At 38.0% G+C, this 72,089-nt stretch overlaps 1 protein-coding gene across 1 annotated transcript; it reads left to right on the top strand.

The window, feature by feature from the left end:
* Positions 1 to 42,890: 42,890 nt before the first annotated feature.
* Positions 42,891 to 43,925, top strand: LOC127101571 (ribonuclease 1). The gene is made up of 2 exons (XM_051039023.1): positions 42,891 to 43,155; positions 43,285 to 43,925. The coding sequence occupies exons 1-2, from the start codon at positions 42,925 to 42,927 to the stop codon at positions 43,696 to 43,698; spliced, it is 645 nt and encodes a 214-aa protein (XP_050894980.1). The 5' UTR covers positions 42,891 to 42,924; the 3' UTR covers positions 43,699 to 43,925.
* The last annotated feature ends 28,164 nt before the right edge of the window (positions 43,926 to 72,089 follow it).

Here is a 72,089-nt window from a genome sequence, read left to right as displayed (position 1 = left end):
TGGCTAATTCCCCTGGCAGTTCACAATCTTCTTCGTCTTCTTCTTCAGCAAGATAGATTGGATTGTCGAAGTCATATGAGTGTGTAACAGGATTGTTATCAATGAGATCCGGAGAAGAATCTCATCTGCATGAATGTTGATTCATGCATTGCTTTAGAACCGGTGCGAGACAAATTGAAAAGAAAAATGAAAACATTGCCATTTTTATTTTGTTTTTATTTTTTAAACTGCAAAAATAAATGAAAAACAGGGAACACCGCTTTTTGATTGAAAAACATCCTTTTATTAATGATGCAAATTTGCAAATTTATGAACATGAGGTGGCCCTTACAATGAACCATTACGTGTCGGGCAACACGTAAGGCTTTCATGCATATAAGATCAAAACAAGAAAAATATTACTCTTCCAGCAGAGTGACCCGGATGATCTTTTCAGCCTTCCAGTTCTGGATTCCCATCCCTGGTGTGCACGGCTTTATCCACCGGTCCATGTCACAGTCGCTATCAGCATCATCACCCATCATGCAGATGTGATCCGGATCCAGCATTCCGGCGCTTGTGAAGGTGACTGACGTACGACGTCCTCTGCCTTGCCCTGAGCCTCGGCCCGGCTGATACCCAACTCCAAATCGGTCTTTCTTCGCAGGGACCTCCATCATTCTGCCCCAACCAGGAGCCTCTCCACTCTTAACCACCTCAGCAGCCTGCTTGTACGAAGATATGGACGGTTTCTCCTCCTCCTTAGCAAACAGAGCATTCTCTACCTTAACGGTTTCAAATGCCTGACTGGGCGTCTCCCAGATCTCCCCATCCATCTCAACATATTTAAAAGAGGACAGGTGGCTGACAAATATGTCCTCCTCTCCACAAACAGTGACGACTTGGCCTTCCCAGATATACTTCAGTTTCTGATGCAAAGTCGAAGTGACTGCCCCAGCAGCATGAATCCATGGGCGACCCAACAGGCAACTGTATGCCGGCTGAATATCCATGACATAGAATGTCGACTTGAACACCTCAGGCCCAATCTTTACTGGCAGCTCCACCTCCCCAAACACGGCCCGCTTTGACCCATCAAATGCCCGCACTATCAAATCTGTCGGGGTCAGAATCAGCCCATCACAGTTCAACTTTGCCAGAGCCTTCTTCGGCAACACATTTAAAGAGGAGCCGGTATCAACCAGCACATACGAAAGCACGGCTCTTTTACACTCCATTGCTATGTGTAATGCCCTGTTGTGATGCCTCCCATCCACCGTCAGGTCCATGTCCGTAAAGCCCAGCCCATGGCTGGCATGAACATTAGACACCACAGTTTCCAATTGATTAATGGTGATCTCATGCGGAACATAGGCTTTCTTCAATATTTTCAACAAAGCCTCCCTATGCCCCTCAGAGCTCAACAGCAATGACAGAATTGAAATTTTGGACGGTGTCTGCTGCAAGTGATCAACCAACTTGTACTCTGACTTTTTGATGATCCTCAAAAATTCCTCAGCATCATCATCAAGTTTTTCAGCCGACCCTGCAGGCGCCGGTGTCACCACAGGAGTACTTCCACCCACCACAGCTTTTCCTTTCGCCCTGGCTAAAGCCTCGGCCTTTTCTTTTCATCTTCAATGACCTTTGAAGCTCTAGCCAATCTCTCTTTGGTGATGTCATGCTCTCTGGTAGATGACGCCAAGGCTTGGCTAATTTTCGCATAGTAGGCAGTGTCTATCTCAAAGCGCTTTGCTTCCAAGGCATGTCGCTTGTCTTGATCTTCCATCTTCACTTTGATCTCCTGATTAGCTATCTGAAACCGAGCAACACTCCTCTCCAATTCAGCTTTCTCTGCAAGTAATTGATCTCTGGCCCTCTTCATCTCGAGGAATTCTTCCCTACTGACAGAAGAACTTGGACCCTCAATCATAGGACACACAGGATCACCTCCAGGAAATGGTAAGTGTGTGAGCTCTATCCGCTTCCGCAACCAATCCTCGAATAGGGGAAAATACCGACTATTGACCTTCCGATAAGGAATCTTGCCCTTCCTCTGAATATCACGCCACTCATCCAACACTTGCCTCAGCTTGGCCTGATTACTATCAATCGGGAAGTAAAAGGACTCCTGAATCTCTCGCCCGAGAGGAGGACCCTCTACAGCAAACCCCATCTGTCTCCTGAGAAGCACCGGGTTGTAATTGATGCAACCCTGAACTCCCACAAGAGGCACATTAGGTAAACTCCCACAACTATATATAAAATCCCGTCCTGCCAAACCATTATGAGTCCAAGCAATATCATCAGCCCGCAAACCCATCAACCTGAAGGACCACTTGACCGAAGGATCCAGATGAGCAAAAGCACCTCGGGAAGGCAAATACCCCATAAACCACCTGAACAGCAACTGAGCACAGCACCTGACTAAACCCCCACGCCGCTTCTCGTTCCTGTTATGAACCGAGTAGTAGACATCTCCGATCAAAGTAGGAATAGGGTTTCTCTGCATGAACAATCTGATAGCATTATGGTCTACAAAGTTCTTCTGGTTAGGAAACAGAACTATCCCATAAATGCTCACAGCAACCAAAGCACAAACCGTCTTCCAATTACCCATAGCAGCATGTTCCTTGGCATTAGCTTCCAAGAAACTCAAATGAAAACCAGGTAGCTTCCCCTTTTCCTTCAAACTTTCCTTGACCATTTCCGGACTCAAATAAAGAACACGGGAAATCCCAAGAACATCAGGCTCCACCCTAGTGACATGGAAAGGAATCTGATCACGGATCTGCATACCCAGAATGCTAGCATAGTCGTCCATCAGAGGTCCCAACAAATAATCAGGAAATACGAAATATCTCAGCCCCGAATCATAGAACTGGAGAAGAGTATGAATGGCGCTCCTGTCACTGTCAGCGAGTCTGAAAACCATCTTCAGGATACTACCGTATGACTCTCTGAACATCCCCACATGGTCGGGAGTAATCAATGCTATCATCTCCTTCAACACACCAATCTCTGGGTCAAAGAAACTGTAGGCAACATCGGGCTTCAAACCGGTCCTCATATCTGAGCAGGAAGTCTCTCAACCAGGATCTCGATCAAAAGTGTCCCTGCATATGGGTAAACATGTGTTAGATGCAACTAATGCAATATGTAATGATGTTGATGAATGAATGCAATGCGTCGCCATCCTCCAAGTCATCTGATCCTCTGCACTGAAACCTGGTTTCTGAACTGATCATAACCATCTGAGGAAAACATGTAACCATCAATCCAACTCAAGCGTTCCGAAATAAACGGAAGACAGATACATCATCATCACCATCATCAATCTCTGAACAGATACCTACAATCATCTGAATCGGCCCGGGGAATCCTGAAATAAACGGATCCCCACTGATAACATCGGCCCAGGGAATCCTGAAATAAACGGATCCCCACTGATAAATACCACGGACAGCACTCCGGCGTCTCGGCAATAAACGGCCATAAATCCGACTTATAAATAGGACTCCGATCCATGGAACAAAAAGTCACCATCTGAGTCACCATCTGAACATGCATCTGAAAGAACCACCCTCCCCTCACAGGTAAATTCTAATCAGGTCATCCTAAGGCGGATAATAGTCTCGACAATCGGGCAAAGATACTCAATGGGTTTGCCCTTTCGGGTGTGCCATTGTAGCTCCCTTAAGATCGTCTAAACCAAAGATCCGGGAAATGATCGGTCACCAGAGTCAACAGCTCAGATGAAGTAACTAAGCCAAAGTGGAGTACCCCACAGAGGAAAGCACTATCAAATGAACCTCGTCCGGCTTGTGGTACATCACGCCGCCAGGCACATATTGACCTAACATGAAAGAGGCGACATGAGACCACACTAATCCTAGGTGTATACTCGGGCCTGGGTTTTAGCCCCACTGAGAACACCCACCCCAAACAGAGGAACCACCTGCACAGAGGACGGCAACATGATAGTATGATGCATGCAAATATTTATGCAAATATATACACAGGTTAGAATAATAAATGCAATAAATAACACAACACAAGCAACCTAAACTATCCTAGAACGCTAGGAGAGACTCGCTTAGGGAAGATGGACCAGCTCAGGTCAACATCTATGGTTGTGTCCGCAGCAGAGCCGCCAGTTGTCGCATCCGTGAAAAAACAACCGGCGAGCTGAAACAAAAACACAAACAGAGCCGCCACTGCGCGTTATTTATCCCAAGATAGGGAAAGGAAACGCTCAGAGAAACCTGGAAAGACATGGTCTCGCGACCAAAGAGAAAGGGTACGGGAGTCGGTTACGCGAGGGGAAGGTATTAGCACCCCTCACGTCCGTCGTACTCGACGGGATCCACGTTCTAAGAAAAGAAAAGGTTGCTAAAACATCACACACACACTCACCGAAGACAACACAGGTGGGGTTAAGAGGAAGAGAGCTCGATAGGGTATCGCACCCTATGCCTACATATCTCGTCTGGAACGAGAATCAGAGCTACTGTAGTTCGGCTTACGCACGCCAAACAAGCAAACAAACACACAGGCAAACATGGAGCCCGACAGCCAATCACTGGACTTACATCGGCATCCGAACCAACAAACACAATCAGGATACGTACAGCCAATCGCTGGGCTTACGTCCATATCCTGACACACAAGAAGATAACAAGCAAACACACACAAAAAAGAAAAAAAGTGCCCGGAGAGACCTCGCACGGTCTCCTGCCTACATACCTTGTCTGGAACAAGGATCAGGGCGATGTAGTTCCCCTGAAAGGGAAAGAAACTCCAACCAGACACAAAGGGAAGACACACTACCAGGGAGCTGGACTCGAGCCTAGTGTTATCATGCATCATTGCCCTATGTTCAGGTTTCTATCCTACTTGCATAAGCAAGCTAATCCTAACCAGGAAAAACAAGCATACAAGCATCAATCATTCAAAACAATCATGTCACACAAATATTCACAAAGCACACACTATAACCAATCAAGTGGGCTCAAACAATGGGTTTGACTGCCGAAGCAATTCGTCTGTACAAAGGTATTATTCGCTCTTAACCTTGCCATTGCGAGGCTAAGGTGAAGCAGATGAAAGGTGAGTGAAGATTAGACTTCACAGCTCTTATCCCTGACCAGGGAGAGCTTCAGACAAAGGAGCATGGGTCCAGAATGGGGGGACCCTTCTACGCTCAAAGACTCTGATTCGATTGTGCAACAGCACAAGATCTTGGGTTTGTGTCCCAATGCATCAACACACAGCCGTGTGAGCAGAGGGACGACTCAACCGAATAGTGGGGGGTAGATTGCATATCCCTTTAATCCACCAATTGCCTTAATCAAGGTCTTTACCTGCTTGGGCACAAATGTAAACAACCACAAACATCGCCTCTTAAGGAGGGCTTCAGACAATTGCCCGGCCAAGTAACAGGCCGGGTCTTCCAGACTACATGAAGTCAAGAGATTCTACCTCAACTGGTTTATACAACCAAGCAACAGCAAGCACAAGTTCTCAAGGAACTGTAAGCGACTAAATGTACCTGAAATCAATCAAGCATCATCAGTACTCAGACAGACAAACAGTAAACAGCAAATGGTTAATCAGTTAATCTGTACAAAGCAACACAAGTTAATGCACATAAGTGCAAACTATAAGCTCAAGCTCAAGCTTCACAACCTACAAAACAAAGTCATGTTAGTGGACAACATTAAACAAGTTCAATTTAATCATCTTGCCATTTTCTCCTTAAGGCTTTGAAATGTCAAATAACACTTGTTTCAACATGAATGAAGTGTATCCAACTCATTTCCACCTCCAAATCCATTAAATCATGCACAGTTGACCACAGTTGACTTTTCAACTGATAGATGAATCTGACAATGCATTGATCAATCTGAGCTCCAATCTTCTGATGAAATGGCTCAAGGATGAAACCCTAGCCTCAATTAGCTCCATAAAATCATGTGATGATCCCCATAGCCATCATAGACCCCATCTCCTGCACAAACCCTAATTGGCCCAATGCAACTGATTAGGGTTGACCAGTGGTCAAAACCCTAATCTCAAGGCATCCTGAGCAAACACTTGATGATATCAATCCATGATGATGATGATGAATCATTTCAAACAAGATGAAGACCAATATCCTTTGAGAATCATGAAACCCTAATTTGAACCTCCACATCCTCAGATGATCAATGACCAGTCCCATGAAACCCTAGCTTGCACAACCTCCTCATCTTCTGATCAAGACTTAAGAGGATAGCTTGCACAATGTAACCACATGATATGCAATATGCAATGCCTAATGACCTAAAAATGATATGTAATATGTTATGCTAGTCCCAAGAGAGAAGGGCAAATTTTGAGGTGTTACAGTTGGTTATTGACAGTCCGGTGAACCTCAATGGAGAAGACAACTAGAGCTAGGGCTCCGGTGGTGGCGTGGCAATATCCTCACCCTTGGATATCTCTTCCATCTTTTAATATTACCCTTTTGTTGTGTTTACCATGTGTGTGGCGCGTCGACTAAGGGAACAAATGGAACGCGCGTTTTGGAACATCAGATCTGTCACCTCAATTAATGAGGGGTGATCTAATGACTCATATTTTTTCATTTTATTTTATTTTTTAAATTGATTTTTAAATAGCCATTTCTTTTAAAATCCACCATAAATGAATTTTCAATCGAAAAATTATGGGACCAACACCAAAAATTCACAAATATTTTCTTTTTCCCATTTATGATTTAGAATTAATTTTTGGATTAAGTTTGATATTTTTGGTGAATTTTTATAGTTTTAATTTGTTTTAATTAGTTTTTAATTACTTATGACGTTTGAAAAATACCAATCAATGGTCCTTTGACCTTACTTGACCAATGCTAAATCCCTTAGCCATTTCTTTGGTGTTTTGAAGGGGTTTTAGATTTTTTATCTTTGAAAACTTATTTTTCTTCATTCTTAAAATGTTTAAAAAATAGTTTAATTGATGTAATGCTTTAGTGAGCTTTTGCATTGACTTTATGCTGGCCTTACTTCTGTTTGATCTTGGTCTTGGTTGAATTGGACCTTTACATAGTCAATACCATTGGATTTAGGAGCTTGATGAAGTTTAAAACTTCATTCCTCAAAAGAATAATGATATTGATCAAGTGAGGTTCATCCCTTGACCAATTTGGGACCCTCTTCATTTAATATTTCCATTTTCATCTCATTTATTCCCCAATCATATCTTGGACAATAACTTCTCATGGATCATTAGATCGTTGTATCATCAATGACCTTGTGTCAAATGAATCAACATAGGCTTGATTGAGATAGGCCCATCCTCTCTTGTTTTTGTGGGTGGTATGCTTTAGGAGTTGGGTCTTGGATACCTTGTCTCTAGCATGCATTAACACCAATATTATTATTGACCGGCATAAGATAGTCATGGCTTGTACATAAGCCTACTCACAATTACTTAACATAGCGCTAAATTTTCCTCAAGGAACAAATTAACATACTAACTTGACAACTAACATTTAATCTTCTTGTCATTTACGTTAATGAAATTTAAATTCTTGCATTTATCATTCCTTGTCATTTACATTCATGAAATTTTTTTATGCTTCAATCATTTTTTTCCCACTTGGGCTTATATTTATGCTTCAGTCATTTGCTCTTTTCCCACTTGGGCCAATGTTTATGCTTCAGTTATTTTCATTTTTGCTCACTTGAGTCATTATATTTTGTGCTTGTGGTCAGATTTTGTTTATGGTCTTAGGACCTTAAAACACTTAATAAAAACAAAATCCCTAAAAACACATTGGTGGACTATAGGATCTTTTCCTGTGACTTGATTGGGACTTATGGACTTAGAGTAGGAAACATTCCTGAGCTATGGTACAAAAACTTGGCAAATGCTATTAATCTGAGACCAAAAACATGGCCAATGCCATTCGTCTAACACAAGATGGAGAGACTCCCTTGGGTTTATCTGATACACTATTTATTTGATGGTTTCTCTTTGAGCTTGTTTCAAGGGATTTTTCATCCGATACACATAAAGGACATTGAAGATTATTTTCTTTGGAGTGCTAGCTTGGATGATTGGTTACCTTTATTTGACACCATTGGGTTTCTTATTAATTTCTTGGATGATTATGGCATGACAATCCAAAGGAATGGGTTTTCTATCTGACACTATTGTCTTATGGATGCTTCCCATGGGTTAGATCTTTCCAACTAAGAACTCTTAATCTTGTCTAATATATCCTCTTCATCTCCACCTCCTTCGTATTTAATTTCAAAATCTCCTTCTCATTTTGAAATGTTGGCATTGGCCAAGTTCGTTTTGCATATGGAATGTTGCCTAATCCTAAGTCCAAAAGTCCAGGTCAAATCCAACAGTCCACACAATCATTTTTTTTTGGGTTTTGTTGTTTATTAAGTATTTTTAAGGTCATAAGACCACAAACACAAACAAAATACACAAAAAATATATACAACCACAATATATTGCTCAAATAAGCAAAGTGAAAATGGCATAAACATAAATAAGTTAAATGATATGTAAATGACAAATGAAATGGTAAATGACTTGAATTCAAATTGCATAAAGTAAATGACTTCAAATAAAGCAATATTAATACAAGTTAGTCATATGTTAGTTGATTAGAGGTTAGTGATGTATTACTTTTCAATTGATTAAGTCATTCTTTGGAGAACACTTAACCCTCTATTCACAAGCATGGATCCTTGAACCAAGACATCTTCCAAAGGAAGGAAAAAAGGCCAAGTTTCCACATAATACCATGAAAGGGGGGAGACTTACAATCTCACTTACTAGAATGTTATGCCTTTAGGGTCAAACTTAGCTCTATGTTAAGAAACCGTAATTGGACTTATGTAGAAGTCACAACTATATGAGGTTGGGCAATAGAATATTTGGTGTTAATGCATGTTAGAGATATGGTATAATGAACCAAACTCCTAAAACATACCACACACAAAAAGAAAAAAAAAGATGAAAGGATGAACCTATCTCATCCATATGTGTATTGGTTCATCTTGTAAGATCCCAATTTTGTCCCTAAGATCCCTCATGACATCATAGCATTGCATTACATAGCCTCAAGGATCTTTGAGCATATTGGTTTCCTTTCCCTTTGGGTGGGAATCTCTTGTGAGTGGTTCTGATCACCAGGCATGCTTGCATTGTATATCATTGCTTTTATCATTTCATTTACTAACCAAAAGTACAAAAATATGTCATTAACCTTTATTACTTGCAGTTCAAGCAATCACACGTCAAGCACATCTTGAGCATCAATTGTGCAAGAGATGATGGTATTTTCTTTAGATATGGATCACATGATCATTCTAAGAGCTTATATGCGCTAGGGTTTCATTTTGAAGCAAACTCTCCAAGTGGTGAAGGCCCAAGTTCATCAAGGCATTTTCAGGTCATCTGAAGATCAACAGTCAACTGTGCAGTCAACTAAGGACTTTGAGATTGGGGAGATGATTTAAATACCTCATTCATATTCAAACAAGGTCCATTTGTTATTTCAAACATCCCTATTGAAGATTTTGAAGTCATATCAAAAGTTTCCAAAAATGGAAAGTGACCTGTAATTTCAAGTTTCCAAAAATGGCAAGTTTTTAGTTCACATTCAACTTAACTTTCCAACATCAAAGAAGTTTCAAATGGATTTTTGGTGAACATGAAAGTTGTAGATCTTTCTCTCCTTTTTCCAAAAAGTCCAAGATCATGATCATCTGATGAATGGTTGAGAAGTTATGGCCAAATGATCACACAGTACACATGGAAGGTCAACATGACATAACTTTTGATCCAAAACTCCAAATTGGTCCACTCTTTTTGCAACATGCTCCTTATGACCAATACTTTCCAAGTGAATCATTGCATTACATGAAAATAGCTCATATGATTACTTGTTCATACATGTGCATTTTGGAGGGAAATCTCATAATTCAAATTTTGTTGATCATACATGCCAAATACCACTTCCATCATGTTTATTGGTTGGTTTTAAGTGAATTTGAAGCATAACATGGCACTGTTCACGTACACATGACCACATGCTAAGCATACTTGCCATTTTTGCAAAACACCTCTCATTTCACTAATCTCAATTAACCAAAACCTAATTTGATTAGCAAGGTCATTAGCACATGATATAAAAGCTAAATCCTAACTGTATTTGACATTAACAACACATTCTAGATCTGAAATTCAAGCTTCCCTCCAAAATTCTCTCACTTCAAACTTCAAATTTCTTCACATAATTCATCAAAATTCTTGTATAATCTTGTTCATCGTGCATCATTGAGTAGGAATCAAGCTTTGGTTTGAAGAATTTGGTCCAGACTTGAGCAAATCGAAAGCATGAACATCTTGATGGAAGCTTGAAATTCAGCTAGATCTAAGAGGTTTCAGTGGATTCTTTGTACACAAAGCTTCATAACAAGGTTGAGAAAGAAGATCTGGAAGTTCTGGAAGCTTGGACAAACGAGTTTGGATCACTGCACTTCAAGTAAGTTGAAATTCGACCATCTCATTTCTCCAATTTCTTGCCATGAATGTATAGATCTCGCATCACTGAACATGCTGATATGCTTAGATTTAATTTTGGTCAAGTAATGAGTATGATATGTGAACATGAAGTTTTGTTTGCAAAAATGTTTCTCTTCGATCCAGAAATTATAGGAGGTTTTAGGTTGAATAGACATGATATTTGAGATCTACTTGTTGAGACCTTTCGAATGGTGTATGGCACGATGAATTCTGGAAATGTTCGTGGCGGAGCTCCGCCTGTCTCGCCGGAGAAGACGGTTGCTCCGCCTTCTGCAACGTTTGCTAGGGTTTATCCACTGTGTGTGCCACGTTGTGCTTGCTTGGCGATTCCTTTGATCCATACGCTTTTGACTTCGCCTTGTGTACATTTGACCGCTGATGTTGGCATGCCACATCATTTAGTGAAACGATGTGTTTCACTCAAGCGCGCCTGGGACCTCCTTGACCTGTGTTCGATTCTGGCATTGTGTGTTTGTGATTTATTTTTTGAGTGCTACTCTATTTACCCTGCCTGGCCTGAGTTCGAATCTGGTTGATGCACATTGCCATAATTTCATTCAAATTTTAGTTCCCTCCATATTTCATATTATTTCAAATATTTTCATGCATTTTTCAAAAATCATTAAAATTTAAAATTAATCCAATTTGATCCCAATTTTTTTCCACATTCTTGTTGAATCTCTAGATTTTTATAGCATTTATTTCATGATTTTTGTGTTTCTGGATTTTTAATTGTGATTGTTTGTTTGAACATGATGCCAAATTGACATGCTACATTAAATGCCTTGTGAAATGCTCATGGTTAATCCAATTGGTTTGAAATTTGGCATGCTTGATCCTAACATGTGATTTGATTTTTGAGATTTGGTTTGGAATTTTTATGACATGCTATCACTGTTTTGGACACATGATCATGTAGTGTGACAATTTGTGTCACACTTTGGATGTTGCTTTTGTGCATTTTCATTCATATACCATTTGAACTATACTGGATCTAATTTTTTGCATGACGATCACTCATAACATGATAAGCTTGCATAAAAAATTTCAAGATCATTTGATGCTTTTCTGTTTTGATTTGGATTTTCTCATTTAGATATCCAATTGTATGCATTGTTGTTGCCTTTGCTTTACATTGATCATGTGATGCCTTTGCCTTATGAATTTATCTTGGTCATTTTGAGGATACTTTTTTGATTGCTTGAACTTGCATTATGCAAAAGATCAACTTCTGTTTTGATTGTTTGACTTGGTTTTGAACCTATTCTTTGCACTAGTTTCTTTGTACATATCTAATTGTGCTTTGTGTTGCAGGTTTGGACATTTAGCATTGATGTTTGGTTTCATCTTACCTTGTGAGATGAAAATACCTTTGAGTACTAACTCTTGCTGTTTTTGTAGGTTCTAATTGATGCTCATTACCTCACTTGATTGCTTGAGCATTGTTCATTGAGTTGTTGTTTGGTTTCTCTGTTTGCTGTTTGGTTGTCTGACTGAGATACTAACTGGTTAGCTTTTGTACAGGTACATTAGTAGCTTGCTAGCTTTACTTTTGCATAAGCCTTGGATTGTGCTTGATACACCACTGAGGTATTTTAGCCTCCTTCTCCATGTAGTCTGGAAGTCCTGTCACATTTTTGGCAGGTATTTGGCTTAAGTCCTCCTTAAGAGGCTCTTTGAATGATTGTTTACATTTGTGCCAAAGACCTCCAAGTGAGGCATGTTACTTGTTAAGTCCTCCTAAGTGAAGAGGCCATTGACAGATAGAAGGGATTAGCAATCAATCCCCTATTATTCAGTGAGTCGTTCTTTATGCTCGCACTACATGCTGATGCTCTAGAACACATACCCAAGATCTTTGTATAGAGTCAGTCAAGTGGAATAGGGTCCCTCTTTCGGGATCCCCACACTTTCTTTGTCTTTGAGCTCACCCATGCCAGGGTTAAGAGCATGAGGTCTAATCCTCATTTCCATCTTTGATCAGCTTCACCCTAACTCTCAATGTTAGTCGTTAAGAGCTACTGTTTACCCTTGTACAGTTTTGGCTTGTTTGTCGAGGTTAATATGATCGCTCTTGACTAAAGCCTACCCTTTGTGTGAAACCTCTTGTTTGTATATAGAGTGTGATGCTTGACCATATGTGTTAATGTTTGATTATGTGTGCCTTTGAGCATTGCTTTCCTTTTGAGCATTACTTGTATATCAATACCATGATCATTTCTCATACCTTGTGACATTTACCATGTCCTTTTGAGGAGTCAGATATAAGTCCATCTATTGGCATTCTGTTTCCAGTTTGTTGTTAGGATTTGGATGTAAGTCCATTTTATTGGCATTTTGTTTCCTTGGAGTCGGGTGTAAGTCCATCTATTGGCATCTTGTTTCCTTTTGTTGAGGTTATCTCTGAGACTTGCTTTATTTGCTCTTGCCTTGTGTTGCCTAATTCCAAAGGATGGTACTTGCTTGGATCATCTCTATGATATCAAGAGAGGAACACCTAGTGTGATTGCATTCCTTCACCCACCTCTTGCATGCTTAACCTTGATCCTTTCCCATCTCTTAACCCAAAACTAGAAAACTTTTGTGCAAACATTTCACTTGTTTTCAACATTAGAAACCTAAGCCTTAGGCTTTTGATTTTCGAACTCTTTTTTCATAACACTCATTGTGAATTGAATCTTTTAATCAACTTTGACCATTTTGTACATACTTCTAATTGGTAAACCCAACTCACTCAAATCTATTTTGTGGTTTCAATGACCATTTCTTAATCAAATTTTTCATAACCATTTGCTATTAGGTTTGAGTTATCTTTGTGGTAGATGTAATACTCACCTTTGTCCTTAGTGATCGAATTGTAAGCCTTCCATGCTTATTATAGGGTTAACCCCTCACTAGCATGTCGAAGTTATTCTCACATGGTGGACTTGTGGTTTTTCAGGTCGAGTTTTCTCCCTTTGATAACAAAAGACCTTAGGGCTTTTGGACCAATCAATCCACTCACTTTTTGAAATCTTTTAGCCGAACTACGAGGTTTTGATCCTATCTTTTTTAAGATGGTACGTAGGCAATGGGTTTCATCCATTCAAACACAAAATGTAAATAAACTTGTACATTCTTCTCTCATCTCTTCAATCATGTTTGCACAAATAAATTTCATAAACAAATAACCTTACAACAAGTGTGAGAAAGGCTCCCAAGGAGTACCTAGGATGCTTTGGGTGCCTAACACCTTCCCATTGCATAACCAACCCCCTTACCCAGATCTCTGTTCTTTTACTAGTTTTTGTATAAAACTTGTAGGTTTTTGTTCGCTTTCTAACCTTTCCTTTGGATAAATAGAAGTGCGGTGGCGACTCGACTTTGTATGATTTACCTCGGATTTAGTCAATATCTCTGATGGTGACGAATACACCGCTACAGAAAAGTGGCGACTCTGCTGGGGACAAAATTTCCTAGTGGGTTTTGCCAACTTCTCACACTTGTTGTATCATATTTGTTTATGACATATTTTTGTGCAATTTGGGATTACTGTATTGATTGTAATGATTGAAATTGCTTGATATATCAATTGCTTGTGTGCTTGGTGATCTTTGTGAGATGAGTTCTATACCCGAACTCGAGTGCACTTAGGATAGGAGAATGGCATAGTCTTGTCGACTTGTATGGAGTTATTCCTTAGCAAGTTGACTTGTGAGTCCATTCACTTGGTGGAGGTCATGTTGGGATCAATAATGTCACACAAGTAAGTTGTGGTTAGACATTACTCTTTCCAATATGTGCCTTAGAAGCCAAGGACCTTAGTTTACCAAACCCATCTTGGCCTATTTTTAGGATGTAGTGCGGAGGTCGTTCAAATGTAAGATTTGATACGATTGTTACGTGATACTACACTCATAAGAGTCTCTCTTGAGAATATTTTTGGAATACGAGTATTCGTTTCTCCGATAATATCCGAAAGATGGGATGATGATTATGGGAACCTCTGGTAGAACATGCTTGGCAGGTTTAAACCCTAGTACACTCCCTTTGGGTTGGTTCTTAACCGAGACTTCATGCTCGTGACGTGCAACAAACCCTTGATTCATGGTTGATCCGTTCATATATCCTTAATATCAATGGAACCTGGGTGTTGATAAGGTGAAAACCATAATCCACCAAAATGGATGATTGATATTAAGGATGATTGAGCCGGTTCATGTATCCATAATATCAATGGAACTTGGGTGTCGATAAGGTGAAAACCATAATCCACCAAAATGGATGATTGATATTAAGGATGTTATGATCCATCCCATGACCTTTGTTTGGTGTGCTTTGCTTGATCCTTGAGTGTGATTGTCGCATTCATGCATTCATGCACCCATTTGCATTCATGTCATCAAAAAAAAATTCAGAAAATTTTCAAGGAACTTAAGGGGTTTATTTGCAAAATTTTCAGACATGGAAAAACAAAGAAGGAATACGAAGAAGTACAGCTTCAGGAAACCAGATCTAAAAGAGTTAAGGAATCTGACATCCTATGTACTCGATCCCTTGGGTTTCAAAGCTCGCTTTGGGAAGCTTCTGCCTCTTTCGACTACTCAGGTTGACGAAGGACTAATGAGCGTGTTGGTGCAGTTTTTATGATCCTCTGTATCACTGCTTCTCCTTTCCGGATTTTCAGCTTCTGCCTACGCTTGAGGAGTATGCCTATCTTGTGGGTATACCTATTCTGGATCAGGTTCTATTCAGTGGCTTGGAGAGTATTCCGATTTCGCAAGAGATAGCAGACTTGTTGCACATAGATGAATCCCTGATTGGTGCTCATATGACTACCAAAGGTGGAATTCAAGGTCTCCCTTCTGAGTTCCTCATTGCTCAAGCTACCGTGTATGGGAAGGCCATGAGTGAGGATGCCTTTGAGGCTATATTTGTACTTCTCATCTATGGATTGGTCTTATTCCCCAACATCGACAAATTTGTGGATGTGAACGCTATTAGGATCTTTTCTGTTCTTAATCCCATTCCGACTCTGTTGGGTGATACCTATTTCTCTTTGCATCTGAGGAATGCAAAGGGTAGTGGCGCTATTGTGTGTTGTTTGCCTCTATTGTATAAGTGGTTTATTTCTCACTTACCTCAAACGGTCGCTTTCAAAGAGAACAAGGGATGTCTACGGTGGTCCACGAGGCTTATGTCTCTCACTAATGATGATATCTCTTGGTATAATCGTGTCTATGATGGTGTGCAAATTATCGACTCTTGTGGTGAATTCTCCAATGTGCCTCTTCTTGGTACATGTGGTGGGGTCAGCTACAATCCTGTTTTGGCACGTCGTTAGCTTGGGTTCCCCCTAAAGGATAAACCTGATAATATTCTGTTAGAAGGTGTGTTATTTCAGGAGGGTAAAGATCCCCAAGGCCTGAAAGCTAGGATGGTCCACGCTTGGCGCAAGATCCACAAGAAGGGTAGGAAGGAGATGGGTCCGAAGAACTGCATTGCTTTGGAGCCGTACACTGCTTGGGTAAGGAAGAGAGCTTCTGAGTATCTCATGCCTTACGATTATCCGAGACCTACACCTATGATTATGGCTGGGCCTTCAACCCTCCATAATTAAGGAGTAGAGGAGTTGAGAGACGAATACCGTTCGCGTGCTTGGATCTGTGAACGTGAAGAATTGCTTCAGCAGATCAAGGAGAAGGATGCTCTGATTGAGTTCCTCGAGCATCAAGTCATTGATGATCCTGATGATGCGTGGACTTCTCTACTTCCTCAGTCTTCTAAATTCTGGAAAAGGAAGTTCGATCGACTCGCCAAAGAGAAGGCAGATATGCCTCCTCACTTTGTGCCTGAAGGCCCTGCTCCAACTTTTGCTTCTCTGCCGGCATCTAGCCCAGTCCTTGCCATTCCTCCTCGTGTCGTGCATACCTTGCCTAGGGTAGACGACACCATCTATCATTTTGAGCCGTCTGAGGGCCCAGATGTTCATGAGAAGATGGATGCGATGAATGATCAATTTCTTGAGCTGCACAAGGATTTGAAGACCCTTCGAGGAAAAGATCTCTTTGGCAAATCTGCTGCCGAGCTGTGTTTGGTTCCCAGCGTCAAAATTCCTGTAAAATTCAAAGTGCCCGACTTTGAAAAGTACAAGGGGAACACTTGCCCTCTCAGCCACCTGGTGATGTATGCCAGGAAGATCTCAACCCAGACTGATAATGATCAGCTGCTCATTCATTATTTTAAAGACAGTTTGTCTGGTGCTGCCTTGAGATGGTATATTGGTCTTGACAGTGCTAACATCCGTTCCTTCAATGATCTTGGTGAAGCCTTAGTCAAGAAGTATAAATAAAACGTGGATATGGCTCCCGATCGGGATCAGTTGCAGGCCATGTCCCAGAAGGACAAGGAAACTTTTAAAGAGTACGCCCAGAGGTGGCGAGAGTTAGCAGCTCAGATTGTGCCTCCGCTGGAAGAGAATGAAATGACCAAAATCTTTTTGAAGACTTTGAGTTCATTTTATTATGAGCGGATGATCGCTAGTGCTCCTTCTGACTTCACTGAAATGGTGAATATGGGGATGCGACTAGAGGAAGGGGTCCGTGAAGGACGACTGACCAAGGATGAGAGCTCTTCTGCCAAACGTTATGGGGCGTTTTCCAAGAGGAAAGATGGAGAGGCACATGCTGTGACCTCCCATGTGAAACCCCGAAGACCCTCTGTGAGGAGGAAGCCTGTGCGTCATGCCAGCAATCAGCATCAGGTGGCTCACGTAGCACTTGTTTTCCGTGATAATCAGCAATATCACAATAATCATCAACAACCATCTCAACAATATCATCAGCAACAGCATCGCCTTTAGTAGCAGGCCTACCAGCCTCGCAACAGTAATCAAGCAAGTACAAGTTATGAGAGGAAGAAGATCACTTTTGATCCTATTCCGATGTCATATGCAGAGCTGTTTCCCTCTTTGATAGAGAGAAAATTTTGATTACTCCGAGAGACCCGCCGGCTATACCTCCCAACCCTCAGTGGTGGTATAAGCCCGAGCTTCATTGTGTTTATCATTCGGGTGCTCCCGGTCATGACACAGAAAATTGCTTTCAGTTGAAGACCAAGGTTCAAGACCTTGTGAGGTGCGGAGTTCTGAGCTTTGAGGTCGTTGGTCCTAATGTTAAAAAGAACCCATTGCCCGAGCATGGGAAGTCTGTTAATCATGGTCCAGGGTTGCCCTGGCACCTATAGAGTCAGATATGTCAGCCATATCCGGCAATCTCTGGTTGAATTGCATCGTCTGTTGTGTGACTACAGTCACTATGAGCACGATCATGTCAGATGCCGAGTCTGCTCTGTCAACCGTTTGGGTTGTCGCCAGGTACGTAGAGATCTTCAGGAGATGCTGGATGAAGGAGTTATTGAGATTATCCAGAACAGAAACGTTGACGAGGTTGAACCTGAGGTCAATGTCATTTCTCCAATATTTCGATTACCTGAACCTGTTGTTATCAAATATGATGGTAGCAAACAAAAGACTTCCCCTGCTCTTGTCATCAAACCTGCAGGTCCTGTGCCTTATTCGTCTGATAAAGCAATTCCCTTCCGCTATAGTGTTGTGGCTGTGGAAGATGGGAAAGAAGTGTCGTTGCCTTCTTCCTCTGTTGTGAACATAGCTGATGTGAGTGGTTTGACTCGCAGTGGTTATGTGTTTTCAGCACCTCCGAAGCCTCAGGCTAGGGCTGATTGTGCTGAGCGCCCGGTTGGGAATACGGTGAATCCTTCGAATCCGGCACTTGCTGTGAAATCCTCCTCCACATTGTTAACTCCTCCTTCTGTTGGCCCTAGTGGCAATTCGAAAGAAGACTGGGTGATGAGATGCTGAGGCTCATCAAGAAGAGTGAATACAATGTTGTAGACCAGCTTCTACAAACGCCATCCAAAATCTCCGTGTTATCTCTGCTTCTGAATTTAGAACATCATAGGGAGGCTCTGCAGAAAGATTTGGATGTGGCGTATGTTGATCACGACGTCACAATAGAACAGTTTGATAGCATTGTTGCAAATATTACTGCCTGTAACAATTTCAATTTTTGTGACTTTGATCTCCCTGAGGAGGGAAGAGACCACAACTTGGCTTTACACATTTCCATGAATTGCAAAGACGACGCCATGTCCAACGTGCTAGTGGACACTGGGTCATCCCTGAATGTATTGCCAAAATCCACTCTCTCTAAATTGTCATATCAAGGGCCTCCCATGAGGCAGAGTGGTGTTATTGTGAAAGCTTTCGATGGGTCGCGCAAGACTGTGATTGGGGAAGTTGATCTCCCAATCAAGATTGGACCAAGTGATTTCCATATCACCTTTTAGGTTATGGATATTCACCTATCATACAGCTGTCTCTTAGGCAGACCGTGGATTCACGATGCTGGCGCCGTGACATCCACCCTACACCAGAAGCTGAAATTCGTCAAGAATAAGAAACTGGTTGTGGTAGGGGGAGAAAGAGCTCTCCTGGTTAGCCACTTGTCTTCCTTCTCATACATAGATGTTGAGGATGAAGTTGGAACTCAGTTCCAAGCTTTATCTATAGCCGAGCCTGTTGAGAAGAGGTCTCCTTCATTTGCTTCCTATCGAGATGTGAAGTTGGCCATTGAGCGTGGTGCAACTGCTGGTCTAGGAAAAATGATTGAGCTTGAAGATAATAAGTCCCGGGCTGGCATTGGCTTTTCTTCTGGGGTCTTCAACGAGCAAGGGCTGTTCAAGAGTGGAGGTTTCATCCACACTGCTCAAGCTGAAGAAGCTGCTGCTATCTTGGAAGAGAATGCAGAGGACTCTAGCAATTTTGTTTTCCCTGGTGGGATCTGCAACAATTGGGTCGCTGTGGATGTTCCTACGGTCATTCATAAGTCAGCATAATATGTTTGCTTTGTTTAAAAACCCTTTTCCCATGCCAAAAGGAGGAGTGATGACATTGTTGGCAGCATAAATACAATGATATTTCATTCAACAAATTCATGTTAAATGTTTGTTTTTCCAATTGTTTTCACTTTTTTCTTTTTTGCATGAAATTGGTGATCACAAAAAACCCTAAACAAGAATAAAATCAATCTTTTCATCTGCATAATGATTTTCTTGTTTAAATTCTAAAGCTTTTCATTATCCAAAATCATTATGCAGGTTGATTTCTAAACCCATTGAACATAATGATCCAACACCATCTCCCAATTTTGAATTCCCTGTATTTGAGGCAGAGGAAGATGATATTGAAGAGATTCCTGATGAGATTTCCCGTCTCCTTGAGCATGAAGAGAAGATCATTCAGCCGCATCTCGAGAATCTGGAAACAGCCAACTTGGGGTCTGAAGATTGTGTTCGAGAGGTCAAGATTGGGGCACTCCTTGAAGAGTCTGTCAAGAAGGGGTTTATTGAGTTGCTACGAGAATATGCTGATATCTTTGCCTGGTCATATGAAGACATGCCTAGTCTAGATACTGATATTGTGCAACATTTCTTGCCTTTGAAGCCTGAGTGTGTGTCTGTGAAGCAAAAGCTCAGAAGAACTCATCTTGATATGGCAGTGAAGATCAAAGAGGAAGTTCAGAAGCAAATTGATGCGGGGTTTCTGGTGACTTCTACATATCCTCTATGGGTGGCCAATATTGTGCCCGTGCCTAAGAAAGACGGAAAAGTCCGAATGTGTGTGGACTACAGAGACTTGAATAAAGCTAGTCCGAAAGATGATTTCCCTCTGCCACACATTGACATGTTGGTAGTCAATACAGCTAAATTCAAAGTCTTCTCATTTATGGACGGATTTTCCGGATATAACCAGATTAAAATGGCACCCGAGGATATGGAGAAGACAACATTCATCACACCTTGGGGAACATTCTGTTATCGAGTGATGCCCTTCGGTTTGAAGAACGCCGGAGCCACGTATCAACGAGCCATGACTACCTTGTTTCATGATATGATGCACAAGGAGATTGAGGTGTATGTTGATGATATGATTGCTAAGTCTAGAACGGAAGTTGAACATGTTGAGGCTTTTTCAGCATTTGAGGAAGTTCAAGCTTCGTCTGAATCCCAACAAGTGTACATTTGGAGTCCGTTCTGGCAAGTTATTGGGCTTTATAGTCAGCGAGCGAGGTATTGAGGTTGATCCTGCCAAGGTCAAAGCAATACAAGAGATACCTGCGCCCAAAACTGAGAAGCAAGTCCGAGGTTTTCTTGGCCACTTGAATTATATTTCCAGATTCATATCCCACATGACTGCCACATGTGCGCCGATATTCAAACTCCTTCGGAAAGATCAGTCTCATGATTGGGCCGAGGATTGCCAGAAAGCTTTCGACAGTATCAAAGAATATCTGTCCGAGCCTCCGATTCTGTCCCCGCCTGTGGAAGGGAGACCGTTGATCATGTATCTGACTGTTCTTGAAGACTCGATGGGTTGTGTCCTCGGTCAGCAAGACGAATCAAGGAAGAGAGAGTATGCCATATACTAATTGAGTAAGAAGTTCACCGATTGTGAGTCTCGATACTCAATGCTTGAGAAAACATGTTGTGCTTTGGCTTGGGCTGCTAAGCGTTTACGCCAGTATATGATAAATCATACGACTTGGTTGATATCCAGAATGGATCCAATAAAGTACATTTTTGAGAAGCCTGCTTTAACTGGGAGAATTGCCCGTTGGCAGATGTTGTTTTCTGAGTATGATATCGAGTATCGAGCTCAGAAAGCTATCAAAGGTAGTATCTTGGCTGACCATTTGGCACACCAGCCGATTGAAGATCATCAGTCAGTTCAATACGACTTCCCAGATAAGGAGATTTTGTATTTGAAAATGAAAGATTGCGATGAGCCTACACTTGATGAATGTCCGGAACCTGGTTCCAGATGGACTATGGTGTTTGATGGCGCTGTAAATCAGTACAGAAATGGTATTGGGGCAGTAATCATTACTCCTCAGGGCACACATATTCCTTTTACAGCAAGGCTAACTTTCAAATGCACGAACAATATGGCTGAGTATGAGGCCTGTATTATGGGATTGGAGGAATGCATTGATCTAAGGATCAAGCATCTCGATGTTTACGGTGATTCGGCCGTCGTTGTTAATCAGATCAAGGGTGAATGGGAAACGAATCAGCCTGGCCTCATCCCATACAGAGATTATGCGAGGAGGATTTCAACGTTCTTTACTAAAGTTGACTTCCATCATATTCCTCGAGATGAGAATCGGATGGCAAATGCGCTTGCTACGCTTGCATCCATGATTGTGGTGAAATATTGGAATGAAGTTCCCAATATCACTGTGATGCGCTTGGACAGACCAGCTCATGTATTTGCAGTTGAAGAAGTCAAAGACGATAAGCCTTGGTATTATGATATCAAGTGTTTCCTTCAGAGCCAGATCTACCCGCCTGGGGCATCTGTGAAAGATAGGAAAACTTTGGGGAGACTATCAGGCAGTTTCTACCTCAACGGCGAAGTGCTTTACAAGAGAAACTTCGACATGGTTCTGCTCAGATGTGTGGATAGACACGAAGCAGTAATCATTACTCCTCAGGGCACACATATTCCTTTTACAGCAAGGCTAACTTTCAAATGCACGAACAATATGGCTGAGTATGAGGCCTGTATTATGGGATTGGAGGAATGAATTTATCTAAGGATCAAGCATCTCGATGTTTACGGTGATTCAGTCCTCGTTGTTAATCAGATCAAGGGTGAATAGGAAACGAATCAGCACTACGCCAAAAACTGGAATAGACAGCGCCCCTTAGAGGGCGCTTTACTACAAAAGCGCACTCTAAAGTGAAGAGAAAAAAAAAGGAGCATACTACTAGAATAGACAGCGCACTTTAGAGGGCGCTTTTGTAACAAAGCGCCCTCTAAAGTGAAGCGAAAAAATAATGAGGAAATGGAGGGACACCAATAGAGGACGCTTTATTGAAAGCGCCCTCTAAGGGTAACCTTAGAGGGCGCTTCTAAAAAAGCGCTCTCTATGTCCATGTACATTTCCAGTTTATAAGGCGCTTTTGGAAAGCCTTAGAGAGCGCTTTTAGAAGCGCCCTCTTAGACCCCCTTTAGAGGGCGCTTTTGTAACAAAGCGCCCTCTAAAGTGAAGCCAAAAAAAAAATGGAGGGACAACAATAGAGGGCGCTTTTGTGAAAGCGCCCTCTAAGGTTACCCTTAGAGGGCGCTTTTGAAAAAGCGCTCTCTAAGTCCATGTACATTTCCAGTTTAGAAGGCGCTTTTGGAAAGCCTTAGAGAGCGCTTTCAGAAGCGCCCTCTTAGGCCCCCTTTAGAGGGCGCTTTTTTTAAAAAAGCGCCCTCTAAGGTCCCCTTTAGTAAACATTAAAATTATAACATATACTGCATGTCTCTTTATTTTCCCTCTCTATAAGCTATTTCGTTTACGTAACTGGGTTTTCTCTCAACTGCGATTACTCTCTACTGCGATTACTCTCGTCCTCCGTTCGTTCTCCCTCCCTCACCGTCATCGTCGCCGTTCGTTCTCCCTCCCTCACCGTTCACGTTCACTGCGTTATCCTCTTCCACCGTCACTGTTCACTTTCTTCTCCATCGTTACCGTCACCTTTAAGGTATTTCTCTTCTCCATCGTTACCGTTCACTTTCTTCATGTGTTTGATTAGGGCATTTTCTAAACTTAGTTTTTCATTTTGTGCATTATGTTGATTAATGTTGTTTAGGGCAAACTGAGTTTTTTATTTCTGATTGAAAACTGATATATTTGAAGTGTGTTTGAGCTTGTGCTTGAAAGTTTGATGATTATGGATGCAAGTTTGTTCATGTTCCAAACACCATAAGTTTGCATTGGTCTTTTGCATGCAGTAGGTGTGTGTGAGTTTGTATTCAATAATGATAAAAAAAAAAGAGTTTAGATTGTTGCATGCATTGGTATATGAATGTGTTCACGTATTGAATCATTGTCTTACTTGGGTCTTATTGAATCATTTCTATATTACAGATAAAATGGCTAACCAAGACGATACCAATGCCGCGAATGAATCACGTAATAATGTTGAAAAAGAAATCAAACGAGGATTGACTGTTATGAAGTCAATCATTCGTGCAAGAGACAAGGGTGTAAAATTTGACGTACATTGGAGTGCTGAAGACCAACTAATTGAGCCTAACGGTTCAATGTTGGCAAGTTACATTGGTTTCCTTGTTCGCCAACATATTCCGATTACATGTGATAATTGGAGAAGTCCGGACTTGAAGGTTGGCAAGGAAAAAATATGGTCGGAGATACAGGTACTTACCATATATTGTTATATGTTTTTTTTGTTGACTATTTGTTAACCATATATTGTTATAATATTACTTTATAATAACACACTCCATTTGTATGTTTTTTAGAGATCCTTTCACATCGATGAAAGCCGGCAAAAATATTGTATTCAATTGGCCGGAAAAAGACTCCGAGGATTTCGATCCTTTTTGTGCAACAAATTTCTCAAGGATGAGGAAGGAAAATTTGTTGAAGGAAAACGGCCAATGAAGTATGCCGAGATTATTTCAGCCGATGAATGGGATAACTTTGTCGCCAAACGAAGAAACGAAAAATTCCATGTAATGTCTATTAATTATGCTATTATACAATTGTTAAGTTACTTGGTTCTAATATGACTTAAACTTTTTTATCCAGGAAGTAAGCGACATAAATAGGAAAAGGGCATCAAAACCCGCGTATCCGTACAAAAAAGGGCGTACGGGTTATGCACGGTTACAACAAAGAATTGTGAGTATATTCAAATGCTATGAGCTTATACATTGTCACAATATGTTATAATTGATGATCTTATAATCTAATTCAATGTGTAGCTAGCCGAGGAGAAAAGTGACGCAACATCTCTTCCGGAGCACGTATTATGGAAGGCTGCTCGGGTTGGGAAGGATGGGGCTGTCGTTGAAGCGGTCCAAAATGTTTATGACGAATGTGTAAGTATATGTAACATTATTTCTTTAATTATATCGAAAATTTTGTTAGACATATAATTCATTTTTAATCTCCTCTAATAATATTTCAGGAGACTTTATCCCAAACCGTACCTTCAACCGAGGTCTAGGATTGCAGGAGCGTACTTAGTCGAGTACTAAATGTTCCTGAGTATTCCGGTCGTGTGAGGGGTAAGGGTTTTGGTGTGACTCCGTCGTCATTTTATAAAAAAACAAAAACAAAAAATCCTACCAACAAAGAGGTGATGGAGACCATGGCGGAGTTAAGGGCACAAGTACTCCAACTGCAAAACGAGAATGCAAGGTATAGAGAGGAAAGGTGCGCTTCCGAGGCAAAAGATACTAGTGACCGAGCTAGTATCAATCATCAACCGAAATTTCCCGAGGTAATTATATATGTTATTATGAAATTAAAATAACACTTTTTTACTTGACACATATACAAGTTAACAATAACATTTATTATTGGTTTAGGGCATTTCACCTTGTCAGCTGTATCTATCGTCACCAACTTATCGCATGGTTGGCAAGGGAAAAGTGCACAATACTTCGGGTGAATTACTTCACCATAATCCCCTCCCGGTGGGATTTACGAAAGTTTCGGTTGACCTCGTATTAGATACGGACGCCCGTCTACCATTACCTGACGTTGTTTCAGAGACAACGTTGATGCGAGATGCAGTCGGATCCTTTGTTGGTTGGCCGTCAGATCTAATTTTCCCTGATGCCGAGGTATATATGTTCTAAATGATTATGAATATTTAGTATTCACATTTCAATTCATCTACAATTATGATATTTAATCAATTATATGGTAATGTTAGACTCCTACAAGACCCACACATAAAGTTGGTAAAGTTTCAAGACGCATCGAGTCGGTTGCATCTCAAAAAGAGGTACAAATATATATACCCATTGAATTATATACGCAACGATTCTGTTACATTACAAAAAGTTATGATTTATTTTATATGAATTTTTAGGTTCCCGGTCGAGAGTTGAAAAGCGCTGCTAAGGATATTCCAACGACGTCCGGGACAAAATCTCAAATTATGATGCGTCTTGAGAAAATGGTGGAGGAGTCCGATATTATGCATGGGGGGGCCATTCGTACTATAGATTTTGATGAAGGTGTTTTCGGAGTTGCTCATTTCGAAATAATTGGAAAGGAGGACTTCCAACAACTTTTTGAACACACCGAATTGGGCATCGCTGTCATTCATACATACATATGGTACTCCGATCAATCTATAATTTACTTAGTTGAACAATTTATTTACACATTTCAATGAGTAGTCTAATGTTTATTATGTTTCTATTTAAGGTATATGTATGTAACATTGATGCGGGGAACTGAATTGTGTAACCGTTTCAATTTTATTGCTGCTTCCCGTATCAATGCAACGTTAATAACGAATAATCCAACATCCGTAAAGAATGATCTAGTCGCTAGATTCATGGCGGCCGGCGATAAAACTACACCCAGTTTGTATTTTTTACCGTTTAATTCTGGCAACGGGTTAGATTTTCTTTCTAATAATTTCATTCTAATCTATGTATATCTTTTACGTAGAAAATTTTCAATTATCTAAATTTTTGTTTTATTTTACAGTGGTCACTGGGTGTTGGTTGTTATGGATCTTTCGAGACTAATAGTGTATTATCTCGATTCTTTATCGGGTGATTGGAGTAAATATCCGAATATGAAGAAGACGGTTGACGCGTAAGTGAAATTCCCCTAAATATTCGTGTGTATTTGTATATTTAATTATGTCTGTCAGATTGATCTCAATATACGTTTTTATTTTGTTAGGGCAATAATAAAATTTAGAATGAAAAAGAAATACCGCAATAGGAAGGACATTACCTGGATCAGAGTTCAGGTATATATTAAGTATCTTATTTTTGCTTATAATAGTGTTTGTTTTTTTGCTTATAATAGTGTTTGTAAGAAATTAACTATATATATATTGTTTGTTTTTCTGTGTAGTGTCCTCAGCAAAATAATTCGGTCGATTGCGGATTTTTTGTAATGAGATTTATGAGAGACATCATTGCGTTAAATCGTATAGACATCCCAAAAATGGTATGGAATAATAACTTAGGGTTTATTTTAATATTATCGAATATTTCATCTAATTTGTTACTAAATCATGAATATTTTTTATTCTCTTAATTGTAGTACTTTGAGGAATACAAAACATACTCAAGAGCAAATTTGGATGAAATCAAGGATGAATGGTGTCAATTCATTGTTGATCAAAGAATCATATAGCTAGGTTGTATATTGTTGTACATATATGTATGGAATGTTGTTGTATGCTGTTGTTGTATATATGTTGTATATTGTTGTTGTAATTTTACTAAATCATGATGTTGTTGTATATTGTTGATCAAAGAATCATATATTAATGTTGTATATATGGAGGATATTAATGTTGTATATAAATGGATTCATGTTGTATATATCAATGGATTAATGGTGTATAAAATTGGATTAAAGGATGAAATCAATATGAATTTTACACTTTTGCAGCATGCGCTTTACAGGTTACAGGTTACCAATATGAATTTTACACTTTTGCGCTTTACAGGTTACCAATTAAATATCCACTGTTTTTCAAACAATTTTTTTTTAAAATAACTAACACTTTAGAGGGCGCTTTGTCCAGAAAGCGCCCTCTAAACACTTTACATTGACAACTTTAGAGGGCGCTTTTCCTGAAAGCGCCCTCTAAACACTTTACATTGTCAACTTTAGAGGGCGCTTTGTCCAGAAAGCGCCCTCTAAACACTTTACATTGACAACTTTAGAGGGCGCTTTTTCATGAAAGCGCCCTCTAAACACTTTACATTGACAACTTTAGAGGGCGCTTTTTCCAGAAAGCGCCCTCTAAACACTTTACATTGACAACTTTAGAGGGCGCTTTTTCCAGAAAGCGCCCTCTAAACACTTTACATTGACAACTTTAGAGGGCGCTTTTTCTAGAAAGCGCCCTCTAAGGTGTCCCTTTATGGACCACTCCAGAGGGCTCTTTTTTCTTAAAGCGCACTATAATGTGGCCACGTTAGACAGCGCTTTCTCCAGGAAAACAAAGCGCTGTCTTTACCTATGCCAGCGCCAGATTAGAGGGCGCTTAAAAGCGCTGTTATAGGCCAAAATAAGCGCCCTCTTTTCCCTTATTTGGCGTAGTGCAGCCTGGCCTCATCCCATACAGAGATTATGCGAGGAGGATTTCAACGTTCTTTACTGAAGTTGACTTCCACCATATTCCTCGAGATGAGAATCGGATGGCAGATGCGCTTGCTACGCTTGCATCCATGATTGTGGTGAAATATTGGAATGAAGTTCCCAATATCACTGTGATGCGCTTGGACAGACCAGCTCATGTATTTGCAGTTGAAGAAGTCAAAGACGATAAGCCTTGGTATTATGATATGAAGTGTTTCCTTCAGAGCCAGATCTACCCGCCTGGGGCATCTGTGAAAGATAGGAAAATTTTGAGGAGACTATCAGGCAGTTTCTACCTCAACGGCGAAGTGCTTTACAAGAGAAACTTCGACATGGTTCTGCTCAGATGCGTGGATAGACACGAAGCAGACCTGTTGATGACTGAGGTCCATGAAGGTTCATTTGGTACTCATTCCAATGGACATGCCATGGCAAAGAAGATGTTGAGAGCAGGCTACTATTGGCTGACAATGGAGTCTGACTGCTGCAAATTTGTGAAGAAATGCCATAAGTGTCAGATTTATGCGGATAAGATTCATATTCCCCCGACACTCCTGAATGTGATTTCATCACCATGGCCTTTCAACATGTGGGGAATTGACATGATTGGCGTGATAGAGCCGAAAGCGTCTAACGGACACAGGTTCATTCTCATAGCAATTGTTTACTTCACCAAATGGGTTGAAGCTGCATCATATGCAAATGTGACCTGACAGGTGGTTGTGAAGTTTATCAAGAATCAACTCATATGCCGCTATGGTGTGCCAGACAAGATCATTACTGATAATGGATCTAACTTGAACAACAAGATGATGAAAGATCTGTGTAGCGAGTTCAAGATTGCACATCATAATTCTTCTCCTTACAGACCCAAGATGAATGGGGCTGTTGAAGCTGCTAACAAGAATATCAAGAAGATTATCCAGAAGATGGTTGTCACGTACAAAGATTGGCATGAGATGCTGCCATTTGCTTTGCATGGATATCGTACATCTGTCCGCACTTCAACAGGGGCAACCCCTTTCTCTCTTGTTTACGGCATGGAGGTTGTACTCCCAGTAAAGGTGGAGATCCCATCAATGCGAGTATTGATGGAAGCCAAGTTGACAGATGCTGAATGGATTCAGAGTCGTTATGACCAGTTGAATATGATTGAAGAAAAACGATTGATTGCCATGTGTCATGGTCAGTTATATCAGCAGAGAATGAAGAAAGCTTTTGACAAGAAGGTCAAGCCTCGTGTGTTCCGAGAAGGTGACCCCGTGCTCAAGAAAGTCTTGTCTTTCGCGCCCGATTCCAGGGGCAAGTGGACTCCAAACTATGAAGGTCCATATGTTGTCAAGAGAGCCTTTTCAGGCGGAGCTTTGATGCTCACAACTATGGATGGGGAGGATTTCACTCGTCCTGTGAATTCAGATGCAGTCAAGAAATACTTTGTCTAGATAAAAAAAAACAGAATAGCTCGCTAAGTTGAAACCCGAAAGGGCGACTTAGGCAAAAATGAGCGTCTCGGTGGATTGAAAACCCGAAAGGGCGATCCAGGAAAAAATTAGAGACATAAAAAAATGAATTTTGCATCCCGCTAGATTGAGTACCTCATCCTGGGGCAATCTAGGCAAAAATTAGGGATTTGGCAAGTAACTGCATTCTGACAAGACTTTCTGTTTCACAACTGTCGTTCGTCAGAGATTCTCGCTCAGTCATCGTCAACTGAAGCTTCAAATACATCGGATTCAAATTGGTAGAGAAATGGTCATTATGTTTAATGTAGCCCTCTTCCAACATATATCACCGATTTCAAATTTGTACAGATCTGTGGAGTCTTGCCATTTGCAGACTACCATTCAATCAAATCAATTTGAGATTTTATCCAATTATTTGCACTCTTATTTATTTCAATTCAACAAATGTTTTGCATGTTTTAATTAATAAAATATCATTGTTTCAAACAAACAAATTTTTCAAAATTGTTTTTAAACAAAGTGAACATTCACAATGATGAAAGGATACTTAAGAGATCCACAGTGCTCTCCCAAGGGTGGCATGATCTCCAACAGGGTAAGACTTTTGTTCGTATTCCTGGCATTGGTTGCATCCTCTTTTCTCCAGACTATTGTTGGGATTTCTCCCCAAGCAGAGCTTTTGTTGAGATTCCCCCCAAGCAGGGTATTTGTTGGGATTTCTCCCGAACAGATTTTGTTGAGCAGAGTCTTTGTTATAACTCCTCCCCATCAAAGTGCTTGTTGAGGTTTTCACCTCCCCTCCCTTCAGCAGAGTAGTGATTCTTTCCTACTCAACAGTTGTGGTTCCCTTTAGAAGGTTTGATTTTTGGTGGCTGGTTCCCAGTTTTCCTTCTTTGCCTCAGATAATCCCCAATGATTTGGTGTGGTGGATTTTTATCTGTGGTGATTCATCCCTTGCAGAGATCTTGTTGTTTCCTGATCCCCGTCAGAATTGTCTATTCTCCGGTGATCCTGGCTTTCTCTCCTATGGTATAGTACCAGGTGGCTGTCCCCTGGGCCTGTTTGTGTTAGAAATGTCTGTTTGTCAGCATTCATCAAACATAAATCACGCATATTCATGCATAATCATAACATTCAAATACTCATGTTGCATTCTTTGCCATATATCTTTTGTTTGTTGTCTCCTGCTTTTGGTGATACATTTTTCCCCAAGCAGATGTGTGTGTCTGATCTCTCCATTTAGAGTCAGCCCCATAAGCAGAAAGTGTCTATCTTTCCTACCATTTCCCCACTGAGTTACATCCTCGTGGACGACGATTGTTTCCGTTTCCTCCCAACACATATATTGGGACGGATTTCCTTATTGAGTTATTTCCTCATTAGGATGAGTCTTGATTCAGTTTGCCTTTTTGGTTCAATCCTAAATTGGCCCTTTTTGCAACTGTCTCTTGTGCTTCCCCGTGGTATAAATGAATAATTCATTCATATTATTCCCGGTGGAGTTTGTGGTTTCCTACCCACTAACCGGTAGGTGTAATCCTTTCCTTGGTGTTTATCTTCATCCAACATTCGGTGTTGATATTCCCTCGTGTGCTCGGATAATTGTCTTGATTAAGCAATTTATCCTCAGCAGAGTTTGTGGTTTCCTACCCAGTTATCTGGTAGGTATAATCCCCTCTTTTGCGTGAATATTGTTCAGTAATCGTTGATTATTCACCTTTCCCTCAGCGGAATTTGTGGTCTTCTACCTACAAACCGGTAGTTAAGTCCTACTTTGTTGGTTTTCTACCCACTAACCAGTAGTTGTAAACCCTACTTTTTGCCCCTGTGCAGAGTTAACCTGTGTTATTAATCTTAGTCGATGACGGTTACTCTTTGGTGTCTATCATTATCCAATATTCGGTCTTGATATTCCCTCCTTTTTGTGGATAATTGCTCCGAGTAAGAAATTTTATCCCCAGCGGGTCCTTTCACCGTTTGCCAGTGATTGTATTCCCCGGATCATTGATTTTTCATCAATGAATTCCCAGCGAGTCATCTTTCATTTACCCTTTTGCAGGTAATGATTGTTTCTCCCTCTTGATTGGTCATCATTATATACCTGGCTTTGGTATCCAGATGCCTTTCTTTTTGGTCGATTTATCCTTTATCAACTTACAACCCGGTTGTGGATAATCTTCCATGCGAGTATGTTATCTACGTTTTGACGGCAATAGATAATATATCTCATGCACTCTTCAGTCGAAGTTTTGTCTTTCTTCAGTTGAGTAAGATTCGTATTCCTTGTGGAATCGAATGTCCATCCTATAAACAAGTTTGCGTTTTGCTTTCTTCCAGGATGATGAGTGTTTTGGAACACACACCAATTCACAATTTCGGTTGATTTATCCTTTATCAACTCACGACCCGGTTGTGGATAATCTTCCATGCGAGTACATTATCTACGTTCTGACGATAATAGATAATATATCTCATGCACTCTTTGGTCGAAGCTTCTGTCCTTCCCCAGTTGAAATAGAAAAAAATAACCGGTTAAAAGGGTCGTACAGATCAAGATGTGACCAAAAAAAGTAGTCAGAATATTAAAACGAGCACGTCAAGTTAAACTAAGTGAACCATAAATTAATAAAGTTGACGCCTACAAGCTCGGTTTTTAAGTTTTTATCCTACTAATTTTGCATAAATTTGAGAGTTAGTTTGACTGGTCTATCTGTAGATCCAAAAATTTATTCTGGTCAGCATTTTATGCATTATGCATGATGAAATGTATGTTATGTTATGCAGGTGATGCAGATGCCATGTTTAATGTATCAATTTATTGAATGAGGGGCAAAATTGGGGCATGACAGTTTTCTTTAGAATCTTTACTTCCAGGAAGACTTCTTCCATAGTGGGATGCAATATCATAAAAGATGCATTAATATCTTCTTCAGTGTGGTCTTTAATATTGGATACACTTGAAGATTCACATCTTCCAGAATACACAGCCACATTGTGGGCAGTTTCTCCCTCACCTTCACTATCAGAATCAGACCAAGTGTTGGTTAATCCTTTTTCCTATTTCCTTATAAAGTTAGGGCATCTGGTCTAATGTGTCCATAACCTCCACATTCAAAACATTGATTACTCTTCCCACTATTGGGATTTACTTTATTCCTGTCATTGTCCTGTGGAATGGTGTTGGACCTCTGGTCTGAGACATTAGTCATCCACTTCTTATCCAAATACTTCAAGGTTTTGTTGAACTTTTTTCTAAGAAGAGCAATATCATCTGCCAAGCTCTTTTCTTTGACACCTTGACTTGTAGCTTCCTCAGTGTTAGATACAAAAGCTATACTTTTGTGTCGCACCTCGAAAAGTGAGAACACAACCTAGCGAAGCACAATCGCACGCTCGCAAGATGGACTAAACAAATTCACCAACAAACTTTATTTATTCCTAAAAAGGTAAAGGTAAATATCGATAAAACCCAAGAAACAATGATAATGATATTGGTCGTCGCAACCAAATCAGGATTCAGGAGTTGATTATGCAAAGGGAAGGTATTAGCACCCCTCATGTCTGTTATACTCAACGGGAACCATTAGGTTAGTTGTGCGTGTTAGTGTTAGATTAGATATGTTAGGCTTCTCGAGTTATTAAGAGGGAAAATAGGAAATAGGATTAATAGAAAAGAGAAAATGTTTTTGGATTTTTATTAATGTGCAATGAACGGGACCAAACCTAAGTTTTTCTATTAATGGGACTGACAAGATTTATAAATCCTGCTCCTACATATCTCCGGGTGCAATAAAGAACTCTAGGCCTATGTAGTTTTGGGTAAAAAAAGTATATTTGATGGTTTTAGAGAAAGATATTTTGTGTCATTTGACGAAAACATTTTTGGCTACCCAAAAAAAAAGGAGAAGGGGACGTTTGCATCACGACCGAATGGATTTACAAATTAATATTCATGGGAAAATTTGAAAGCTTACTCACAAGTTCAAGTGGACTAAACTTTATTTTTGCGTCGTCTCGAGACAAGATACCTTTCGTTTAAGGAAAATGGTTTAAGGGCCAATTGCACAGCGGGGAGAAAAGATTTTGATTGGTTTAAACGTGTTTTGAATAATGGCGAGAACTTAGATGGGCGATATATCCATCTCAAATCCTAGCCTCAGGAGTGCGTGGTATCGATCATGTTCCGTTTCCATCTTATTTTCAAAAGTGTTTGATATTTTTAAGTGTTTTGAGATTTGATTGTGAAAAGGTTTGAAGAAACCTCATTGATAGTTTTGAAAGATGGCGAGAGCTGAGATGGGCGGGATATCCATCTCGAATCTTTGTCTCAGGAGCTCGTGGTATCCACCCCGTCCCGTTTCCATATTTATTGAAATGTGTTTAATAAGCATTAAGTATTTTTTAGTTTTATTGTGAAAATGGATTGACGTTGGATGAAGCATTTGATGAGCGATTTCTAAAGGGTTTGAGTGTGATGGCTTGAAAGATTTGGAATGGATATAATGGATTAAGAATGGTTTGAAATAGTTGAATTGGTTATTGATAAAATACTCAATGTTGGATCGAGTTTTTATTTTCGATTTTTTTTAGAAATAGTTGATTTTATTCTTCTGTTAGAACTAGCTAAACAAGCAAGCAAAGAAAGAAATAAAATGGTAAAAATTCTTACATGTCATGTGAATGCGGGTACATTTTGTCAAATGGGGATACGAGATAGTGAAACAATTAAATCAAACCCAACCAACAAACATAAATAAATGAATGTAAGTGCGCAAGAGAATGGTCTCATTGTAAGAAAGCCCAAGAGTAAGTCATGTAAAGGAAATAGTGACACATAAGTTATATTTCCAATATGTTAAAGAATTAAATCGAAAGAAGTAAAATTGAAGTATGCAAAAATTAAAATCTTGATGCGAGGATGCGAATCAAAGTCACATAACTCAAGGACGTGCAAGGCAAACATGGAATTTAGAGGCATAAGCAAAACCCTAGGTAATGTGCTCAAAGTCGGTTTATGCATATTGACAATAATAGAAATGTCGTATGCAAAGGGTCAAAACATGGCGAAATACCATCAATGTATCGACGAAATAGTCGGTGTAATAACGACATGGGTAATGTAGAATCCATGGATTAAAATCCGATGGTTAGAAATGAAAAGATCCAAAGGAATAAGGAAAAAATCCAACAAGTATCACATTGTTTTAAACATTCAAATGACATATTTACAATGGCCATGATCGGGATAAAATAAATAGAAAAAATTAAAATTAAAATTAAATTGCAAATATAATGTCCCAAATAAGGAGTATGTATCAAAAAATTATAAAGAAACAAAATTTAGATGGTTAAAAAAATGTAAAAGAAAACAAAAAAGAAAGGTTGAAAAAGAAAGGAAAAATGGAAGGAAAAATACAAGAAATAGTGGTAGCAAAGGTTTGAACCCAAGACATGGGGGCGGGAGGCGTGAAGCTTCAACCATTCCCGCATGGTCCTTTTGCTAATGGGTATATGCATCCATAAATATATAATATAAAATGCCTTGCAAAATGAAAATAAACCATAAATCATGAAAAAAGGCCAGAAGGGCACACATGGGGATTGAATCGTGGTCATGGAGGTTGGGAGACCGAAATCTCAAGCTCTCCCCCATGACACTCTAGTTGTGATACTCTTGCACTCATAAGTATAGAATATAAAAATACACGATAAAAATGAAAAAAGAAAAAATAACAAAACAAAAGCAGTAGTAGTAATTTTTCCCACACAACATGTTCATCTTATTCCTCTTATATTTAAGCAAATATAAATTTCAGATCCACAAGAAATATTCACATAATTTCTCATTCTCCAACTCAAACATGTTCAAATCAAATATAAATCGAGATTTACCGTGGCAAATATTTTCAAGGAAAATGTTTGGTTGTTCACGGTTGTGAAGAGAGTTTAGTGAGTGCTTTCACAATTGGTGGTTAACGGATGTTTTATGGAGGTTGGATGCTTGGTGCTTGGAGAGGGTGGTTTAAAATGGAAGAAAAAGATAAGACGACGCTAAGTGAGTAGTAGGTGAAGGAGATAATAGATTATGGTGTTCTTGTTGGAGGGTGTGGGGAAGAGAAAGTTTTTCAGTTTAAGGGAATAAGATGTGTGTTTCTATTGCTGTGACTAGTAAGGAGTTATTTGTTGAGGGTTGGTGTTGCAGTTGGACTGTATGGGGAAGAGAGAGTGAGTGGAAAATGAGAGGAGAGACAAGAGAGTTAGAGGGGGAAAGATGAAGTGGTGAGTTAAGGGTGAAGAGAGTGGGTATCAAAGAGTGAGGAATAGAGAATAAGGGTCTATGTTTTGTGTAGAGGGAGCCAAGAAGAAAATGAGAAGGAAACAAGTGAGAGAAAAAATGAGAGGAGGCCCAAGAGAGTCACGCGTGAGAGTCAGTGAAAGAGTTGTCCATGATTCATTGATGTATCCTTTATTTCATGCAATGTACATAAGTGAGTGGGGTTTTCACTCATTATGCCAACCAAATTCAAAAAAACAAAGGACACATGGCACATAGAGAGTGGAGGAATAAAGATATTTCAAATTCTTATTTTTTTCTATGATAAATTAAATGAATAAAAAATAACTTAAAAAAATTAATAAAAAATAAATGACACAAATAAAATTTTAAAAAAAAAAGCACAATTAATTCTAAATAATAGACTCAATTACTTTGACTAAAAAAGGAAATAAATGGATCAAAAATGAATAAAAATTGGGCGCAAAAATGCCCGAAAAATTAAAACGACTGCACCATAATGATCAGTGTGAAATAAACTTCTTGAAAACGTACAGATTTTTGTCAAATTTTGAAATGGAAAATGCTTAGTTAAAACACTCAGACGGATCAAAATATGGCCGAAAAATAAATCGAGCACAATAGATTAAACTACGTGAAACGTAGATTAGTAAAATTGATGTCTGCAAGCTTGATTTTAAAAAATTTCACTCGTTGTTTTGATGCACATTTGACAATTGATTCAACCGGTTTGCCTGTAGATCCGAAAATTTATTTCGACTAACATTCTAGGCATTATGCGGTATGGAATGCATGTTATGCTATGTAGAGATGTAACAACTATGATGGATGTATTGAATCGGCGATCAAGGTCAAAATCGGGATGTGACATTTTGTTCTTCTTTTCAAACATCTCATTAATGGACATTGTAATACCCCAATTTTGACCCCTAAGAGCCCTCATGCCATCTCATAGCTTTGCATTTGCATTGAGATCAAACCATGGTATTCTCCTCACCTATCATTCATTGGGTTTGCATTGAGAGATATCACCGGGCATATATGATTGTATCATACTTTATTTTCTTTGTTTACTAACCCAAATACAAAAATATGTGTACTATAACTTTGTTTCTTTTGTAGGTAGTGTGTGTGTCCATCTGTGCCCCACCAAGCCCACAATTAGGGTTTGAGACCCTCAATGCAAGAGATCAAGCAAGCAAAGGTCCACGTTGGTTATAAACATCATATATAGATTCACATGTTCTTTATTTGTCATTTTGGTCAAGAGTTCATTAAGAGTTTGAAGTCATACTTCATTTTACATCATATCTCTAATTCATCTGGATATCTTGTGTGCCTTCCTTAGCAAGTTTCTTCAATAGTTGGTCAAAGATATCAAGTCATACTTCATTTTACATAATCATAAGCATATATGATCCTCCATTATCCCCTAATAGAAAAGGAAATTCAAGTATGCAAATTGATTCAAGGAACTTAACCAGAAAAGTCAACTAGTGAAATCTAGGGTTTCCTAAACCATATCTCCTACAATTTTTGTCATATGAAAATAATTCTAAGAACAAAGTTACTACTTATGACATTCCAAACCTATTTAATGTTGGACTAAAGAGCTATTTTTTCTTAGAAAATCATTTTTTATGGTGAAAGATTATAGGTCATTTTGTTTGTGCCCTAGATTAAAGGTCAACTTCCAAGAGCCATAAATTCCTCATTATTTATGATATGAAGATGATAAAAGTATCATGGTAAATTTCAAGATGTCTTATTCAACTTTCTTTCTTTGAGAAAGATCAAATTATACTTGAAAATGCATGTACCATGAGGAAACATTATAAGTCCATTTTGGTCCTTATTATTGAACAAGAAAATTTCCTCACCTTCTAAAATCCTTAACTCCATCATGCAAACTCCATATACTGCCAAATTTATGGTCAAATTGAATATCATTGAAAGAGATACAACTTTGTAGAAGGAGCCAAGTTCATTTAAAGCCCATGCACCCATGCACCAAGAATTTCTCATTTTTATTCAAATTTAGAAAGGTGCACATATCATTTCCTTGGCCTATAAATCAGAGAGAATTTGCTCAAAATTGAAGGAGATCACTTCCCAAGATTTTCTACCCAATGCTATAATCTCACACCATAAAATCATTTGAAGATTTCTTGAGAAATTGAGTTCTTGTTCAACTCAAGTTTCTGAGCAAAAACTCCAAAGGTTCATTCCCTTTTCCACTCCATTGAGCTTCTGCAAGCAAGAGGAAGAGAAAGCACGAAGAATTGCATCAAGAATCAAGCTCAGAAGCAGCTCACAGATTCAAGGTGAATTTCTCAAAACATAATCTCTTCTATTCTCCCTCTACACTATAGATTTGAACTGAATTTTGTGTTGGTTGAAGTCCTACCGATGTAGGCAACATGATTGAGTTATTTCAAGCTTGATTCGAAGTAACTTAGGTTGAACACCTCTAGTTTGATCTTCACTTTTCTAATTATAGAGTGGGGGATGGAACAAATGGAGGTCATATTCGTGATCCTTGCAATTTTTCCTTTAAAAGGATGTTACTCCTTTGACCTTACTTGACCTATGATAAATCCCTTGGCCATTTCTTTGGTGTTTTGAAGGGGTTTTAGGTTTCTGATCTTTGAAAACTTATTTTTCTTCATTTTTAAATTTTTTTAAAAATAGTTTAATTGATTTAATGCTTTGATGAGCTTTTGTATTGACTTTATGTTGACCTTACTTTTGTTTGGACTTGGTCTTGGTTGAATTGGATCTTGACTTGGTCAATACCATTGGATTTAGGAGGTTGATGAAGTTTAAACTTCATCCCTCAAGATGACTGAATGGTATTGATCAAGTGAGGTTCATCCCTTGACCAATTTGGGATCCCCTTCATTTCATCTCTCTGTTTTCATCTCATTTCATCCTCAATCATCTCTTGGCCAATAACTTCTCATGGATCAATAGCTAGTTGATTCATCAATGACCTTGTGTTAGATGAATCAACATAAGCTTGATTGAGATAGGCTCATCCCCTCTTATTTTTGTGTGTGGTATGCTTTAGGAGCTTGGTATTGGATACCTTGTCTCTAGCATGCATTAACACCAACATTATTATTGACATGCCTCAGATAGGTATGGCTTCTACATAAGCCTACTTACGATTGCTTAACATAGCGCTAAATTTGCCTCAAGGCACAAACTAACATACTAAATTAACAAATAACATTTAATTTTCTTGTCATTTACTTTAATGCAATTTAAATTCTTGCACTTCATCATTCCTTATCATTTACATTCATGCAAATTGTTTATGCTTCAGTCATTTGCTCTTTGCCCACTTGGGACTATGTTTATGCTTCAGTTATTTTCATCTTTGCTCACTTAAGTCATTATATTTTCTGCTTGTGATATATTTGTTAATGTGGTCTTATTTTATTTGGGGTTTTAGGACGTTAAAACATTTAATAAAAACAAAAACACTAAAAAACACATTGGTTGATTGTTGGATCTTTGTTTGTGACTTGATTTGGACCTATGGACTTAAAGTATGCAACATTCTTGAGCTATGGAAGAAAAAATTGGCCAATGCCATTAATTTGAGACCAAAATATGACCAATACCATTCATCTAACACAATCTTGAGAGGCTCCCTTGGGTTTATCTGATACACTCTTTCTCTTTGTCTAAATTGTTATTTTGATCTTTATTGTTATTATTTAATGTTTTCTCTTTGAGTATGTTTCAAGGGATTTTTCATCTGATACACATAATAGACATTGAAGATTGCTTGCTTTGGAGTGCTTGCTTGGATGATTGGTTATATTTATTTGATACCATTGGGTTTCTTATTAATTTGTTGTATGATTATGACTTTGTTGTTTGCTTTACAATCCAAAGGAAATGGGTTTCTATCTGATACTACTGTCTTGTGGATGCTTCCTATGGGTTAGATCTTTTCAATTCAAAACTCTTAATCTTGTCTAAGATAGCCTATTCATCTTCACATCCTTCTTCTTTAATTTCAAAATCTCCTTCTCAATTTCAAAACTTTTTTGCTTGTTATTTTTCAACTTAGACTTGTTTTAATGAGTAGAAACTTTGGCCTTATGCCATTGATTTTCAAACTATTTTCTTATTCAAACTTGTAATAAGACTTAATCATATTGACTTTATTTTCAAAAAGACCAAAAAGAACTAATAACCTCATCTAATCATTTTGACCACTTGGTGCCTTTTTTCCTTTTAAGCTTTTCCAAAAGAAATCATTTATATTTGAGTTATCCTTGGTTAAGATGTAATTCTCCCATTCTGTGATATGTTGAGTGTAAGACTTTCCATTTACTATGGGTTAGAGGCATACTTGTTGATTTAATCCGAGTTGGAGCCCTCCCTCTTAAATGTTGTAAAACCCTCATTATCAGTGGATGTGTGGTTGAGTATTCTCCCATTTATGACAAAAGATCTTTACGCTTTTGTTAAAATCAATCCACACATCTTTAAAATTTTTACCACGAACTACGAGGTTTTGATCTCTCATTTATGTTGGTACATAGGCATAAGACCAAAAGTCTTATCAAACACAAAATATAAATAATGAATTATTTTCTCATCCCATCATTCTATTTTTAAAATAAACACCTTTTCAACCAAAGTAAGTACACATAAAAAGGGCTCCCTAGGAGTACCTAGGACACTTTGGATGCTAATACCTTCCCTCTGTGTAACCAACCCCTTTACCTGTAATCTCTGATATTTTATTAGTTTTGATTTGTAAACTTCTTATCTTTGGGTTTTGTTCGTATTTTCTCCCTTTTCCGTTGGAAACAATAAAAGCGTGGTGGCGACTCTGGTTTTATTGATGTTGAGTTAACCAATAACTCAGTGGTCATGAATTTACCACTACAGACATCTCAAAGGTTTATAGGAAACCAATGAGTTCACCAATCTTCATACTACTTGGGTCTTGAGCTTTTTCAATAGCAACCATTTTCATATCAAATCTCTTTGGTAATGTGAAACTCACTCATAGTTTCATCTTTATTCATCCTCAGGTTCTCAAATTTTGTTGTTAAGAGCTGCAAACTTGACATACGAACCTTGGATGTGCCTTCATATGCAATTTTCAGAATCTCTCATACTTCTTTAGCTTCTGAACATGTATTGATAAGATTGGACATGTTCTTGTCCATACCATTGAAGATCGCATTCAATGCCTTGGAATTCCCAAGGGCTTTATCATCTTCAACATCAGTCCAATCAGCCTCTGGTTTTTGGTTGGTTGTACCATCTTTCGAGATAGTCATTGGATGTTTCCATCCCTAGAACACAACTTTCCATGCTTTGATTCCCAAGGATTTGAGAAAATCCACCATCATTACCTTCCAATAATCATAGTTTGTGTCATCCAAAACAGGTGATTTGTTCACTGATCCTCTATCTTTAATTGTCTCCAATTTAGCATAATTAATCTTCTCTAGAGCTCACCTAACAAGCTAGGTTGTTTGCTCTAATGCTAATTAAAATTATGTTCCTCAGGGGACAGATGTCGAATACGATGTTCTGACAACATGTGCGACAAGATATATCATAAATAATATAATAACAAGATGTAGATGATGGAGCATAAAATCAATAAAGAACAGAGTCAATTTTTTACCTAGTTCCGTAAAACTGCACTTACGTTCTGGGGGTTGAGTCCACAAGACAAGAAAGGAAATTCATTATTAGTAACTTAGTACAATTAGACTTACAAGGAACAATAAACCATGTGTTGTTCAATGCCTCTCCCTAATTATCCAATGACTTTCTATTTAGATGCTCCCCCTAAATATGAGAGCCTACTCACTTTCTTTTCTGCCACAATCTCATTGATAGAGGCAAGCAACCACTAAAATCTAGTGATTAACTTCAATCTTCACAAGATAAAGAATGTTGAACATTACAACTCAACTAGACAAACATTTTATGTTAAGTTACTGAAACATAAAGGTGTACATAAACAATGTTGATTACAACTCAACTAGAGAAACCTTCTATACCAAGTTACTGAAACGTGGAGATGTATATTTGATTTGATCCTTGAATATCTCAAACAAAAAGATATGATTTGGCTTGTTACAAATTCAAATTTGAACCTCTTTTAAATCTGATTTGATCTTCCAGCTGTCCACAAATCATGTAATCATATTGCTAAAATAAATAGCAATAAAACATAACTTGATCTTCTTAAAAAATTATGTCAAAACGCGGCAATTTGGCGACTGTTTCAATTTAATAAACTAAATATTATTTTACCCATGAAATAAAATTATATTTTATTTTTTTCTACTTTTTTATTTTATTTTTAAGGATTGTATGATTTCAGAAACATTGTTAAAGAGAGGTAGGAAGTGAATTGTTTCGATATATTATTTTCAAAGTATTTGCTAATGTAAATTAAAAGTATATACATTAACTTTTTAAAATAAAATAAAAAACCATAATTGACATGTAAATTAGTTGCTTTCAGAGTCTCACACCAAATTAAGAAACACACATTTGATAAAAATGAAGCAATTCTTCTATTTGAAAACATTTTTCTTTAAAGAGATTATGTGAAAAAGTTGTCCCTTTATTGGGTCCATTTGTTTTGACTTTTTTTAAAAATGATTTTTATAATGTTATATATTGTAGTGTAAAAAAAATTTACAAAGAGACTTTTCATAAAAGTTTCAAATGAAAATTTGGTTTGAATAGTTATTTTTAAAATGTTATTTTAGGTATTTCATCATTTTATGGAATTTTTTTTTGGATATTAAATTTTCAAAAAATCACTTAATTTTGAAACTATTTCAAATAGTTTTTCATAAAAATCATTTTTAAGATACAATTTTTTGAAGAAATTGTGATTTTGACTATGTCTTGATCTTCAATAATGTATATTTATGTTATAGAATGAACAATTCAATCTTTTAATTTGTAAAAATTAAATTTAAAAAAAGTTGTAATATTTTTTAAAAAATATTTTTGTAGAATCCATTTTCAAAAATATAAAGAAAAAATCTATTTTTTTAAAGTTAAAACAAACTGATCCATTATTTCACATAAATAAGCTTATAATTATACCAAATCAGCCCATTGAACCCATTGTTTTGTATGAAGCATATTATAAGTTGGATTGCAAAATATATATTTACTTCATGGTTTCACATCAAATTAAGAAAGACACGTTTATTTAAAAACATTTTTCTTTAAAGAGATTAGGTGAAGAATTTATGTATTCATTAATTGAATTCCTTAAAATATTAATTGTATTCTGTCGTAAGCATTTTATTCCCCTATAAGTACTCGTCTAAATGAATTGAATTTTATAATCAACAACGTATTGAACTTGTTTAAAATGAAGTTGTTACCATCATTATTATTCTCTATGTTCTTCTTACACTTCTATTTTTATTATTCTGCAAGTATCAATTTTGATTACTTCATGTTGGCCGAAACATGGCCAAAATCCTTCTGCAAGAAAAATCAATGTATCCCAAATGTCCCATTAGAATTTACTGTGCACGGTCTCTGGCCTAAGAACAACACCCGACCTCACACATATGAATGTTCAACAGATCCAAATTTGGTATGTAAATCTCCTAGTTTTAATTTATTATTATTATTATTATTATTATTATTATTATTATTATTATTATTATTATTATTATTATTATTATTATTATTATTATTTGTTTGTTTTTATTTATTTTATCAGGTTGACGATATGGATACTAAGCTTAACAAAGTTTGGCCGTCTTTAACGGGAAACAACAAGAAATTTTGGAATCAAGAGTGGAAAAGGCATGGCACTTGCTCAAAAATGTCATCGGTTAATTACTTTAATCACGCTATAGTTCTCTATGAGAAAAATAATATCAAAGACATTCTAAAGAAGCCTCTAACACCGGGTGGAGCTGCGGCTCTAACACCAGGTGGAGCCGCAAATTCAGCTGATATTCAGATGCTTATAAAGTCAGTCACGGGATTTGAACCACAACTTGATTGTGAAAAGAATTCTGCAGATTTGCTGGAGGTTAGATTATGCTTTGATACTGATCTATCAAATCCCACCTATATAAGCTGTCCTTCTCATTTAGTCTGTCCACGTCGTATAAATTTACCATTATAAATATTTAAAAAATAATACTTATTGCGTTTGACTAGCAAATTGTAATGATGAATTGTCTGTTTAAGCTATTTGCTTGGACAAACAATTTTTATAATTGAGATGAATAAGGTTAAGGTGTGATGCTATTAGAATTGAGATGACTAAGGTTAAGGTGTGATGCTATTATATTTAAGATGAATAAGGTTAAGGTGTGATGCTTTTATTATAATGTATAAGTGTCAAAATTATGACTTGTGTTTTTTCACTTTCATAAAGTAGCAGTTTTGACTTGAGCACTTTTGCAAGAACTGAGCAAAACAGCAATTTAAACACAAAGACAATGTTGCTTACGACAATCTGTTTCAGTAAAGATAAATATTATTTCTACCATTATGTGACATGAATGTATAAAAAATTTAATTATGGATTCTTCATCTGAGGAGTACTTAGGCTGCAGACACACTCACAAACTTTGAATATCATTAGCTAGAGGTATTTTTCCTTCCGCCAACCTCATAATGTGACATCAGCTTCAGTTCAATAAAATTCCACAGCAACGATACAAGTTGATAATCAACTAATTCCTAATCTTCTTTCAACATTGTATCAATATCTTCTTAATAAGATGGTACAGATGTTGACCCAAAAACCTTAACTCAACAAAACATTACCATTTTAAACCGTCCTTCTTACCATTCAATTTTTGAAACACAAACAAGATAAGACTCTTTTGAATTTCATGTGAAAACATGATGGTTCAGCAAAGACTATTTTTACAACAACACCAAATAAAGAGATTTGAGTCGTAGAAACAGTGAGCAGCCTACAGATTGGATTTGGATAGACAGAAAAAACAACGAGCCAACATGTCGCAGGCAAAGAACAGGCAGGAACACACCTTAGACGCGAGACCCAGAAATTGAAGAGGTTCCCAATGGATCCCGGAAACAAAACACAGCATGCATAGGCTTCTAACTACTAGAGAGGCACGTGTGAGTTACATGCTCTTGACGAGTGACTCCAGTAGGCCGCGTGAAAACTTAATTGTGAAATCATTTTTTTCAAAGAGAAGTAATTGCAAAATAACTTTTTTATGACACAATTGCAAAATCTCTACTCACTTGAATAATTCTGTTTCTCCATTTTCTCATTTTACTCATGAGTTTAATAATTTATTTATTAATTTTCAATATTATACTTTACTTTAAAATATATTTATTCCAAATGTAAATCATAAAAACTTTATGTTTTATTTAGATTTATGAATATCTTTTTTTTTGTTATTTTAATTTAAATTAAAAGTAACATTATTAAGTTGGAGTGTGCATTTCATATTTCTTTCTTCATTTTATCAATTTATTCTCTCTGTTTTTTTAACAAAAACTTCTATTTCCTCTTAAATGTTTCTAGATTTCTATTTTTTAGTTTTTTTCACATTTATAAAAATAAATTAATATCTATGTGCTATTGATATGTAATTTTTTTATATGGTTTTTAAATATATTTTTTTATAAGAAATACAAAATTTGAAATGATAAATGAAAAGGAAGGATGCTAACCCTTATACAATCAAGAAACCCACAAAGAAATACTCCAAGAAAATCTAAACCAACAACAAAAATCGGATCCGTTAAACGCCGACAAGAAACACAAAAAGAGAGAGAGAAAAAACTATGCCCAACAAATACTGTGGATATTATACCAATTGGACAGAGAGATATTCCTCCCTCTTATATGAAAAGCCAAAAACCAATCCCAAAATAAAGTCTTCATAAAACCTAACACTTCTAAATTAACAAGGGGACAACCTTTAAAAAGAACTGAATTCCGGCATGACCAAATGGAGCAACAAAACACCATACCGAAAAATCAAAAGGAGGAGGAAGAATTAAAAAAAATAAGTCTGTCTAAAAGCTAGCCACATGGAGTCGGATAATCTACCTCAATTCATAAGTAAAACTTGTTCCATAAGAAGTTGGAAAAGGAACAAGAACAAAGCAAAGGCTCCACGTCTTCATCTTCCAAAAAACACAAGGGACACACCACATTATGAGCTCCCCCAATAATTCCTCTCTTCGTCAACTATATTCTCGTAGGTATCTTGTTGAGAATTAACCGCCAACCTAAAATAAGAATTTTGCTTGAAATTTCGGTCTTCTACAATTGATCAAGTGATTTAACTATTTTGGGATCCAAAGTAGACTCCACCAAACAAGACTCACGAATCCTCTTGTAGCAATATTTAACCAAAAAACCATCATTGTGTCTCCACCAAACAAAACGATCATGTTCATCCGGCTTAGGTTTCACCCCGTTTAAAATAAATAATAACTCATCTAATAACAACACCTTATCAACATCCAAGATCCTCCCATTGAGATCCAAATCCCACACCAAAAATCGTTAGTCGAAGACCCCGCCTCCGCAATTTTGGAACAAGGAAAAAGATTCAACTTATGTAAATAAGGAAATAACTCTAAAAAGGAGGATGGGTCGCACCATTTGGGATGCCAAATATCCAAAGACTTACCGTTTCCAAGCTTACAAGAGATAGAAGACGAAAACCAATTTGATTGGGTATCAATATCAATCGGGTGCCATAAAGCATATAAATCTCTCCACCACAAAGAAGCTTTCTTAAAAGACGGCGAATCCTCCAACACCGCACACTTAACATCTCCATAACGAGACTCAAACAAATTGGCCCATGAAGAAGGTTCATCATTTAAGATCCTCCATTTCTACTTAGAAAGTATCGACAAATTGAACATACCATAATCTTTAACTCCAAGACCTCCTTCCTCTTTAGGAAAACAAATGGTGTCTCAACTCACCCAACAAAGCCTCTTCACATCCTCACCCCCTCCCCACAAAAAAGATATTTGAATATTGATTATGTCGTTAATAACAACCTTGAGAGCCTTATAGAAAGAGAAGAAGAAGATTGGAATATTTGATAAGACGAAATTTAAAAGGGTCATTCTAGTTAGGTTTAAGAAAAAGGCTTGAAATGTTTGGAGGAGTTAGTTAGGTTTAAGAAAAAGGCTTGAAATGTTTGGAGAAAAGTTTGAATGGTGATATTTTTATAACTAACTTGATGTTGATAAAGTATTTGTTCTTATTTGGAAGATTGATTTTTATTATGGACACGTGTCTTGTTTAGCAACAAAAGGTCTTCATGCAAGATCACATAAGTCTTGCAATGACATACAATCATTCAATTAACAACTATCATACAAGGCATGCAAGCATTCACAATTCAATCAAAAGTCAAACAATTCAATTCATGAAAGTAAAAAATTATTTTGAAGTAGTATGTCCTATAAGAAAATCAATGGTCCATAAAACATTTAATTTAGATGAGACAATACCTATGACATACACCTAAATTAAACTCTTTATTTTATTTAATTAAAAAAGATTGAAATCAAATAAACTAGTAGGTGATTATTATACAAAAATTAAAATATGTTTCCATCTTATCTAATCAAAAGTTTGATCCTCCTTATCTTTTTTATATGTGTTTTTCTTTTTAAAACATGAACACAAAATATGTAAAACAACAAATCATGTATGACAGTAGAAGGGGTGCAGTTAGGAATAATGGGCGGTTCATTCAACAAAACAAACAACAATGTAATTGGCCCTCAAACTCGGGCCCATGAAAACCCTAGCACATAAAGTGAAGTAATGGAAAAGGAAAAAAAATCGGTCAGCCGCCCCCAAACCCTCGGTTAGCACCAACAAGGAAAGTTATTTATAACTGACAATACATTAATGGAGACGCAGAAAAAGAAGGAAAAATGTATTGGGAAGCAAAAGATCAGGGCATGCATCAAAACATCATAATAGCACCTTGAAAATCAATAAAACAAATAAACCAAAAGATAAATAAATGAGATCAACACAAATATCACAAAACGTTCCTCTTCTCTTCCTCATCTCTCTCATCCATCATTCCCCTTCTTTCTATCCCTCTTATGAAACCGTGTGAACCCCTCTCCGTTCTAACCACGACCAGTTTTTCAAACCAAATTCCATAAAGAACATGAGCTAAATGAAAATGTCATACCAGCTCTCAACATAGAACATTCCTAAACACGAACACTAAAAAATCAAAAGAAACCCCAAATCCAATAACACATTTGCAAGACAAATCGATTCAACAATCAGAACAAGAGACATCAATGCATCAAATAACAAAAACAAACACAACAGAAAAGAAAAGGCACCCACAAACCCTTAACCCTAGTGAATCCCTAAAGCCCCCTTTGATTTCATTATATTCAGAGACATTAAGACATACAAATCAGAAATTGCAAGATGAATCAGAGGCAAAATGAGATAATTAATAAGATCAAAGGTCTATCCAAAGTCGGATGCTACAAAGTCAGATTAACAGGTACTCACTTTTTCCTACTTTGCTTGATATTTGCTTGAATCCTCTTCCTTCTTCTTTCTCTACTCCTATTGTTAGTGTAAATTATTTGTGTATTTGTTGTGTTAAGGGTCAAGCTCTTCAAACTCTGAATTTCAGTGTGCAATTCAGAGTTGAAAGAAGGTGTTAATAGAGCTTTAGTGATAGGTTCATTAGAGATTTTAGTAGAGCTTCGATAGGGTTTTTTGTGCCTTTTCTTTATGAACAGGGAGTGTTATTTATAGGGAGAATTTGAAGAACAATATTCCTACGAGTGAGTGAGGATTTTCTGTTAAATTGGATGTGACAGATCTTAAATCCGTTAAGGAATTTCCCTTGCAGATTTGGGGACCAAAGGATTATGAATCATCCTCTGTGTTTGTCTGTAGTGAAATTTGAAAGTCCTTATAAAACCAAGTGATCCCATCTCTGATTTTTTTCATTTTGATTTTCGCTGCTGTAAAAATACGAGGTTGATGTTGTATACTTAAGAATTTCTTCTAGTTTTCAGTGTTATAATAACTTGCCACATACTCTTCTGAATTTCTGATAGTTTATTTTGCTTCTCTTTCAATGTCATCAAATTTTGTGATGACTAGGATAAAAACCTTGACAATTACGCTTCTGATTTTATTCTCTAAGTACCTGGTGATTTCCAAAGTTTTGTTGTAGTATGAATATTTATGCCTTGTCTTAGTTATATGAGTAATATGATGGAACATGACTCAATTTTGCTTGGCTCTTCCTCTCTTGGTTTTAGGTTTCAGGTCATGAGAAGTTGGCACAATGACTTCTAAGGATGGACACACATAAAGGAGGATTATAAGGTTGTTTTTATGTAATTTCAGTACTGCTTCCTTGGGATATTTACAAACATGGTTGTCATTAACCTTGTAGCTTTGCTCTCTTTTTTTATTTATGGTTTTGTACAAAGCTTGTAATTCAATACACAATATATTTTGAGGATTTTTGTACCACTTGCATTCAAATGGCAGCAAACTTTCCTGGTAACCGGTTCTTGTATCTCTTGAAATCAAAAATTATTTGAAGGTTCCATGATGCTTCAAATGAAAATAGTCCAACTTGCACATTGCTTAGATAATACCTTGTACAAGGATGGCCAAATTTCCTTGTAGAACAAAGTCAAATCAATTGTAATTTGAAACATTAAATTCAAAATGGAAATTGTATCATACTTCAAATTCTTCTTACTTTAGTTCACCTTTTCTTTAATGAGTTACAAATGAAGTTCTCACCTTTAGAGACAAAATGCATGAATGAATGGCCAAAAATGGCTAATGGATGCATATGGTAAAAGAGATTGTTAATGAATATACCTTGAGTTAAAACAAACTTTCATAGTTGAACCTCATTTTATGAATAGAACTTAGACATGTAGCAAGATGAAATTAATTACTTCTAGCCTAATGATTTAGGAATGACACAAGTTGTGAAATGCTCAAAACAAGACCAAACCTCTTTTGACTCATGTCTTAACCCCAAATAAATGTTAATTGATGCACAAAGATGAAGATGAGTGCAATAAAAATGAAATGGATAAATGTATTGAGATAAAGGGGATACTGTTGATCCCTCAATCAATAGATGAATAAATGTAATGCTAATAAAATTAAATGAAATGCCAATATCTTGGATGAATGTCCATTATTGAGAGATTCATGATCAAACATGAGGATCCAACTATGTTGATACAAGAGAAAATGTTAGGGTAAAATTTTAGGGTATGGCAGTTGGTTTTAGTTTAATTTCATGATAAATTTAAATCTTATCTGTTAGGGTCTAATGTTATTGTAGACATTGACCTTATACTACTTAAGATAGCTCTTTCCTAAACAAGAATCGAATATAAGACTTCTAAGATGGATGTTACTCTCACATTACTTCAATTTTAAAATAAGAGACAAGAAGGGATATGAAAACATTATTACACATCATGTATCCTAACTTGAACTTATTGAATAAATTGGGAAAGAAATGTCAATTCAAGACCTCTTTGTGGATGAATACATTCTAGCTATGAGGAGTGAAGGTGAAAAACACTAGAAATGTATTTGTTAACATAATAACAATAGGGGCCAATACTTTTAGTAATTGTATAGAATTATTTATTAATAATAAAAGGTTTTTTATTTATTATATTTGTTTAATAAAGTCCCTAGAATAGCTAGTCTGTTTAATGTATCAAGTGTGACTTAATCATGACATCTAATTAAACATAAGAACATTATTCTTAAAGTATTTGTAGTCGAGCTTTGTTGTGATGTTGGATAACATTAAAGCATAAAGACTATTATGTATATAGAGTGATGATCACATCTCATTGATCATCGATAAGGAGTTATCAAGTCTTAAACATATGTATGAATATTAGGAGTAGTATTTATACTAGATTGACCCGTTATGAGAATACTACATAGAATGTTATGCAAAGTTTCATAATTTATTATCATGGTGATAGTGGTGTATACCACCCTTCGACCTAAAACCACTATGGACCCTAGATGTAGAGTCGAGCATCTTATTGTTGATCAAACATCGTCCCTAACTGGATGACCATAAAGACAGTTGATGGGTACTCCACGAAGCATAATGAGGGACATGAGTGACCTAGATGGAATTTTCGCATCCTGCATAACAGGATAAATGTATAAGGACCTATAGCGGTAAACTCATGATCATCAAGCTATGGATAAGTTTGAGATCAAATAACAAGAGTCACCATCGTCTTTTATTGTTTCCAAGGGAAAAGGGAAAAAGTACAAACAAAACCCAAAAAGTAAGAAGTTTTCAAATCAAAACTAATAAAATGTTAAAGATTACAGGTAAGGGGGTTGGTTACACCGAGGGAAGGTGTTAGCACCCAAAGTGTCCTAGGTACTCCTAGGGAGCCCTTTTTGTGTGCATATGTACTTGGTATAAAGTGATGTTTACAAACAAATAGAATGAGGGGATGAGAAAAGAATTCATTAATTACCTTTTTGTGTTTGACAAGACCTTCGGTCTTGTGCCTACGTACCAACATAAAAATGAGGGATCAAAACCTCGTAGTTCGTGATACAAATTTCAGAGTGGATGGATTGCTTTTAACAAAATTAAGTTTGAAAGGCACAAAAGCCTAAAAATGGTTTGAGTGAGTCAGTTCTTTTTGGCTTTTTGAAAGTTTAAGTCAAGTATAATTACATTTATTCACAAGTTTTATTTAAGAAAAGAAGTTTGAAAAATGCAATGGCATAAGGCTAAAGTTTCTATCTTTTTGCAAAGTGATCAAAGTTTAGAACAAAATAAGTTCAATCAAAAAGGGTTTTGAAAAAGAGAGGGAGAGATTTTGAAATTAAATAAGTGGGGAGAAGATGAAGAGACTAATCCTATGTACAAAATTAAAAGTTTAGAGTTGAAAAGATCTGACCAAATGGGTAGCAATCCAATAGACAAGAATGTCAATAGAAACCCAGAATTCCCTTGGAATTTTTGAATCAAGAAACACACAAATGCACAATTATATCAATATTTAAGAGAAAAGGCATCAAATAAAGATGGCCACATCCAAGCTTATCCATTCCATGATCTTCTTCAAAATAGCCCATGTAACAGATGAATTTCACAAGTCACAGGTTCAAAATAACAGCTTCACAATGATCATGTTGCAGATGAACTCAGAAGGATCTTGAATGATGTATCAGATGAAGTTTCAAATTGCAAGCAATTGGTTTCTCAATAAGTTGGCATTGACCAAGTCCTTTAGCATAGGATGGTTGCCTAGATTCTAAGTCCATTTGTCCAAGATCAAGCCAACAGTCCACACAAAAGTTTTTAAGGGTTTTTTGTTGTTATTATGTACATTAATGTTCAAAGACCTCACAAACAAGCAAAGTATACACAAACAAAATATATCACACAATATGGTCCAAGTGAACAAAGTGAAAATTGCATTAACATAAATAATTAGAATGATATGAACAATGGAAAATGTATAAAAGCTAGAATTAAATGGCATTAAAGTAAATGGCTTGAAATTAAACGTTAGTGTAAGACCCTAATTTTGACCCTAAGATCCCTCATGGCATCATATCATTGCTCATTGCATTGCCTTAAGGATCATAGCATCTTGGCTCCTTTACCCTAGGGTTGGGACTTGTGTGAGTTGGTTTGAGACCACCAAGCATGCTTGTATTGTATATTATTTCTTTTCTTATTTTGTTTACTAACCAAAAACACAAAAATATGTCACTAACTTTGTTTGTTTTGTAGCTTGAGCAATCATGTGATCTAAGGCTCCTAGGAGGCCCCTATACTCATTGAAATGGCCAGATGAAGTGAAAGCAAGCATGACAATTGTTCACAAAGCTTTAAATCATCATGTACTCCTCCCAAGTATCTCAATTTTTCAATTTGATCAAGATAAACCAAAGGGCTTGAGGATTGTTTCCCAAGGAAACCCTAATTCAATTGTGCCTTGACTGTGCCTTGCTCATGAAGCAAACTCAACCCATGATCAAATACAATCAAGGGAAGTTCTTTAATTCATAATTTTATGCATATTTGAGCTTATTCGAGTGTCTTCAATCATCAATTCATTAAGACTTGAAGTTTGGACTTGAGAAGTTGATCAGTCATTTCATCTAACTATTTTGAAATCCACTGAGACCTAACTTTTGATGTGTTTGTCAAATGAAGATAACCACAAGAGAAACAATGTTGTTAAGAACCATATGAACAACTTTCATGATCATAAAAAATCCATTTGAAACTTTTAAGTTCATCATTCATTTCAAAACATTATAGGTCATTTTGACTGAAACCCTAATTTTGGGTCAACTTCCTAAGGACCTAACGCCTTCATTTTTTATGATTTTGAGGTGAGACCAAGTGCATTGGAAAGTTTACGATGTCTACTTAAATTTTTATGTTGGACAAAATTTCATAATCCTAAAATAAACACATGTGATAATACAAAGCATTATAGGTCACTTTGGGCCAAAGTCATTGAAACGTGAAAAAGTCCAACTTCAAGTGCCCATAACTTTCTCATAAAAAATCCAAAATGTAGGTATTTAATTGGCTGCATTATATGGTAAAACACTAGCTGGTTACTAATGTCCTGACTGATGTCATGACATGGTATGTATGTGTGACTACATTGTAGGTTAGAATATCTAACTGTACTCTGATGTCTTGACTGATGTCATGACACACTTGAGTAGTTACTGCAGGATTAGCTAACACAGGATTTATTGAATGTCAAACTGGATGCTGTGACATTCATACCTGTCAGCAGATACTAAGGAATAGAACAGCCGGTGTTCTGTTAGAACTTAGTATTTATTTCCAGTCTGGTTATCAAGGAAAGACCAGACCTGGCATAAGGCCTACTGACTGAATGTCAAACTGGATGTTATGACATTCATCATTGACAGCAGCTACTGAACATTAGACAGAGTGGTGTTCTGCTATACTTCAGCATGTTACTTAGTCTGTTCTTCAAGAGAATAACAGAACTAACTTAAGGCCAAATGTGTAAATGTTAAATTGGACACTTTGACATTTATTAATGTAAGTTGTTACTGTAGTATGGTCATTTTGATCATGTACAGGTCAGCAAAATTGTACAGTCTGTTTTCTGGAAAAACAGACTCAGCATATGGACCTTGATGTCAAGCTGAATGTCGTGACATTCATTCCTGACAGCATATGACATATTGTAGGTTGTTCAGTTTTCTGTTTCAGATTTTCTCAGGCTATTCTTCAGGGATTCAACAGCTGAGAGAAAATCCAGGAAATCAACAACCAAGCTACATTTAATGAACCTAACAAATAGCCTATTTGTTAGTAACCTAAATGTTGAATTTATGGGAACTCACGTGACCTTAAATTCAGGAGAATACAGGTGCAAAAGGCCAGGTACTGCAATATAAAAGGAAGGCGTTCCTTCATTCACTTTCGGGGATTTTGCGGCGTGAAGATTTTGTGTGTCCGTCATACTTCACTGCTGTATTTTTGTGAGTCTTGTATTAGACGTATCTTGTAAGCCAAGCTATTATCAAGTAGATGATTGTTGTGGCATAGGGTGTTCATTGAGTTGTAAGTGTTGTGTCGCTCAAAGATTTTAAGCGTGAGTGCTGTGTATCTTGATTAAAGCTGTGAAGCACAATCAAGAGTTGTTTGAAGTGTGACTTCAAATTGTCTTTAATATTGATTAAAGGTAGTAATCACTGAGGTGATTGAGGGGGAGTGAGTAGGAACTCTGATCTTAGTGTCAGATTGAAATTGCATTGGGTAGGGATTAAGTGATAAGTTATAAACGGGTGAGTTTAGCTTTGAATTAATACTACTAATAGTGGATTTCCTCCCTGGCTTGGTAGCCCCCATATGTAGGTCATGTTGGACTGAACTGGGTAAACAATTACTTGTGTTATTTACTGCACTTACATTTAAGTTCTGCATAATTCCTGTCTGTGCAGAATTGGATGTCATAACAACCCGTGTGACATCTAAAGTGTGATAACTAGAATTTCAATTGGCATTAGAGCAGGCACCCTGCCTGTGAAGTTCTGGGTGAGATCTAGGGAAGTTACTTTCTAGTACCATGGACAAGGATATAGGACACTCAAATAGACCACCCATGTTGGATGACTCTAATTATGATGACTGGAAGCCTCGTATGATAGCCTTCTTAAGGTCTCTAGATAGCAAAGTCTGGAGAGCTGTCAACAAAGGATGGGAACATCCAACGAAGACAGGTGAAGATGGAGTCAGTGTGCAGATTCCTGAAGAAGAGTGGGACAAGGAGCAAGAGGTATTAGCTCTTGGAAATTCCAAGGCCTTGAATGCATTGTTCAATGGAATCAGTAAGAACATCTTCAGGCTGGTGCACCACTGTGAACTAGCTAAGGAAGTTTGGGATACCCTCAAGGTAACTCATGAAGGTACTTCCAAGGTGAAGATGTCCAAACTTCAGATGCTGACCACCAAGTTTGAAAATCTGAGGATGAAAGAGGATGAGACTATTCATGACTTTCACATGAATATTCATGAAATTGCAAACACCTCTGGTGGACTAGGTGAGAAAATGGCTGAAGAGAAACTTGTAAGAAAGATTCTCAGGTCCTTGCCTAAGAGATTTGCTATGAAGGTCACAACCATAGAGGAGGCGCAGGACATCTGCAAAATGAAGGTGGATGAGCTCATTGGTTCTCTCCAAACCTTTGAAATGGGCTTGTGTGAGTATGCTGAGAAGAAGAACAAAAGTATAGCTTTTGAGGAGTCAGAAGCAGGATATACTGGAGGTGATCAAAGTATATCAGAAGCCTTAGCCATGCTTGGGAGACAGTTCAACAAGTTCGTGAAGAAGATTGATCAAAGAGGTAAACCTAATGTCAAGAACATCCCGTCTGACATTAAGAAAAGATCAACTTCTGATGAGAAGTTCAATCACGGCAAGGGAATCCAGTGTCATGGTTGTGAAGGGTATGGACACGTCAGAGCTGAATGCCCTACTTACCTCAAATTGCAAAATAAGGGGCTAGCTATCACATGGTCTGAAGGAGATTCTGAAAGTGAATCTGAAGGAGAATCTGCTAAACATGTCACTGCACTAACCAGTGTTTGTGCCACTGATGATGACTCAAGTGCAGATGAACTGACCTTTGACGAACTTGCTGCAGCTTACAAGAAGCTATGTGTCACCAGTGCAGAAGTACGTGTGCAAGGAGAAAAGCAGAAGAAACTCATCAAGGAGCTGGAAGATGAGAGACTGAAGCATCTGACGGCCATAGAGGATCTAAATGGTGAGATAACCATGCTAACCTCCAAGCTGAATCAGATGACTAAATCCATCAGAATGATGAATAAAGGAACTGACACCTTGGAAGAGATCCTGAAGATAGGACAGAAGTCTGGAACCACATCTGGTTTAGGCTTTGGGAAAAGATCCTCAGCTGAATACAAACGCCCAAAGGCTAAAGTTCAGAAATCCAAAGGGAAGTCAAAGCCAATGTCTCAACATCGGGGAACTAGGATGAATATTCAACAGAAAAGGAAATACCAGGAGTGGAGGTGTCACCACTGTGGTAGGCTTGGTCATATAAAAGCCTTCTGCTACTGGATTCATGGCTTCCCTAACCAAGACTCGCATGTCAGGCCTAAGCATAAGACATATAAGTGCTATGCCCCCATCAAGAAGCGACAATGGTATGCTAGGTTAGCACACACAACTCTAAGGGCTTCTACTAGAGAAGACTGGCACTTTGACAGTGGATGCTCAAGACATATGACTGGTATGGAAAATCTACTGGTGGATATTCAACCTCACACTACCAGCTATGTGACCTTTGGTGATGGTGCCAAAGGAAAAATAAAAGGTGTGGGTAAGCTGGACTGCTTTGGAGTTCCAAAACTGAACAATGTGCTGTTAGTAAAAGGACTAACTGCAAACCTCATCAGCATAAGCCAGCTGTGTGATCAAGGGTTCCATGTTCAGTTTACTAAGGAGCTATTCATTGTGACAAATGGTGACAATCAGGAAGTTATGAGAGGAACCAGGTCCAAAGATAACTGTTACCTGTGGGAACCTAAAGTCTCTAACTTTTCCACAACATGCTCCTCAGCCAAGAAAGAACAGGAGGTGAAGTTGTGGCATAGACGTCTTGGACATCTCCACTTACGGGGAATGAAGAAGATTATATCCAAGGAAGCAGTCAGAGGAATTCCAAAGCTTCTGATTGATGAAGGAAGAGTCTGTGGAGAATGCCAGGTGGGCAAGCAAACCAAGATGTCACATCCAAAGCTGGGACATCCCACAACCTCCAGAGTTCTGGAACTGTTGCACATGGACTTAATGGGACCTATGCAGGGTGAAAGTCTTGGTGGGAAGAGATATGCTTACGTGGTGGTTGATGACCATTCCAGATACACGTGGATAAGCTTCATCAGAGAGAAGTCAGATACATTTGATGTCTTCAAAGACCTGTGCATAAGACTTCAAAGGGAAAAGGACAGTTGTGTGGTCCGGATTAGGAGTGATCATGGTACGGAGTTCAAGAATTCCAAGTTTGATGAGTTTTGCTCGTCTGAAGGAATAAGTCATGAGTTCTCCTCCCCTATAACTCCCCAGCAGAATGGAATAGTTGAAAGAAAAAATAGAACTATTCAAGAATCTGCCAGAGCAATGATTCATGCAAAGAAGCTCCCCATGCACTTTTGGGCTGAAGCAATGAATACCGCGTGCTATGTTCACAACAGAGTCACCTTGAGAAAAGGAACCTCCTCCACTCTGTATGAAATATGGAAAGGCAGAAAACCCACTGTGAAGTACTTTCATATCTTTGGAAGTAAATGCTACATTCTCTCAGATCGTGAACAGAGAAGGAAGCTGGATCCCAAAAGTGATGAGGGTATATTTCTCGGATACTCCACAAACAGCAAAGCCTACAGAGTGTTCAACTATAGGACCAATGTCCTGATGGAATCCATAAATGTTATTGTGGACGATAAAGAGGAAGGAATCGATGTCAGTGAGGATGTTGAAACATTCCTTGACAGTTCGTCTGACATTCTAGGCAAGCCTGAAGAAGTACAGGAACCTCCTCCTGAATGTGAAGTAGATGCAACCACCAAAATGCCATCTATCAGAATTCAGAAAGACCACCCTAAGGATCTTATCATAGGGGATCCTAATAATGGTGTAACTACCAGGTCAAGGGGAATAAGCTCAAATTCCTGCTTTGTATCCAAGGTTGAAACAAAGAATGTGAAATAAGCCCTGACTGACGAACACTGGATCAATGCCATGCAAGAGGAACTTGAGCAGTTCAAGAGGAATGAAGTATGGGAGCTAGTTCCAAGACCTGAAGGGACCAACATCATTGGTACCAAGTGGATCTACAAAAACAAATCTGGTGAGCAAGGAGTAATTACTAGGAATAAAGCAAGACTAGTAGCTCAAGGATACACTCAAGTTGAAGGAGTAGATTTTGATGAGACATTTGCTCCTGTGGCTAGGCTTGAGTCCATCAGATTGCTGTTAGGGGTAGCATGTATCCTGAAGTTTAAGCTATTCCAAATGGATGTGAAGAGTGCATTCTTGAATGGCTACTTGAATGAAGAAGTCTATGTGGAACAACCTAAAGGGTTCTGTGATCCTAACCAACCTAAGCATGTATACAAGTTGAGGAAAGCCTTGTATGGGTTGAAACAAGCACCTAGAGCATGGTATGAAAGGTTAACCGAATTTCTGACCTCCAATGGATACAGAAAATGTGGAATAGATAAAACCTTGTTTGTGAAGGATGAAGAAGGCAAAATCATGATAGCTCAAATCTATGTGGATGATATCGTCTTTGGTGGAATGTCAGAACAAATGGTTCAACAATTTGTTCACCAGATGCAGTCTGAGTTTGAAATGAGTCTAGTTGGAGAACTGACCTATTTCCTTGGAATGCAAGTAAACCAAATGGAGGACTCTATGTTTCTCTCCCAAAGCAAGTATGCCAAGAACATAGTTAAGAAGTTTGGTATGGATAATGCTAGGCACAAGAGGACTCCTGCACCTACTCATCTGAAGTTAACCAAAGATGATGGAGGGCCTAGTGTTGATCAATGCCTGTATAGAAGCATGATAGGCAGTCTGCTATACCTAACTGCAAGTAGACCTGACATTTCTTATGCAGTTGGAGTGTGTGCTAGATACCAAGCAGAGCCTAAGGTGAGCCACTTGAATCAAGTCAAAAGGATTCTCAAGTACATCAATGGGACTTGTGACTATGGGATGCTGTACTCACATGGGTCTGAGACTGTCCTATCTGGGTACTGTGATGCTGACTGGGCTGGGAGTGCTGATGACAGAAAAAGCACATCAGGAGGATGTTTCTTCTTGGGAGACAATCTCATATCCTGGTTCAGCAAGAAGCAGAATTGTGTATCTCTGTCCACTGCAGAGGCTGAATACATAGCTGCTGGAAGCAGTCGTTCCCAACTGGTTTGGATGAAACAGATGCTCACTGAGTACAATGTCACTCAAAATGTCATGACATTGTTCTGTGATAATCTCAGTGCCATCAATATCTCCAAGAATCCCATCCAACACAGCAGGACCAAACATATTGACATTAGGCACCACTTCATCAGAGATCTGGTGGAAGACAAGGTGATCACTTTGGAACATGCAGCCACGGATCTTCAACTGGCGACATATTTACAAAGGCTCTGCATGCTACTCAGTTTGAAAACTTAAGGGGCAAACTGGGAATATGTCTCTCTGAGACCTTATAGCAACCACTGATGTTTGGGATGTATTGTTTAATATCTCTTCCTATTAAAAAATTGGTACTATGCTCTGATTGGTCAACAGATCATAGCTATACCACTTGTAACAAGTGTGGCAACAAGAGGGTAAGGAGACACCCTATAGTGAGAAGGCCAATGTACCTGCAAGAGTTCAAGGATGCTGTTCATGCAGGAGTGGTTCTGGATGTCAGAAATAAAATCATGGCATCTAATATGGTGGTACCTACTATAAAGCAAAAGTGGGTGATTACTTGATCAAAGCTGTGAAGCAAGATCAAGTGGATGCTAACTTGGTTGAAACTGTGGAGTAAAACCAAGTCTGTAACTTTGTCATTGTTCTCTGCTTTTGTTGTTGGCTTTGGCAACATTTTTGACAAAAAGGGGGAGTAATAACCACCACCCCTGACAAACAGAGTGGGTCTCTACAACAGACTCTCGTGACAGATTCCCTCCCCTGCAGCTGCTGTGTGTTGAAGTTTAGATTTTAGATTTAACTTTTGTATGTGTGCTGCTTTGTGAAGTTTTTATTTAACTTCCATGTGTGTGAGTGTGCTGCCACTCTGAGTGTATTAGCTAGGCTTATTTCCTGCTAGGTGTGTGATTCCGCTGCTATGAACTCTATTATGGGGATCAAAGTGTTTTAGCCAAAAATTTGCCAAAGGGGGAGTTTGTAGGTGTTTAATTGGCTGCATTATATGGTAAAACACTAGCTGGTTACTAATATCTTGACTGATGTCATGACATGGTATGTATGTGTGAATACATTGTAGGTTAGAATATCTAACTGTACTCTGATGTCTTGACTGATGTCATGACACACTTGAGTAGTTACTGCAGGATTAGCTAACACAGGATTTATTGAATGTCAAACTGGATGCTGTGACATTCATACCTGTCAGCAGATACTAAGGAATAAAACAGCTGGTGTTCTATTAGAACTTAGTATTTATTTCCAGTCTGGTTATCAAGGAAAGACCAGACCTGGCATAAGGCCTACTGACTGAATGTCAAACTGGATGTTATGACATTCATCATTGACAGCAGCTACTGAACATTAGACAGAGTGGTGTTCTGCTATACTTCAGCATGTTACTTAGTCTGTTCTTCAAGAGAATAACAGAACTAACTTAAGACCAAATGTGTAAATGTTAAATTGGACACTTTGACATTTATTAATGTAAGCTGTTACTGTAGTATGGTCATTTTGATCATCTACAGGTCAGCAAAATTGTACAGTCTGTTTTCTGGAAAAACAGACTCAGCATATGGACCTTGATGTCAAGCTGAATGTCGTGACATTCATTCCTGACAGCATATGCTATATTGTAGGTTGTTCAGTTTTCTGTTTCATCTTTTTCTCAGGCTATTCTTCAGGGATTCAACAGCTGAGAGAAAATCCAGGAAATCAACAACCAAGCTACATTTAATGAACCTAACAAATAGCCTATTTGTTAGTAACCTAAATGTTGAATTTATGGGAACTCGCGTGACCTTAAATTCAGGAGAATACAGGTGCAAAAGCCCAGGTACTGCAATATAAAAGGAAGGCGTTCCTTCATTCAGTTTCGGGGATTTTGAGGCGTGAAGATTTTGTGTGTCCATCATTTTTCACTGCTGTATTTTTGTGAGTCTTGTATTAGACGTATCTTGTAAGCCAAGCCATTATCAAGTAGATGATTGTTGTGGCATAGGGTGTTCATTGAGTTGTAAGTGTTGTGTCGCTCAAAGCTTTTAAGCGTGAGTGCTGTGTATCTTGATTAAAGCTGTTAAGCACAATCAAGAGTTGTTTGAAGTGTGACTTCAAATTGTCTTTAATATTGATTAAAGGTAGTAATCACTGAGGTGATTGAGGGGGAGTGAGTAGGAACTCTGATCTTAGTGTAAGATTGAAATTGCATTGGGTAGGGATTAAGTGATAAGTTGTAAACGGGTGAGTTTAGCTTTGAATTAATACTACTAATAGTGGATTTCCTCCCTGGCTTGGTAGCCCCCAGATGTAGGTCATGTTGGACTGAACTGGGTAAACAATTACTTGTGTTATTTACTGCACTTACGTTTAAGTTCTGCATAATTCCTGTCTGTGCAGAATTGGATGTCATAACAACCCGTGTGACATCTAAAGTCTGATAACTAGAATTTCACAAAAGATGCAAAATTTAAGTCCAAATTGGTTTTCTTGAAACGATCTAGAACAATTATGTTGAAGGTTTTGTCATTTGAGGCTTGCATAATTGAAACATAAGGGCTTGAAGTTGGTCCATTTTGGCAAAATTCTCATACACATGTTTTGCACATTGAACTTCATGGCCTGTTTTCATAAATTTCCCAACACTAAATGGATTTTTGTTCAACATAACATTTCTTCCTCATGTCAAGGCCTTTCCAACCGTTACCCACATGGTTATGTTTCAATTTGGCAAGAGGCATTTTCGAAGAGGAGAAGTTCTTGGTTCAATTATGCATAACATATCAAAACTCCATGCACAAGCCAATTCAATCAAATTTGCACGTCCAAAACACGTCACTTGCATTTCAGATTGCATTTGCAATTGCACTTGGGCCTCCCATGCGCCTGTATAGGCCCATGCATGGAGGACCCAACTTCACATGCACATGAGTATTTCATTGCTTGCATCATGCTTGGCTATAAATAAAAGCTCCATTCTTCTTCAAAATCCAACCTCAAGGCGCCTGAATTGCTGTAGAAGTAAAATCCCAACTTCCATTAAAAGGAATTTTGCTTTTCTCTTTCAATTTTCAAGTTCAATTTTCAACTTCATTGGTTGATCATTGAACTTCAATTCCTAAACCGTGCTTCCTTGCAACTTCAAGAACACACTGCATCAAAGAACTAGAGTGGACCAAGTCTTGTAAAGCTGCACTTCAAAGGTTGTTGTTCAAACTTTTTTGATTCGAAACTCCTTGGATACTGATCATTTCTTGTGTTTGTTGGTACCTCTGAAGTCCTCATGTAAGAGGCAATTGATCTGTGCATTTAATTTCATGAATTGAGCAAGTTCAGTATGAACACCATACATTTCCATCTTAGATTTCACTCTCTATAGAAATCTTGAGTGGAAACCAATGACACAGGGGTGATGTACATCACCCCAGCTTTTTAAAGATATATAGATCGTGCATTTTGGTGAAGTTTTTAAAACCTGCAAGTTTTGGCCGGAACTGTGAATCTCGTCGGAGAAGACGGTGGTGTACACCACTGTTCCCATGTGGATGAGTTCTGGACCATTGAATGTTGTTTCCATATTTAATCCCAGCCTTTGAATATTATGACTTTCATTTAATCAACATGTTTCTCTTTTGACTTTGGTCTACCATGCGCGCACATCTCTCAACCATCTGATACGCCACGTCAATTAATGAGACCTTGATCAGACGCTGCATGATTTTTCCATTTTCTGATTTTTCATTCTATTTTCTTTAATTCCATTTTATTTCAAAAATTCATAACTTCTTCATTTTTAATCCAAAAAATATGGGACCAATTGCAATATTTTTCCTTTTTAATTCTAGTTTCTAAAACTGATTTTTAATATTTTTTATGAGTCCATTTAATATTTTTTATGAATTTTCTTTTTTCTGGTTATTTTTAATTCATTCAAAATACTTCCCAATATTCAAAAATGCCAAAAATATTTTCTTGACATCTTTGAATGATGATGAATCTATGAAAAATATTCTCATCAATATCTTAATTGATTTGAGATTTATTTGAGATTTTAGTTCAATTATGTTATTTTCTTTTTATTTTTAATTGTTTAAAATTAGTTTCTGTTTTCAAAAAATGATGAAATTTTTTGTCAAACCTTGTTTGACCATGTTGAACTTATGATGATCAAATTGGACTTTTCCAAGTTGACTTGAATTGGATTTGAAGTTTGACCTTTATTTGTTTATTTTAATTCAAGAATTATTTTAATTCCAAAAAATACCAAAAATATTTTTATTGTTTCTTGACTTCTAAGCTTTATCTCACTTATGTTTACCATTGATTGATGTTGATTCATTTCATATTTGGTCAATGTATTTTGCTTATGTCATTTGAATTTCAATTATGTACATTTCCACTTCTTCTTCTTCTTTTTTCTTTTTCATCAATGAGTTAATGATTGGTGGTTAGCCTTGACATATGAGGGGCTTAACCTTCTTTGATTCAAACCAAATTCATCTTGATCAAAGATCAAGTGAATTGCTTTGCATTAGAGATAGGTTGCTTCTTGGTCAAGTAAAAAACCTAAATCCATACAAGATCATTCTTCTTTTCTTTTGGCATGGCAAGTTGTAGGAGCTTGGCTTACTATTCATGGTCTCTAACTTGTGTTTGTTGCCTATAGTTTTATTGACCGGCCTCAGATAGGTGTGACTACTACATTAGTCCACTTACGATTGCTTAACATAATGCTAAATTGCCTTATGGCACACTAACACTAACTACTAAGTACTAACTTTTAATTCAAACATTTAATTCTTGCAATTTACTTTAATGCAATTTAACATCTTGTTCATTAATTCATTTGTCTTTGCCCTTTGCTCACTTGAGTTCATGTTTATGTTAATGCAATTTGCTTTTTTCTCACTTGAGCACATTATTGTGTATATACTATTGTGTTTGTTTTGTTTTGTTTGTGTGAACCCAATGCAAATGGAGAAAGGACTTAGATTTAGGACCTTACCTATGCTAATGGAGTTTGAAGAGCAACTAAGCCTCATGCCTTTAGAATGCTAAAATTGTCAAAGAGCAACTAGGCCTCATGCCTTTAGAGTGCTTAATCTTGAAGAGACTTTGAAAGTACCTAATTCTAAACTCACTCTTGTCCATTCTTTCTATTGCATTGCTTAACTTTTTTATTTGTGTGTTCTTATGTGCTAGGGATCCTAAACTTGAGCCAAGTAGAAGAACCATTGTCATGAGTATCTAAAGTGAGAGATACAAAAGCCAATTGGAAGATTCCTAGGAGCTTGATTGATATTTGCTTGATTGCTTGAGTTATTTGCTTATTGCTTGCTAAGTCCAAAGGAAAGGAGCAACTTGGATCATCTTTATGATCTCAAGAAGGGAAATCCACGTGGTTTTATTTCTCTTCCCTCATCTTTGCATGTTTAGGACATAGCCCTTCTCTTCTTCTCTCCACTCTAACCCAAGGCAAACTTTTTGTGCAAACATTAACATTGTTTTAAAAAATTAGAAACCTAGGCACTATGCCTTTGATTTTCCAAACTCTTTTCATAACACTTATTTTGAATTGAATCCTAAGTCAACTTTGACCTTATTTTGTAAATACCTTTCATTTGTAAATACAACTCACTCAATTGTTTTTGTGGTTCCAATGACCATTTGTGTTAAAGCTTTTCATAAACATTAGCTATTAGGTTTGAGTTATCCTAGAGGTTGATATAATACTCACCTATATCCTTAGTGTTGGATCATAAGTCTTTCATGCTTATTATAGGGTTAACCCCTCACTAGCATGTTGAAGCTCTCCTCACATGGTGGATTTATGGTTTTAGGTTGAGTTTTATCCCTTTGAGAACAAAATACCTTAAGGCTTTTGACCAATCAATTCACCAACTTCTTTTGAGATTTTTACCCCGAACTATGTGGTTTTGATTCTACCTTTTTAAGATGGTACGTAGGCAGTGGGTTTATCCATTCAAACACAAAATTGTAAATAACGTTCATATTCTTTTCTCATCTCCCCAATCATGTTTGCACAAACATTTTTCATAAGTACCAACCTACCTTAAAACATTTGTAAAATAGGACTCCCTTAGAGTACTAAGGATGTTTTGGGTGCTTAAAACCTTCCCATTGCATAACCAACCCCCTTACCCAGATCTCTGACATTTTTATTAGTTTTTGATTTGATAAAACTTCTCGGGTTTTGTTCGCTTTCTAACCTTTCTTTGGATAAATAGAAGTGCGGCGGTGACTCGAATTGTATGATTTACTTTTGATTTAGTCAATTAAAATTCTGGTATCAGATATAAGATGTCGAAGGTAATGTCACAACACTGATATCTGGTTATAAACAATGGATAAACAGAAACAGAATGGTAAAGAAAGAAACACAAGAATTGTTAACCCAGTTCAGTGCAACTCACCTACGTCTGGGGGCTACCAAGCCAGGAAGGAAATCCACTAAAATAGAATTAGTTCAAAGACTATCCGTACACTTCACCAAGTTACAGTCTTTCTCACCTAATCTCTACCCGTGCAATTTCTACCTAAACACTCTTAGATATGAGAACCCACTCACTTCCCTTACAATCACACACCCGTGATTTTAAACAACAATCCCTTGTGAAAAGAAAATACTTTTCAATTACAAAACTCTTGATTTTACTTCATAGTTTCAATCAAGAAGACACACTCTTGATCTTGCTTCAAAGCTTTGATCAAGAAGACAAATCAGTCCAATTCAATCATCAATGGATGACTTGAATGACCTACAGACACAAACCCTAGTTCTCTCTCTAAATTTCGCTCAGTCTTGGTTGTGTATTCAAACAGGTTTTCTGAGTCCCTTTTTATAAAAGCATTGGACATATTGAAAACCCTAAATATATTTTCCAATCAAATCTTTTTATAACAGTTGTAGAGATCTCCTTGGAAAATAAACAAATCTGGTTGAAATCCCTGATAGAATGTGCCAGCTAGCCATATCTTCAATCAACCAATGATTGCCATTAATCGTGCAATCACAAAATACCAGCCATTCATACTGAATGTTCTGTGTACAGGATGTCATGACATCGGGTTTGACATCTGGAAAAAAATCCTGCACAATCCAGTTTCCTTTTATAGCAGGTACAACCATATCAGATACCATGACATTGTGTATGTCATCTGAAACAATCCTGCAGCATATGTCTTACATATAAGCTCCAACAGGTACAACCAATATCAGAAGCCTTATCAATGTATGTGGCATTCTGAAACAATCCTGCTTGCATATGTTCTTTAAATCCAACAGGTACATAGGATATCTCATCCTAAGACATCACACATGACATCTTGTGAACACTCTTTGTTTTACCAAAATTGCTGCCAACACTTAGAATCAACAAACTCCCCCCTTTGGCAAATTTTGGCTAAAACATATACCTGTCCTTTTTGTTCACAAGGTAAACTATCAGCAGTTAAACAACAAAACAATAGTTTAATCAGCAGCAGAAGCAAAACAATTACTAGCTATGGCTACTAGTAATACACACATGCACAAGGGTACTTCTCCTCCCCCTAAATCTGTGCAACAATCAACAGAATTACTAGTTATGGATGCAACTAGTAAGACACACAAATGCACAGTGCACGAGGGTACTTCTTCTCCCCCTAAATCTGTGCATTCATCAACCATAACAGATACTGAACTCCAGTACCTGTAACAGCCAGAATGTCATACTGACATCCGCTTCAACATCAACACTTGTGCACCTCTTTCAATAATAGTTGTCTACCAGTCCAGCCACACACATTTCTCCACAACTACAACTGCTTCCATATCAACACTTCTCCCTCTTTTTAGTCAAAATTGACTAAAGGTGACCGATCAGACAAAATAAATGTCCATTAGTCTTTCAGAGAATGTCAGAACAGATGTTATAACATTAAACATGTTAAAACATAATACTCATGCAGTACAAACCATCATTATACACAGTTGAAAGCTAAGACAATGAACAAATAAAAGAAGTTGTCCAAAATGAAAGTTGAATATCTTTCTCTCCCATTTCCAAAAAGTCTAAGATCATCAATTTCTCATGTGTGGTTAAGGAGATATGATCAAATCATGGCAAAGTATGCATGAAGATTCAAATGGACATAACTTCTCAACCAAAACTCCAAAATGGATGGCTCTTTTTGCATTTTTCTCCTTTTAACCTCTAGTTTCCAAACCATGCATTGCATTACACAAATTATATGAAGGTGATCAAAACAAGAAAGGGGGGTTTGAATTGTTTTGGAAAATAAGCGCTTTTTAAAATAAAGACCACACAAGGAATTTATACTGGTTCGCTTATAACACAAAGCTACTCCAGTCCACCCGGCCAAGGTGATTTCGCCTTCAACAAGGACTTAATCCACTAATCTTGAAAGATTGTTTACAACCAACGTCTAAGAGATGGATCTCTTAGTCCTCTCAAGTATACAGACTGCGCAGAGTCACTTGAGGAAATAAAACAATAGACAAAAAGCTGTGTAATCTAGAGTGCTTCTAGGATAAGAAAAATATTACAATAGTAAGAACAAGATGTTTCACGTTCTAAGCAAAAGCTTCGTGAAAGATGAGAGAGAAAGAGAATATTTCAGTATTCTTGCACGCCTCTCAATGTTGATTGCTGTCCTTTATATAGGAGTAAAGAGACCATTGAGAAGGATGACAGATAAATTGTCTTGAATGTAGATTAATGCCATAACTCCTATTGTTTCTTGCCAAAACAACTTTGTCTCCCTGAATAACTTCTTTCCAAATATAGTTCTTTTCCATTTGAATTTGAAGTTTACGTTACTCTTTCTGCTTTAGGAAATCCATTATTAAAGTCTACGTGACTCTGGGAATCTTGGAATCTTGCTATGTGGATTCAGAGCTTCTGATGTTAATCTCATAGAGTTCTGATGAAGTCTTCAGATGACGCTGAGAACTTCTGGAATTGATATGCCGTTGTTCAGAGTCAGAGCTTCTAGAGTGTACTTCTTCTTCAGATGCTTCGGATATTCTGCTGATTTGCTCAGGGTCAGAACTTCTTGAGCGCGTTTATACTTTAGATGCTTCTGATCTTCTGATAATTTGTATCTGATATGATTCTGTATCTGATGACGTCATCAAATCTCTTCCTTCTTTCCTTAGAATCCTGCACACTTAGAAACTTTTCGTTAGGGTGCCATTTTTGGTTTCATCCTTTGTTATCATCAAAATCATGGAATCTGTGGTAGAACAATTTTTGTTCTTACAATCTCCCCCTTTTTGATGATGACAAAACAAACTCAATTAGCAGATGAAACATTAAGAATTATCAGATTAAGAGCTCCCCCTGAGATGAGCTAGGGAGTTCAGAAGTTCTTACCAGAGCTTCCAAGCAATGAAGTTTCGATACCTTCTGCAATTTCTTAAGTCCAATGTTAGATGAATAATTTATTTTTAAGAAAAGTAAGTTGCAGAGTGCTTAAGGTTTTAGACAATTTTTCATCAGAGATATATTTGATTTCTCCCCCTTTTTGTCAGAATCAAAAAGACTTAGAAAAAAAATAATGAATGCAACCATATATATATTCAGATAGCAGACAAGCAACAGAGACAATGACAAGAAAAAGCAGACAAGCAAACATCAGAAACAAAGAAGGCAGAGCAACAAGCAAATCATCCTAAGTGCCTAAGGGTTGGGAGGCGGAGGCATTCTCTGAAGCAGTTGAGCCAGCATGTTCTGAATGTTGTCGTTGACAGTGTCTTGTTTATCCATTCTGGCACGGAGTTCCTGCTGGTCTTTCTTCAGTTCTTCAAGCGTCTGGAGAACCATAGGAACAACAATGGAGGACTCCCCCTGAGTCAGAGCCTACTGTGCTTCAGCAGCGGCCTTCGCTTCAGCTTCAGCAGCAGCTTGTGCTTCACCTTCGGCAGCAGCAGCAGCATCGGCCAGAGCTTTAGCTTCAGCTTCCCTTGCCCTTTAGATTTCTGCTTGACGAGCTCTTTTTTCCTCTTGCCTTCTGGCTTCTTCTTCAGCTTCTCTGGCAAGTCTCTCCTGTAGTCTTGCCTCAGCATCTCTGATGAAGTCGTTTCTGACTTGCTCAGAGATGTGCTTCAGTTTGAAAGCCTCAGAGGTCATCCAGCCAATGACTCTGTTCCAGTGTGTCCTTACAGAATCAAGATCATCACTGATGCCAGAGTTAATGGTCAGAGACTTGACCTTTTGTACTGAAGCCCCTGCGAACAGCATGATGGCTTCCTCAAGGGTAGGCATGGAAATGTCAGGTTCAGAGGTATGAGGTGGAGAGGTTGGAGGGCTGAGGTTTAATGTTTGAGGTTCAGGGTCAGCGGAAGTGTTTGGAGGGGTGTTATCAAAGGTGTGGAGGTCAGAGGGTTGAGCTTCAGAGAGTGTGTTGGTTGGTTGTTCTGGAGGAGGTGAAGTAACTTCAGGTTCAGGTTGTGGTTGTTGTGAGTTTTGGTTTAGAGAATAAAGGTGGGCTAGAGTGGGAGAAGCGGGGTCAGAGGGTTCTGGGTCAGAGGAGAGGATGAGGTAAGGGGGTGATTCTGGGGCTGAAGAAGAGGAAGTGGTTTGGTTCAATGCTTCAGCTTCAGATATAGGTAGAGATGTATGGGCGAGATTAAATTTAAGTTGTGGGGATCTGGTTGTAGAAGGTGGGGCGTCAGATGATGTGTAGATGGGTTTAGGTAGAGGTGTTGAGGAGGGAGTAGAGGAAGCCAACAGAGGTTCAAAGGGAATAGAGGGAGCAGACTTACCAGTAGTTACTTGCAGAGGCGCAGGAGATCTTGTTTCAGAAGTTTCTCCTAGACTTGATTTCTTTACCTTTGAAGACTTCTTTTTAGAGGGACCTCTTTTGAACTTGACGAAGTCTTCTTCTGAATCTAGACAATCGTCTAGTCTGAAGTCAGAGATGTCAACTCCTTCATCCTTCAGACGCTGGAGATAGTGAAGAATTGCCTTTCTGGGTTCATTCTTGTAGAACCTTGCAACACCATGTGGCAGCTTCCTCTGATCTTTCAAGGCGTCCCAGGAGGTGTCCAGCGTGGGTTTGAATTGAATCTTCTTCATAATTCCCATGCTCTTCAGATTTCTGGAGTTCAGAGGCCTTCCAATATCTATCGCCAGATCTTCCATAAGCTTGTTCTTCTTCAGATGATCTACAAGCCCATTTTCGATCAGAACATCAGACAGAAGTCTTCCCAGAGGAATGTAGGTTCTGGGTTTCATGTTGTTTCTGGTCTCACGTACAGAGTCTCTGAGATACATGAAGAGTAGTGCTGGGAGGCAGAGCTTCAAACCCTTGTGAATGCAATACATAATGCATTTCTGATCTGTATTGATGTAGTCAGATGAGTTTGATGCTGGGCGGTGATGAATGGTTCCCAGAATGATCTTGAGCCATACTCTGAGGTTCTGATGAAGTTCTTTGTTCTTTGATGGATTGCCTTCAGTGTTGAGTTTGAAAATGGTGGGATTTATTTCCTGAGCAATACGCCTTGACTTAGGGTTGATGTTGTAGATCCTTCTTCCTCCAGATTTCTCCATGTTCAGTAAAGAAGCAATTCACTTTTCAGTAATCACTATCTTGACCCCCAATACGTAGAAGCAATTCACTTTTCAGTAAGATCTACTCCATTTCTCTTCATGTTGTTGAAGTCTACCAGAGATTCACATAAAACTTCTAGTCCCTCAAAGGGAGTTACCAGGTTGATATGAGGCTCACGATCAAGAACATGGGGTTCCTTGTACACTGGAGTGATGGTTACGCCTGTAACTGTTGGAGTGGAAGTGCTTGTGCTTTGGGCTGTGGTGCTTGATTCCATTTGTTGAGAAAAGTTGAAAACTGATTGTTGTTGAGCATCCATAGTTGATGAAGATGAGTTGAAGATGAACTGCTTGCAGAAATGCTTCAGAGAAGGTTTAGAGTGAGTGAGAGTGTAAAGTGTGTGAAGTGTGAGAAGAGTGTTTAAATACCCTAAACAAAACACATGCAAAACGACACACAAATCAGCGTTAGCACAAAAACCAAGTAAGCACGCTTAGAGGGAGAAATGATTATGGATCATTAATGAATGTCTAATCCCAACAGTATGCACACTGCTCGAGGAGATATCAAACGTCTGCCCTTTGAATTTCTTCTAGACAGCTGTCTAGAAGTTCCAAGGTTAGACGCAATTCACTCCACGTGTTTGCTTTATCTGATCTTCAGGAATACCAAACGAATGGATCCTGGAGATTTCTAACTCAGATATCTTCTTAACTTGGTGGAAGTATTAGAGTCAGAGGCAGAAGCTCATTTGTTTCAGTCAGAGTCTCATCTTACATCTTCAGAGGCACAATTCATTCAGGGCAATTTTGAATGTTCAGATTTTCTAAGATAAAAAGAAATCCATCTTCAGCTAAAGGCTTAGTAAAGATATCTGCCCATTGATGATCCGTATCAATGAACTTCAATGTTACTACCCCTTTCTGAACATAGTCTCTGATAAAATGATGTTTTATTTCAATGTGCTTAGCTCTGGAGTGTAAAATGGGATTCTTACTTAGACAAATGGCAGCAGTATTATCACAGAAGATAGGAATGTTACTCTCAAAGATTTGCAGATCCTCTAACTGATTCTTCATCCAGAGCATCTGAGTTGTGCACAGTGATGCTGAGATGTATTCTGCTTCTGCAGTTGATAGAGCGATAGTTGACTGTCTTTTGCTGACCCAGGATATCCGATTGCTTCCTAGGAGCTGACAGTTTCCAGATGTGCTTTTTCGTTCCAATCTATCTCCTGCATAATCTGCATCACAGTAACCCGAAAGTCTATACTCTGATGTTTTCTCATACATCAGGCCTAGGTTAGGAGTTCCTTTCAGATATTTGAGAATTCTCTTAACTGCTGTTAAGTGAGTTTCTCTAGGATCTGATTGGAATCTGGCACAGAGACAGACACTAAAGAGAATATCAGGTCGAGTAGCAGTCAGA

Source organism: Lathyrus oleraceus, chromosome 7, assembly GCF_024323335.1.
Source record: "Lathyrus oleraceus cultivar Zhongwan6 chromosome 7, CAAS_Psat_ZW6_1.0, whole genome shotgun sequence".
In the NCBI taxonomy this organism is placed as follows: domain Eukaryota; kingdom Viridiplantae; phylum Streptophyta; class Magnoliopsida; order Fabales; family Fabaceae; genus Lathyrus; species Lathyrus oleraceus.
The sequence above is the reverse complement of the archived record's forward strand: the minus strand, read 5'-3'. Positions and strand labels throughout refer to the sequence as shown.

Excerpts from the sequence above, each read along its gene's own strand:
- LOC127101571 (XM_051039023.1), top strand. The coding sequence starts at position 42,925 with ATGAAGTTGTTACCATCATTATTATTCTCTATGTTCTTCTTACACTTC. Across the intron at positions 43,156-43,284 it reads GTTCAACAGATCCAAATTTG|GTTGACGATATGGATACTAA; the intron begins GTATGTAAATCT and ends TTATTTTATCAG.